Source organism: Ursus arctos, unplaced genomic scaffold (assembly GCF_023065955.2).
Source record: "Ursus arctos isolate Adak ecotype North America unplaced genomic scaffold, UrsArc2.0 scaffold_31, whole genome shotgun sequence".
Lineage (NCBI taxonomy): Eukaryota > Metazoa > Chordata > Mammalia > Carnivora > Ursidae > Ursus > Ursus arctos.
In genome coordinates this window covers 18,152,050-18,224,138 of record NW_026622997.1, presented here as the reverse complement: position 1 = coordinate 18,224,138, position 72,089 = coordinate 18,152,050, and the positions used below count along the sequence as shown (strand labels likewise).

Here is a 72,089-nt window from a genome sequence, read left to right as displayed (position 1 = left end):
AGACCCTAGCAGGCAGCCCGCCATGGGAAGATTTCTCTACGGAAGGCGGCTCTTTGTGAGAACTTGGCGGTGCAACACAAGGAAGCTTCTGGGACTCAGTGCTCAGGCCCGAGGAGGAGGATGAGGGACTGTGAGGAATGTCCCTGCTCTCTCTCTCGAGGTGGAGGTGGCTGGTGAGCAGGGTTGAGGAATTTGCGTAAAAACTAAACACATCACAGGGAAATGTCAACATCGGTAGATTCAGGTTCTGAGTAACAATGACAAACACTTTTTTTTTTTTTAAAGAAAGGAAGCTTAGCTTTTCTTTAGTGCCGGATACTATTCCTGCTTCCACCCTGTGCCTGGCTCTAGAGCAGCCATTTTCTGAGCTCTCAGCAGTAAACTTAATAAAGATTGATATCAGCGACAAATTCTGTCAACTTCCATGCTGCAAAACTTAGTCACTGTGCAAAATGGACCAAGGAAAATAAATAACCCGAGGAATGATGGAGTGTGTAAATATTGATGTGGATGCCGGGCGCAGGGAAGTTGGATGAAGCAAAAATGAGCTTAGTGAAGGCAAGTCCCCTTACCCTGACAGAATGCAGAGAGGTCTTTCCACGCTGACTTTAATTCTCTGGCATTATTTCCAGAGTGGGAGTGGGTGATGTTTGATGTGGGTGAAATTGTAAAACCGTGGGTTCCAAAAAGATCATTCTAGAAAAAGCATTAAAAAAAAAAACTAGATACAAAATTACTATTATAAATATAGTACTGTATACAGAAAAACATAGAGGATATGTACAGGGAAAATGGAATGACAAAGAAGACCCATGATTCCATCACCCAAAAAGAGCTATGAGCACCTTCCAGACTTTTTTCCATGCTTATGTATACACTTCCTAATTTATAAGATGCAAGTGTTTCAAAGTTTGGTATTTCTGAAGTCAGGTTGAATCTATGGGTACATACACTGTGGCAGCATTTACTTCTTTCTTTTTTTTAAGATTTTATTTATTTATTTGACAGAGAGAGAGACAGCCAGAGACAGAGGGAACACAAGCAGGGGGAGTGGGAGAGGACGAAGCAGGCTCCCAGCAGAGGAGCCTGATGTGGGGCTCGATCCCAGAACGCTGGGGTCACGCCCTGAGCCGAAGGCAGACGCTTAACGACTGTACCACCCAGACACCCCTAGCATTTACTTCATTTTTTTATAATCATTTTTTATTATGTTATGTTAGTCACCATACAGTACATTCCTAGTTTTTAATGTACTCCAAAAGGCCTTCAACAACATTAAGCTAATACTGTTTCCTAAGAATGATGACAACTTAAAACCAAAAATACACATATTTGTATTTCTTTTTTTAAATTGAGGTATAATTGACATAACATTATATTAGTTTCAGGTGTGCAGCGCAATGATTCAATTCGGGTACATATTGCAAAGTGATCACCACAGGAAGTCCAGTTAATATCTGTCACCCTACATCCTTACAAATTTCTCTCTCTTGTGATGAGAACTTTCAGGATCTACTCTCCTCGCTATTTTCAAATATGCAATACGGTATTACTGGCTGTGGTCACCATGCTATGCATTACTTCCCCCCGACTTGTTCATTTTGTAACTGGAAATTTGTATCTTTTGTATCTGTACCCATTTTGCTCCCCCCAAACGCCTCTTTTTTTTTCTTTTCGCAAAGTGTAGGTAGCGCCAAATTGACCATTTTTCAGTGGTGGTAAGAATATTCATAATGTTGCATGACCGGCACCATGATCTATTTCCTAAACTTCTTCATCGTCCAAACAGAAAGTCTCTACCCATGACATAAGAACTCCACCTCCTCCCCTCCTCCCAGGGGCTGATAACCACCATTTTACCTCCTGTCTCTATGATTTGCATACTCATCACAGCGGAATCATACAATCCTTGTCTTTTTGCATCTGATTTATTTCACGTAGCATAATGTTTTCAAGGGTTGTCTACATTGCAGCATGGGTTAGAATTTTCATTCCTTTTTATGGATGAATAATATATCACATTTTGTTTATCTCCTGATGGACACTTGGGTTGTTTTTGGCTCTTGCAAATTATGCTGCTATGAACGTGCGTATATGGTATCTAGGTGATTCCCTGTTTTCCATTCTTTGGAACCCAATACCCCAGGAGTGGGATTGCTGGATTCCATGACAATTCTGTTTAACTGCTTGAGGAACCGCCAGACTGTTTTCCAAGGCGGCTGCACGATTATATGGACGGTCCCTGACTTGAGATTTTTTGACTTTATGATGGTGTGAAAGCACTACACATTCAGTAGAAACTCTGCTTCGAATTTTCATTTTTGATCTTTTCCTGGGCTAGCGATGGGTGGTATGACCTTCTCCCATGATGCAGGGCAGGGTCAGCAAGGCCACACGAGGGTGAGCCGATATACAGATAGCCACCCTGTCCTACACAACCGTTCTGTTTTTCACTTTCAGTACAGTATTCAATCAATTACATGAGCTATTCAACACTTTCTTATCAAATAGGCTTTGTGTTAGATGATTTTGTGCAACTGTAAGCTAATGGAAGTGTTCTGACCGTGTTTAAGGTAGGCCAGGCTGAGCTATGATGTTTGGAAGGTTGGGTGTGTTAAATACATTTTTGACTTATGATATTTTCAACTTATGTTGGGTTTATCAGGGTATAACGCCATTGTAGGTCAAGGAAGATCTGTGTATTCCTACCGGAGAGGTGTAAGTGTTCCGGTTTTTCTGTATCCTCACCAATACTTGTTACTTTCTGTCTTTAAATATATATAACGGCCACCTTAATGAGCGTGAAGGAGCTGTCCATTCTATTTTGAAATCTGTTTTTTCCTGTTAATCATATATCCTGAACATCTTTCCAAGTCAGATAGTATTCTTTTATAATCCATATCAATTATTTCAATGTTTGTAGTTATTCAGTTGTATATATGCACATACATACTTTTTTTTAAAAAAAAAAAAAGATTTTATTTATTTATTTTTGACAGACAAAGAGAATGAGAGAGTGCCTATGCAGGGATCCAGATGCAGGACTCGATCCCAGGACACTGGGATCATGACCGCAGCAAAAGGCAGACACTTGACCGAATGATCCACCTGGGCGCCCTGCACATACATACTTTTTTTTTTTTAAAGATTTATTTATTTATTTATTCGACAGAGATAGAGACAGCCAGCGAGAGAGGGAACACAAGCAGGGGGAGTGGGAGAGGAAGAAGCAGGCTCATAGCGGAGGAGCCTGATGTGGGGCTCGATCCCACAACGGCGGGATCACGCCCTGAGCCGAAGGCAGACGCTTAACCGCTGTGCCACCCAGGCGCCCCTATACTTTTAAAAACAATCCTCTATTGCTGAATAGTCAGGCTGTTCTCGGTTTATTCCTATTATAAATTATGACGAGATGAGTACTTTATGGCTATTTTTTGCACACATTCTCAATTATTTATTGACAGAAATTCCTAGGTATGCTATTGTTGAATCAAAGATATGAATGTGAGGCTCTTAATTCATAATTCTAAATTGCCTTCACTTCGTTTTAAAAGGAAAAAAATCAACAATGAACAACCACCCACACCACCATTGCCAACCCCCAAAATTTAACTGGAAAATATTTACATTTATGAGGACAAGAGGAAATGGATACGAGAATCTGGTCAATAAAATAGAAATTGTATCCGTCAGCTCTTTTGCCAGATGGCTTGACAATTCTGGAAAGATGAAATTCTTTACAATATTCATCTTGGGACTGGGGATAAACTTTTTTCAAAGAACTGTGATTACTTTCTGACTCGATTTTTCAGAGTTGCCATCTACCATTCTTGCCTGGGATGCAGTAGGAAAATGAAAAGAGAGTAAAAGTAGACACTCCACCAGAGTTCTTTCAGCAGTTACCTAAACTTGAAATTCTGAGCATCTGCTTGAAATTTTCATGTAAGAGGAATTAAAAAGAACTTTTTGATAGGTATGTCTAAATTAGTACATGTAACATGCCAAATCTAGACCATAGAAAATTCTCCAGAGAAGTTCCTTACCTCGGAAAAATTGCATGATTTTACCAAAAGCATAAGATTTCATCCCCAATTGCTTATTAGGGTAGTTTCTGCACATTGACCAGAGGGCAGGGATGTGAGCAGTCATGCCACATAGCAGCTCCCCCTTATCTGTGATCTCAGTTACCCGAGGTCAACCACTGTCCAAAAGCAGACAATCCTCCTCTGACGTGCGGTCAGAAGGTCAACGATAGCGTAGTGCTATGTCACAATGCCTGCGTCATTCAGCTCATTCCGCCTCACCATGTAGGCATTTTATCATCTCATATCATCACAAGAAGGGTGAGCACAGTACAATAAGACATGTTGAAAGAGCTAGAAAAACCATGTTCACATACTTTTGTTACAGTATATGGTTATAATTATTCTATTTTATTAATAGTTATTGTGGTTAATCTCTTACTATGAGTAATTTATCCATTACACTTTATCATAGGTATGTATATATAGGAAAAAAACATGGTAGATGGAGGGTTTAGTACTATCCATAGTCTTAGGCATCCATTGGGGTCTTGGCATGCATCCCCCATGGATAAGGGGGAACCACTGTAATTAGAATTACCTGCTGTAACTAAGTCACCTGTCTCAGTCCATTTGGGCTGTTGTAACAGAATACCATAGGCTTCTCTCAGTTCTGGAGGCTGGGAAGTCCAAGATGAAGGTGTTGGCAGATTTGGTGTCTGGTGAGCACCTACTTCCGGGTTCATAGATGGCTGTCTCATCACTGTAACTTCACCTCATGGAGGGGACAAGGGAGCTCTCTGGGGTCTCTTTTACAAGGTCCCTAACTAATCCCATCTGTGAAGATTCCATCCTTCTGACCCAATCACCTCCCAAAGGCCCCACCCCCACCTACCATCATACGGGGAATTAGGCTTCAACCCATGAATTCGGGGGCAACACAGTTGCCCTCTTGAAATGCTTCTCAGACTTGAGTGTGCACCAGAATCACTGAGGGCTGTTACAACACAGCTGCCTGGGCCTGTTTCTGATTCAGTAGGTCTAGGTGAGGCCTGCATTTCTAGCAACTTCCAAGGTGCTGCTGGTTACGGACCACACTGACAGAACGCTGTCTTAGGCGATGCTACCTGTCACTCACGTCCTTCAGAGTAGCTTTGGATGATCATATAGGTGAGTGATTAAGAGCAGGAATGCTCCATGATCAACAAAACAACTATATAGCTTGTGATAATCATGATGACGAGCTACAACTATGTTTTATTCATGGGCACTTTTTTCCTAAGAGAATTATTGGCGTCCTAATCCTTAGAATTGGCATCAACAGAAGACAAACTTCTCTACACACACACACATCCACACACGAAGTGTCAATCTGGATCATATGTTAACTCTGATACTTGAGTTTTTCACTGTGCTGACTTCGGTGGCTTTAGCAACTGATATTTTTATTGTATGCATAAGTAACACTGGTGTGTGGCTTAAAATATTTTCAGAGATATATCTTGTAGGTCCCCAAATAAAAATACGTAGTCCTTGAGGCAAGGATCCTATTTCCTATCACTTCAGAGCACTTGACATCCAGCCAACGTTCAGTACATGTTGACCAACTCAACCTGCAAGGAAGTTAATCAATAAGGTGCATTGACCCATCGGCATCTGAGATAAGGACATATTCACGGAAGGGTGGGAGGTGCGGTAGACAGCTACATGCCCTTGTGTGGTCCCTTCCACAGTGGTTCTGGGCTTGGCCACATGACTTGCTTTGACCAGTAGGACAGCAGCAGATGTGATGGAAAAGCCCCGATTAGCACTGGCACATTGGGGCTTGTCCTCTTGAAATGCTTCCTTTTCAAACGCATCTGCCCTGCTGTAAAAAATCTTGGGCTAAATCAATGAATGATGAATATCCCAATGGAGAAAGACCCCAGGGATAAAAAGGCCATCCAGAAATTTCCGGCCCCAGCTCCCAGGTGAATGCAGTCTCATGAGTAACCTCAGCTATACTGCATTTGGTGCTGAAGAACTGGAAAATGATCCTTGTCGAGTGCGGACTCCTAAGAAATCAGGGCAGGTGGTTGTTAGAAAGTAAGAGGCAACTGAAACAGCAGGAATGCAGGATATTTTTAAAAGCAGTGTATTTTAAAATCTAAACAACAATTCAATAATCACACGAGATTTCCCTGAGGTCATTTCAGCTTTCGTGATACTTTTACAACAGTCCTTTGTTGAAATCTGGGAAAAACTAGTGATGTCACGAAATTTTCATTCATGTATTTATTCACTCAATAGTCTCCTGTTGACCTTCTAGTATAAGCCAGGCTCAGCGTGAATAGAGGGGATAGGGAGGGAGGGAGACTCAAGGAAGCCAATGATCCCGGGGGAGTGGGGGGGCGGTGTGTGGAAAGTGCCCGGAAGGGCAGCGTGAAAAGCGTAGGGAGGTTAGAAAGGAAGGGAGGAATGAGGCAATTTCCCAAGATGGGCCATCCTAGAGGGAAAGATTTTGCTGGCTAGTGACTTCTATGGACCCCTGACTTGGGGTGATTTAATTCCAGGGAGCTTTATAAAATTCAGGATAGAAGGTAAACATTAGAACAAAACAACTATAGAGGTAGACAAGAAGATAAAAGCTTTCGTTATTTATTTCAAGATTTCAAATACAGCTCCTCACAAGATCTGAACCATCCTTCCTGGCTTCCTTAAAGCACATCCTGGACATGTGGCCAAGAAACTGTTTCCTTCAATCACCGTGACAGAACGCCTCCTGTGACAATACAGTGCGCCCTCCCCACCCCTCCCCCCATGCTCATGCTGAAAGTCGGGGCTCAGACTCACACACACTCGTCCTGCCTCTGTCACTAACGACCTGGGAATGGCTGGGAGAGAAGCCTGGCATGTGTGGGAGCCACCGTAAGAGAAACCGTCCCAGAAGAGAGGCGCTAACTAGGTGAAGACATATGACTCTGAGCGCTCCTTCCTAATTCTAATGGAGGGAGAGCCTGGCACTGAGCCAGGAAACAGAAAAGGCATGAAAGGAAGAACTAATTTGGAGCTGGCGAAGGGAGTGTTTTCTGGCTTATTTAAACACATAGATATAGAATTCAAACAGGGAGGAGGAATCTGACTACCAGATGGAACTGCTGCGTGAGGCAGGATGTCAGCAATGGAGTCAACAATGCCCAGGCATGAAAGGAGACATTTTGACAGCAGGGAAGCCATAGAAAGAAAGATGCTTGGTGGACTGGGTGGGTTCACCTTATTCTCAGTACTTTATTTCCATCTAAATCCCTTGGAGGCAGAGGTAGAGGACAGCTACTCGAGACCTCACCAAACATGGTTTTATTAGATGTCCATTATGAGGCAGGCACTGGGTTGGCACCCAGGGATCCATCAAGGAGCATGACCGAGACTCTCTGCTCACAGAGAGCATCCATTCTTGTTGTCATTTAGTCGGTCAAACACACAAAGGTGAGTGGAGCACAGGGGAGGTCAGAGGGATAGCTGCCGGTGTGGTGGGGAGCTCCCGGGAGACCTGGCTCAGAGCAATCTCTGCAGGTCACTCACTCTGTGACCATAGGCGCGTCCCTGACCCTCTCTTTTTCCCATCTGTAAGTTGGTGATGGCAATATGTACCTTATAGGGTCATGCTGAGGAGTCACGGAGGCAATGTTAGGTGGTAACGAGTTGCTGGAGGGGAGAGGAAGGGCAAGGCTTTGAGAGGAGACAGGCTTTGAACTTACGCTTTTGGCCGGATGGGGACCGAGACTCCTGTGTATGGTAGCTCAGAGGGAATGTGGTTGCCCATGGGTAAAGATGTGGGAATGAGAAAGATGAGAAAAGCCAGCAGGAAAACTGAGAGAGAAGAGCCAGAGAGAACACGTATGCCATCCATCTCCGGATAATTTTGTAGAGTCTGGAATTCATTGCCTTTCCCTCAACGTGATTTCGTGATTCATGGTTCTCTGGACGTGATGTCATGCGCTCTGTGATGTTTATTACACTGCATTCCAGGGATGGTGTGCAGAGCCATGGCCAATGTCGGAAAGCTTGGAAAAAGAGTCCTTGGTTTATTTTTAACTCTTTCTATAAACAGTGACTTAGTTTGAGGAAGGCACAGTCTGGCCAGACCGCAGCCCCTGTCTTTCTTCCTTCTCTTCACCCCCTTCCTCCTGCCCTCAGTCAAACTGTCTTGCCTTTATCTCACACATGGACTGTGCGAATAAGTGTAGGATGATTTGTGTGCTCAGCTAACTTGAGAAGAGAAAAAGTGTGTCAGCGAAGCAAAACACTCCAGCCAAGTCAGGAACCTCTGCAGGCCGGGAGCCACCTCCTCTTTTCTCCTTGTGAAATGTCATCTCGGCAGGGGGGATGAAGGTCCAGGCAAAGGCCATGACTACAGTGCCAACAAATGACTGTCCAGAAGAGAGCCCCTTCTTTCCCTCGCAGCCCCAGCTCCAGCTGGATTCTCCCCCCGCCCCCCACCTTGAGCAGTAGGTCAAGTTCTCTTTCTATTCTTTGTGTAAATTAAGTGAGCTTCTGAGGGCTGCTTGTGGCTGAGGGAACTACCCTCTGGTTGTTTATGGCTTTTCCCTCCTTCACTCTACCCATCAACGAGGCTGAGCCTGCTCACATTTATAGATGGACAGCATCTTGAAAACACAGAGAAATAAAACCTCCCCTTTAATTGCTCAGGTGCAAACAAAGGAGCTGAACTTCCCACTGGGAGCTCTCTGGTGAGTGTGTGAGTCCCAGTTATTGGCCCAGGGATGGGCGGGAACGGGTCAGGGGAGACGGGAATGTCAGAGTCACATGTGAACTTGGTGGGATGAGTGGACAGCGGGACAAGCCGAGGCTGAAATGGCAAGTTCTGACTGGGTCAGCAAACTTTTTCTATAAAAGGCCAGATAGTAATTAATTTGCTTTCTTCATGAGCCATCCCGTCTCTGTCACAACCACTCAACTCTACCTTGTAGGGCACATTTGGCCTGAGACAATTGAAAAATGCTTGAAAATGACTGTGTTCCAACAAAAAAATGGTTTACGACAACAGGTGGCAGGCTGGATTTGGCCAGTGCGCTGTATTCTTCTGATCCCTGATCTAGAGGACACACTTTCCCTCTTGCCCCCTCCACAGTTACTTTTAACTAACTATGTCCTGCACGGAGACCGGTGTGCCTCCCTGCTCCCAAACCTTTGCGTGATCGTGCTTTCTCCACCCTCCTGGGCCCTATTTCACACCCCAAGTGCTGGAATTGACCATTTATCTCGACAAGGTAAGGCAAAATGGGGGTCACGACTACAGGTGTCATGATTTTGTTGATAAACTCCCACTACTGGCCGGAATGGGACAGGTAGAGAACGTAGGTGCCAAAACTCACCTCCTCTTGTCAGTTAAGGAGAGGCGTAAGGGCATCACGTAAGCAATTTGGTTTAGAGTCATATAGTTCTCCTAGTTTCCATCTCTGTATGGAATTATTGGAATGTTGACACTTACAATTATGTTGACACTTCGACTTCATTTTCTACATTTCTTGGCGTTCCTTTTACATTTTCTATCACTTTATATATTCTTTGTGCTTTCAAGGCCTTGGCCTAAGTTCAATCCATACGTTGAACTTCATTCAAGGTATACGTTGAATGCCTTCTTTGGCTGCGTTCATGGTGCCATTTTCTTCTACCTTTCGTCAAGCATTACCTTTCTGGGAGCAAGGGAGTGGGATACGGTTCAGGCTGTTCTAGGAGATACACTGGGTTCAGTTCTAGCTCTATCTGTCATCACAGGCAAGGCACTAACCCTCTCTGTACCTCAATGTGCTCATCTGAAAAATGGGCTTAAATACATGAGGGACTTGTGTGGGGCACTTAGGTCAAGGGCATATTTGAACCCATGGTGTTTTCATACCTAGTGCTTCACCTTCCTTATTGGTACTCACTAGATTTTATATTGATAATGCCTTCCCTGTTTCTTCACTTATATGTATGGTGAGCAGTTTAAGCCCCAGCTCTTCTAATCCATCTGGATCAGGTAGTATTTGTCCTACAGATTGTAGCCCTTTTCAGCCATCGAGGCCCTCAGGGGTCTGGTTGTGCTCAGGCGAGCTCACAGTCTTGAGAACATCTGCTACAGTTTGGAGTGCTATGTATTTGAGAAGGGCGGTGAGTTTAGGAAAGAGGCAGGGCATGAGTCCCTAATCGGAGCCTGAGTCGCCCTAGGACCACTGTCCATTATTACATCAGAAATCTCTCTGGTTAGGGTTAACTTTCATGCTTTACAGTGAATTTGCACGGGAAGGCAGCATTCTCCAGGGTGGCTACCCATGACCCTAAGGGGGGCTGCTCAGACCTAACTCCACCTTCAATTAGGGTTCCTTCTGCCCAGGTATGAGCACTGCTCATACCCTAAGCCTTTAGACACATGGACATCAGTGATGAGCCATTGCTGTGACATTGGGGTCCTCAGGATTGTCCTCAGGCTACCAGGAATGGGCATGGGGTGGGAAGACCAGAGCAACTTACAAAGCTTTCTGCCAACTTCTTCTTCCCCTGCCACTTCAACCCACTTCACAGGCCCCAGACTTCAGGTGCCTGTCTCCCACATTCTCACCAAAAGACGAGCTTCCATCACCCAATGACAACTCAACGTTTTATGTGGTTATCATTGTTCTCAGTTCCTGGAATCCATCTTTCTCTCTCGTGTCTGCTGTTTCTTGAGGAATGACTTCGGTGGCAGGAGAATGCATGCTGTGCTAATTCCCTATCTCAGGAAGAAACAGAAAATAGAATCACAAAGTCCAAAGAAACAGCAACACCGCCCAGCTTTCTGTGCTAGGTAGGAATCTCCCATGCTTGCCCAAAGAAGATGTCGTCTGGCGTCTACCTCAACAGCTCCACAACGGGAAACACAAGCATGAGACGAACCTGTTCATTTTTTTTTTTAACTTTTTGGCTAAAAAACAACAAAGGTACTGAGAAGTTCACAAGCTGTCAGTGTACAGCTCTATCAACTTTCACAAAAAAGAACCATCCAAATAATAGACATCCCAATTTCAGTCTTGACAAGTTAGCTCTTTGAGTCATTCCACAGGCTAATTTTCCAAGACTAAGTATTTACCGGAGCAAGTAACTTAAGTTATTTTTACCCTGGCCCAGCATTGTTCAGCTCAAAACCAGGAAACTAGGCTTTATCCCAGAATTGTTTAGCACAGCAATGGGAAAATGTGTTAGTTTTGGTTCTTATGGGTTTGCAAAATTTGTTTATACTACAATTTAAGCATGTGGAGGAAATATGGTTTTAATATTTTGCCTATAACTGATCTGCTCTTCAGGGCGAGCTGGTTAGAGGGGAAATAATAATGAAGTCAGTGAAGCAGCCCCGTTAGCGAATACTTAGCTGCTCTAAGTAAAAATGCCTGATCTTGGCAATTTTTCATACTTCTACTCCTTTCTCCAGCTCCTCCCCAAGCTTGTGTCTAGGTGTCTAAAGGAAGGGATGGGACTTGTGTGTCTTCTTGGCAGAGGCGAAAAGGGACAGCTCAGAGTTTTCTGGTTCCCATGGTCTCCAGAGCAATGACCCTCGGCCACCTGCTTGCTACCTACCCTGTCCGATTGTACAACTAAGGTTGATGATTCTCACTTTGTTTAGGACTAGTGGTTCAATCTGGGTGAACAGATCTTCTCTTGGCATTAGCTGTTTGTAACACTTCTAACTCTGTGTCCCCATTCTATTCCCCAGCGTAAGTGGGCGATGTCCTGTGTATCGGTCTGTCTGAGCTGCTGTCACAAAATATCACAGACCAGCGGTCTTTTACACAACAGAAATTCATTTCTCACCATTCTGGAAAATGGAAGTCCAAGGTCAGGGTGGGAGCATGATTGGATTCTGGTGAAAACCCTCTCCTGGATTGCAGACTGCTGACTTCTTGCTGTGTCTTCACCTGGTGGAAGGGGCAAAGAATCTTTGTGGGGTCTTTTTCTGCAAAGGCACAAATCAATCCCATTTGTGATGGTTCCACTCTCATGACCTAAGCCCCTCCCAAAGGCACTACCTTCTAATACCACCACATTGGGCATTACGATTTCAACGTGTGAATTTTGGCAGATACAAATACTCAGGAGGAAGCACTGCCCTGTCATAGGAGCCCCCAGCTTGGACCAACTGGCTCCATTCGAAGCTTCTGTCCTGTCAAAATAAACAAAGACCACCCAAATGAGAAAAGCAAAGGTGATTTATTCCGAGCTTGCTGTAGCATGGGAGTCAGCCATTTTGCATTATGGCAGACTGAAAGGCAGGCACAGGGGTGGGAAAATTTTATAGTGGGGGAAAAAGGGAAGGCTTCACCTATGACCTGATTGGAGGCTCTAAGCGAGCTCACTAGTGGCAGGGTATCCTATGTGATTGATTGGGTGTGCCTTCTTAGCTTTCTCTGCTTGGTTCTAAGTTGGAAGCAGGGATGAAAATTAGGGAGGTTGTCAGTAATTAATCAAGCCCTGGTCATTCGGGACCAGTTATAGAAGGTGCTGTTCAGCTTCCGGGATTAGCGCTAGAGATAGCGATCTGGCTTCCTGGAAGATGGACTTAGAGCAGGCTGCCTTCCTAGGCTGATTATTGGAGAGAAGGGGTTGGTTTCCTGGGCAGATTGCTGCAGATGTGGGGTCAGGCTTCTCTTTTTCAGTATGGTCTGGCCATTGTCCATTTGTATATTCTACCTCTCACTGTCAAGCGGGAACTGACAAAATCTCCCGGAAGTGCTCTAGCTCCTGTTTCCAACCCCACCCTATCCGTTTACCAATGGTGGGCGCCTCCATTTTGTCTCAGTGCCCCTACTGTTTACATCAGTTCCTTCTGGATATTCCTAAATCAAACTCTCTGTTCTACTCTCTTCATTCTTCCTCTCCTCAACTCCTGGGACAGGAAGGGCGGGACTTTCCTACCTTCCCCTGTGGCATCTTCTCTTCTGGTGGAGAAGCAAGCATCAAGTCCTCATAATACCTCCAGGGGACAAACTTTTCTACCCGCAGGAGAACTCTCACATCCTGGGTGCCTCTGGCTGGTGCTTAGTAAGCCAAAGGAGATGATAAAGGAATTCAGACTGGGTCTCAAAAGAACCATCTTCTTGCAAGACTATTATCTTTCTTCAAATCAGATTTTGAATATCAAAAGCTGAATATCAATTCTTTCCTTCTCTTTGCATACCGCATGTGACCTACCCACAGACCTCCGGGCAGATGACCCTGAAACCAATTAGGAAGAAGGACCTATCCTTGCACACTGAAAGAGAAAATTACATGAATATTTTTTCAAAATATGGCTCCCATTACAGAAGGTATTCTTCTTTATGTTCACACAGAATTCCTTTGTCCTGCTTGCTTCAACTGGCTTTCTTTGGGGGAACAGAGGTTAATAGGGAGAAATGAAGCTATTTCTAGTGCCCTGTTTGGAAATGATCTCTTCCTCTTCATTTTAAGTGCTGGAGTATAAAGTCTCTTTTATCCCTTTAGCACAGGGCTCCATCTTCTCAAAAGGGTCTCCATTGGCTTTTCTGTTTCTTCCCCATAATTTGAGCTCCCCACCCCCGCTTGCTTGAATCTTAATGGGAAATAGATCTGCAATCCATCACTTTTAAGGATCTTGTTCACAGGGCTCCCCACTTAGCTCCCCCTTTACAGCAAGCTCTCTTTAAAGTTTGTGTGCGTGTGTGCACGTGTAATAATAGGCCCTCTATCCCTTCCCTGTCTTGATCGCTCTTACAGACTGCATGTAATAATAATTTTATATCTGACTTTGGCTGTTACTTCATTCCCTCTAGTTCTAACCCATTATTTTACATTTTCAGAGGCTCATTATGACTCATTGGGTAGCCGAAGAAACATAATGAGTCCAAGATGATTGCACATGGCGGTGCTCCACAAATAGATATTAAACAGCTCATGAAATCTATAAATGTCCTTACTATCCTGGGTGCATTATAAAGCTATGAATCAATAATTCAGGCAAGTTTTTTTATCCTCTCTAAAAATCTAGCTTTCTGGACTTTTTTCTTGTGGAAATGGAAGCTGGATACATATGGGGGAAAAGAAAGCTGAAAGAGAGAAACAGGAGGTGAATAGAGGGAAAGGTGGAGAAGAAGAAGAATACAAAGAAAAAAGAGAAAGCAGAAATTATTTTAAGAGTATATGCCTTTTCTCACAGCTCCTTGACAGGTGTCCACATCAGGGATAAACAATGGTAGGCACAAAGTAGTTGCTCAAGAAGAATTTGTTGAGTGAGCAAATAAGTTTTATGACTGTTTTGGATTGAGTTGATACATTGGTTTTGATAATACCCTTTACTGAATATGTAATCTGTGCCTGGAACAATGGATGTATCACTCATTAATCCTTAATATGAGGAGAAAACTAATATTATACCCAGAAGCCACTGATGCACCAGCAATATACAAGCTGAATATTTGATAAAAGCTAATAATCAAAGGGAATTCATTAGCACACTGAAAAAAAAATTGAATGAAGAGTGAATTGAATCACATCCCCCCCTTAGGAGTTCCTCTGTTGATAGATGAGTCCACCACTTACCAACTTGCCAAACCCAGAACCCTGGGAATCATTCTAGAATGTTCCACCAGAAATAGTTCCCCACCAAGTTCTCACTATTTCTCCATAGTTCTTATATACAATCTCTTCTATCCCACCACTGTGGGCAAAGTCCAAATTGTCATCGATTCTTGCCTCGGTCATTATATACACTTGCTAATCAATCTTCCTGCTTTCTTCCACACTGCTCACCAAAGTAATCCTCTAAAACACAAACCTGATCATGTCATTCTTCAGTTTAAAAATATTTCAGTTATTCCCTGTTTTCTGCAAGATACAATCCAAACTCATTAACAGGACATACAGAGCCCTTCGTAAGCTCGCCCTTCTTCCTGCTTCCAACCCGATCCATTACCAGCCTCTCTCTTCGCTAGTCTTCCCCCGTCATCTTGAACATCGCACCTTCCCGGGGATATGCTCATGTCTCTGAGCATCTACAGTTTGCTCTCTGAAGTTCTCTCTCCCTTCTTCTCCTTTCTTTAGCTGGCTACCTACAAGACATCTTTCAAAATTTAGCTCCATTTTTCTCTGGGACACTTTCCCGTTCTCCTGTCCCACCCCTTCCCTCTCTTCATCTCACTACCCCCCGACTATTTCCAATGCACACATGTCTCAAAAGTGGATTTCATGCCTCTATCAGCTAGGGTCCCAGCAGGACACAGATGGCACCCTCCGATCCATCTAAATTGAAGGAGGATTTATTTATAAGGCACTAATTACAGACATGTGGGTAGGGTGACATGGAACCCCAGGAAGGGATATAAAAGCCGACCACATTGCAGAACTGCCACCGTCACTAGGTCAGGAGGGAAAAGGTGAGAGACAGAGCAGGTCAGCTGAGGATGAGTTGTGATTTTTGATTGTGTCATCCTCCCAGGAAGGGAAATAAATACCACGGAGCTCCCTTTCTCTCTTCTTTTGATCTGAAATGGTCCACATCGATGGAAACCACCAAGAAGCCAGAGGACCCCAGAGCCTGGTCTCCATGGACAAGCAAAGGGTAGCAGAGAGGAAGAAAGGCTTTTCTTCTACCCCCTTCAAGTCTGTGCCTGGGCCTAGGAATTAAACTGACAAAAGACAGACTCATGGGAGAAAAGCATACAGATTTTATTTGATATTAACATTTTTACGGGACACAGGAGTCTTCCTAGCAAAGAAATGAAGAGCCAAAGAAGTGGATAGGCCTGAGAGCTTTTACACCAATTCTACAAAGAACAATACAGTGTGGAGATGTGCCAAGAGGAAGGGAAAAGACGTCTGGGCTGGGGCGGTAAATAATGGGAAATTGACCAGGAGAACATAGGAGGGAAACTAATGGAACAGAAGGATATTTTTGTAGGTTGGTTTGTACAGATTCTCCTCAGGTGGTGGAGAGGTACCATTCTCAAGGGAAGTGTGTCCTACTTTTAAGGTCGAAAGGGAAGATAGGAGAGTCCTTTCTGCATCTTCGATTTCTCAAGTGCTTTCAGCTCAAAACAATCAATATGTCACAGTGACATATTTCGGGGTAGGCTGTTCGGATCCTCTTCAGCGGGGAAGTGTCAGGAATGGAGCTGGAAGGACACGGTGCCCCACAATGTCCCCGCCCTGTATATTCTGCAATCCTCCCCCTCCTGCTGGACCCTGATCGCTTAACTGCTGGACTCTCCAACAAGTCTATCTGCTTCCTCCCTTTACCCCAGCGCCTGCCACAGTGACTGGCATGTGATAGGGACTCGGTAGGTGCTCTCTAAAACGAAGTAACAACATTTTCATGTATTCGGTGCCAGAATTGTTAGAAACTTTAGAGGTAAATCAGTCCACTCTTCTTATTTCAAAGGTGGGGGGAAATGTAGGATAAGAGAAAAAATAAAATAAAATAATATAATATAATAAAATGAATTTGGACCAAAAATGAAAAAGAAAGAAAGAAAGAAAGAAAGAAAGAAAGCCAGCCAGCCTAGAGGTAAATGGACTTGGCCCAGGGTTGCAATTAGATCAGGACCAAATCCTATGTCTCCTGCTTCCCAGCCTCCTTCTACTGGTCCTTCTACTACTTAATTTTAATTTTCAGGTTATTCGCTGGAAGGAGACTTCATGCGAGTTTCCCATAAAACCAAGAGTCTTATGTTTTGGCAACACAAGAGAGACAGAGAGAAGGTTGGATCTGCCTGCTTTGAGTCCTCTGCCAAAAGCCGACTCTGAGCTCTCTGGATAAGCAATGCTTTCAAAGCCAGCGAAGTGCCAGGCGCCGGAGTCCTGAAGCGAAGCGAAGCGCCGGGCTCGCGAATAACGCATTTACACAAACTACCCCTGGGGGTGGGTGGTGAGGGTAGTTTTGCTTGAACACCCTATTAGCATACGATCTTCAGTTTCCAAAGCCTTTCTTGGTTCCAAACCTACAGGTGGTGATGGTGGGTGGGAGGGAGGTTGGGTAAAAGGCTCCCTCAGTTGGGAGGCAAAGCTGTTGGCGCCTCCTCACTTGATGATTTCGCGATTGGCTGTTGCTGCTGCGGTCCCTGCTGTTCCCTCCCTGGGAAGAGCAGGCATTGCTTGGAGAGGGACTGTGCGCCAGGAGCAAAAGACATGCAGAGCATCTACTATAGGGGATTAGAATCATGCCTGTACGGCTCTGCCCTCGGCGATCTGTGTGCTCTTCGAGGGCACAAGTCCCGTCTTTGGTCTAGGTAACCTCAGACCCTCGTCAAGCATTGAAAGCATATGGTGCCACCCCACGGAATGAAGAAAACACCAGGGAGACTGGAGGGCATAGATTTGGTGGTGAAGGGCTAAACCCTAACACCTGGCACGCCTCTTAGCACTGTGATGTCCCCTCATCTCTCGGAGAGAGGTGTCTCTATTACCGCCACGTGGCTGATGGGACGATCCAGGAAGATCTGGTGCTGGCAATGCCACGCGACATCAACTGTAAAGGTTGACTACGGCTTAATTTTCCAGAAGCCATTGACTTGTACGACGTTGGACAAATTGAACCACGTGCATGGACCTCAGCAGCCAAATAAGAAGTTTGGAAACTGACATATCGGGTCCCTTACTTTTTTGAAATTCCCTCAATTTTCCCTGCTATCAAACACCTCAACTTCCCTCTTTGGTAGGGTAGAGGCCAACCCCCGAAACCACCGCTGGAAAGGGTGGTTGGGGGGGGCATGCAGATTTATGATCATAACCAGGTTTGCCATTGCCCAAAGAAAAGCAGTCTGAATTTCGTAGTTTCTCAGAGGACATGCAATGTGGAAAATCATCTTCGTTCTTGCAGTTTTAAAAAAGAAAGAGGCAGGTAGAAGAGCTATTACATTCTGTGCATAACTTTTCTACTTACCGACAGAATTTCTAATGCATTTTTTTTTTCTTTCCTGGAGGTGTAAGGGAGAATTCCCACAGCTGGAGGAGTGTGGCAGTCAGAGGCTGTGCAGGAAGGCAGGCGTGATGCCGAGACTGCACTTAATTCATTAAAATGTGTGGTGTATGAAAACCGTTTTGCCAAAAGTGAGCTTTGTGGGAAGGAAAAGGCAGTGGGGATATGCATGTGTGGGGGGAAAGGAGGAGTGAGAAGTGCCAAGCGAGAAGGAAGTCTTATTTGTTGCTAAAGGTTGAATCCCACACAAGAACACTTGGTGAGCCAAAGCAAGGGGATTAAAATGCAAATGGGGGAGTGGAAATCTATTAGGCACAGCTATTGTGTACTGACATTGTTATTGTCCTGCTTTTACACTAATTGTGAATATTCTCCAATGACTAGAAGTTTCAGGAAGCTTCTTTTGAGTTACCAGCCTTTCTCATTTTTTATCTTTTCTCAAATGAAATGGCAGTAACACAATAACATTGTATTTTTATTCCTTTCTGTTAATTCTGTGAATTATTTAAGAAACCAGCTGCATTAGTTAGGGTAACACTAGCTACTGTAACAAATAAACCCAAACTTTGGGGGGTCCTGGGTGGCTCAGTCAGTTAAGCGTCGGACTCTTGATTTCGGCTCAGTTCGTGATCTCCGGGTCGTGAGACCGAGCCCCTGGTCAGACTAGGTGCTGGGTGTGGAGCCTGCTTAAGATTCTCTCTCCCTCCTTTCTCCCCCTGCCCCCTATCCCCGGTTCCCTTTCTCTAAAAAAATAAAAATAAACCCCAACTTTAGCCACTTAACACAACATATGCTTCTTTCTCATTCTAGAACAGTCCAGTGCAGGAATTCCCCGGGCAAGTTTTGCTCCATGAGATAACTTAAGGATCGAGGCGCCTTGTGTCTTGCAGCTTTGCTTATCTCATAGGAACTGGGAGTCCTTAGGATGTCGCCATGGAAAGAGAGAGTGAGAGTGGAGAAGATAGCTGGCCCTTTCTCTTGATTGCCTTGGCTCCAAGTGACAAATCCTATTTCTATACATATTCTACTGGCCCAACCCAGACTTCACGGGGTGCTGGAAAAGAGAGTCCCTGACAGCTTAGCTCGACCCCCCAGCGACATTTTCCTAGGTAACGAAGAGCATGAATTTTGACCAACAGCCATTGTCGCTCTGGCCATTAGTCTTCATCGCTCTTAGACGCCAAGGAAAAGAGCAGCACTTCCTTGTCCGTTGAGGGTAACTTTTCCTCTAAAGATTTCTGAAGCAGAACCCTAATCCATCTCTCCTGTGAAACCCATGATTCAAAGGGAAGTTCCCACCCAGGCACTACCAGCTTCATTACACATCTGCCTCTAGGCTTTTCCCCTGATCCTTCTCCACCCCTGTTTGGAATCCGCTTCCTTTCAGGAACTGGTGCCCAGACCCTGTGGTTTCTTCTGCATTCATTGTGCCTCTGCTTGTTTTTACCTTGGGGGGTGGGGTCTCCTCCCTCAGAGATACTTCTTTGAAAAGCTTTGTTTCCCTAAAAGGCATTCCAAGCATTCCCAACCAGTGGGAGGATAACTTCCCTTAAGAAATCTCTTGACCATTCAGCGTCCCTGGATCACACCCAGGCCATCCCTGACAGTAGCCACCAGTAACCAAAGGGTTCCGCTTCCTCACTTGTAAGTCAGAGAGTGTTAGAGTCAACGTACTTTGTAGACGTTTTGAAACTGAGGTCCAGGGAGGTTAAGGAGGACCTTAGCTGACATTTCACTGCTAGTTTGCGAAGACCTAGGCCTAGGATCCAGGAGTTTTGACATTCCACTAGCATTGTTTTCATGCTATCCTGTAGTCTTCAAGCACACAGCCTGTGAGTCAATGCCCGCAGATATTTAAACCCCATGGAAGACAGAGTGACGTGAATACATTTATATGTGTCCTACGTGTCATTGTTTGTGTCAGTCTTGCATTTTCCTTTCCCATCCAAATCTTTTTATTTCTTGAGACACGGTATTTTAGATTCCCACAATATTTTCATTAGGGCATGGTTGATCAGTGACTAGTCAGTAGTTGGTTTTCTCTCTCTCTTTTTTTAACATAAAAGCTAGTACTGACATAAATTTGTAATAGCATTCAAAGTACCTAGAAATAAGCCTATCAGATACATATAAGATATCAGTCAGAAAACCTACATATTACTGAAAGAAATTAAAGAAGAGCTAAATAGATTTTTAAAAAAAATACACGACGTTCATGAATTGGAAGGCTCATCATTGTAAATAAGTAAAATCTCTGCAAAGTGATCTGTAGAGACAACGTAAAACCAATTCAAGTCCCAGGAAGTTGTTTTGAAGAAATTGTCAAATTGATGGTAAAATTTATAAGGAGACTCAAAGTTTCAAGAACAGCAGAGACAATTGAAGAAAAACAAGTGGGAGGATATCATGACTCACTATAAAAATGCACCAACTTGAACAGAATGGCATTGGTCATAGGCTAGAAAAATGGGCCAAGAGACAAGATAGAAAATCCAGAAACAGCTTCATGCATGCAAGGTATTCTTGATATATGATGCCACAGAACTGTGGGGAAAGAACAATCTTTGTGACCAGTAGTCTTGGCTTAACTGGATATACATATAAAAAAAATGAATCTCGATTTCTCCCACATACTGTACAAAAATATCAAGGCCAAGCGGGAAAGGCAAAATAATAAAACTTCTCAAACAGAATTCGGCATTTTTTTTTTTTTTTTTTTTTTTTGTGAAGAGCCAGATAGTAAACATTTTGGGCATTTAGGGTCATATAATCGGCCACTGTAGAAGGAAAACAGTCATAGAAAATATATGAACAAATGAGAGTGACTCTATCCCGTTTAAAGTTTGTTTACAGAAACAGGTGGCAGAATGGATTGGACCACAGTCTGCAGTTTGCCAACCCTGTCTGAAGATAATAATGGAGAGTTTCTTTATGATCCTGGGGTAGGAAAAGAAGATTCTTTTTTTTTTTCTAAGATTTTACTTATTTACTTCAGAGAGAGAGAGAGCATGAGCAGGGGGAGGGGCAGAGGGAGAAGCGGGCTCCCGGGCTCCCGCTGAGTAGGGAGCCTGATGAGGGACTTGATCCTAAGACCCTGAGATCATGACCTGAGACGAAGGCAGATGCTTAACCGACTGAGCCATCCAGGCGCCCCAGGAAAAGAAGATTCTTAAATAAGCACAGGAAGCACTAATCATAAAGGAAGAGATACATTGGATTCCTTTAAATTTAAAGGCTTCCATTCACTAAGAAAAGTAGTATTAAAAGAGTGAAGGGACAATCTATGGAGTGGGAAAAGTTATTTGCCCTGCGCAAGACTCGTATCCAGAATACATAAGAGCTGTAAATCAATAAGGAAAAGACAAATAACCCAATGATGTGGCCAGACACTTCACAGAAGAAGGCAACCAAATTGATGATAAACATTTTAAAAGGTACTCTACCTCATTAGTCAGCAGGGAAATGAAAATTAAAACCACAATGAGCTACCACCACATCCCTCCCAGAATGACCACACAGGCAGTCCCCAGCTCACAGTGGTTCATTCGACCCAGGATTTGTCGACTTTACCATAGTGCGAAAGTGAGATGAATTCAGTAGAAACCGTTCTTCACAATCTGAGTTTGGATCTTTTCCTGGGCTAGCGATGTTCAGTGTGATCCCCTTTGTGATGCAGGGGCAGGGGTGGCCCCAGCCCCAGCGAGCCCCGCGATCACGAGGATGAACAACGGACACACTGACAAGCGCTCTGCACCCACACAACCATTCTGTTTTTCACTTTCAGTACAGTGTTCAATCAATTCTAAGAGAGAGTCGACACTTCATTATCAAATAGGTTTTGTGTTAGACGAGTTTGCCCGACTGAAGGCTGATAACGTTAAGTGTTCTGAGCACATTTAGGGTAGGCGAGGCTGAGCTATGGTATCAACAAGTTAGGTGTATTAAATGCATTTTCGGCTTAACGATGTTTTCAATGTATGATGGGTTTATTGGGACATAAGTCAAAGAAGACCTATGATTTAAAACACTGATAATACCAAATGTTAGGAAGGGTTTTGAGCATATGCACTGCTGGTGGACGTGTTGGAAAACCTTTTGGCAAATTTCTCTAACATGAATGTACGTATACTCTATGACTTAGCAGTTCTACTCTTGGCATACACCACCCTCCCTTCACCCCAAAATTTGTACCAAAAGACATGCACAAGAATGTTCAGAGCAGATGTATTCGTAAGAGCCTCAAACTTTAAAGCACCTAAATGTTCATCAAATAGATCGTAGAATAGATAATTATGGCATATTTATAGAACGGAATAGTATGGAGCAATGAAAATAAAAGGACTCCTATTATACACAAATACACAGAAACTTGCAAATATGACGTTCAGTAAAAATAACATTTTGTGAGATCTCACTGAGCTGTATATTTATGATCTGTGTACTTAACCGTATGCATGCAATAATACTACGTTCAAGGTTTAAAAATCTATTGAATGAAAAACAAACAAACAACCCCCTCCCCCTGCCAAAAACCCCCCACCGCTCCTCCTCCAACCCCATTTTTCAACCCCCAGAAGAGGGCAAGAGAGAGTAGCTGCATAGACACTTAGGTAAGACTGAAAAGCAGCTGGACAAAAAAACATGACTTGGAAATGCCCACACAATCAAAGACCCTGATGGCTCCAATATATTAAACTTAAAAGGACATCTGGTCTACTGACAACTGCACAGAAAGAATAGTGTCTGGGGACATCCAGAGGCGTTCATCTCAGAATTACCAGGTCAAGAGAATGAGGTCATGTAGTCAGCAGAACTGTAATGCTCTTCTGTTCTAACAACTGCCCCACATCGGTCTCTCTCTTTGCTGTCACTACACAATTAAGTCTCACAGAAGGCGTTTCTATGCACAGGACTAGTGGCTTTCCATACCAGGCGGCTTAGACTGAGTTTTCCCTAAAGCTGGGATCAGTTGATTGGATATATTTGGGGCTCTCTTGTTTTTTAATATGCAGTAGCCGAGAACTGTATTCCTGAGTTCTGGAGCTGTAATCTTCCTAAGGTAAATAAAGGGAATTTTGATCTCCCCAGTCAGAGTAGAATAATAATTATTCCAACTCCTTCATATTTGCCGCTTCTAATCCTTGAACTCTTAGGAGGTCTGCAATTAAGAACTCCTAAATTTAGTTCCTCTAAGTATTCCACAGTAGCTAGAACCATTATTGGTGCTGAGAACGTTCTTTGGCCCATGTACAATGGCTCTTCTGTCAGCGTCCAGGGGAAGATGACTGTAGTGCCATGTTTTCATAAGCTTCGGTGGTTGAGAGGATGCCGGCAGGATGGCAAGCAGAGGACGTTTCAAACGTGTCACCTTGAATGTAGCTTAACAGAAAAAGCACAGGCTTTGGAAGCAGACAGATCTCGGCTCAAACACAATGTCCAACAACCACTAGATGTTTGACCGTGCACAAATGACTTGACGTCTCTTAGATCCCGTTTCTTCAGTTATAAAGTCAATACGATGGTGTTTATTTTACAGAGATGGTATATGTGAGACCTAAGACAATCTATGTAAAATTCCTAGCACCATGACTGACCCAGACGATAATCAAAATTAATAGCCATGGTAGTAATTCCTCAGTAGAACTTCCTGTGTACCAGGCACTGCTGTATGTACCGTCTCTATGTCAACTCATTTATTGTCACAACAATCCTGTGAGATAGGTCCTGTTCATATTACCAATTTATAAATGAGAAGTCAAAGCCCAGAGAAGTTAAGTAACTTGCCTGACGTCAGACAACAATGCAATGGCAGAGTGAGGACATTGACCCAGTCTGGCCTCAGGGTCCAGGTACTTATCCACAGCAACAAACTGGTTTCTTGCTTCTTCTTCTTCTTTTTTTTAGATTATTTATTTATTTATTTGAGAGAGAGAGCATGAGAGAGGGGAAGGGCATAGGAAGAGGGAGAAGCAGACTCCCCACTGAGCAGAGAGACCGACATGGGGCTCGATCCACGGCTGAGATCACGACCTGAGCCAAAGGCAGCCACTGAACCAGCTGAGCCACCCAGGCGCCCCTGGTCTCTTGTTTCTAAAGTGGGGGCAGAAAGCATGGGCTCCTTGCTTCAAGCAACTCTCCTTTCATGCTCTTTCTCGCAAATCTTGATGGTGTATCTACTTTTTAGTTTGAAAGAGAGAAATAAACAAGGTCCCTGTCTCTTTTTCTCCATGTAGTGAATCCCCCTTGATCTTGTTTTCACCTCCTCAGCGAGCAGGACGTCTTTGATCAGCTTCCATAACATTGGCAAGCACACATTGAGCACCTATGGCATGCCAAGCACTGTGCTAGGTGACAGAGAAATGAGAGCTCCGTCATCTTCTTCCCCATCCATCCTTCCTCTCCTTGGGAGTCGCACTCCACATGGGAGCACTGGGACATCAAGACCGGAGAACATGCTCTCGCCCCTTCTATCGGTTTCAGAGAGGCTCCTGTGACTCCAGAACCAAACCCAACCCTGAGCTGGGCCAAGACACCCTCTCTGGCCTGGATTTGCTTTGCTGGTTCGCTGCCCCAAACAGGGAGTACATTGTTCCTAACTCCCAGACACACTTGCCAGCAGCGGCTCATGACCTTCCAGAAACTGCTTTGCTTTTACATAGCAGGCTTTAATTTTAACTCCCTTCCTTTTTATTTTTTTAATCAAAAAATAATTAAAACACCATAGCAGGCTTAGAATTCATTCACTCTGATTGGCAAGAAAGGAAAAAGAAAAAAAAACACACACACTTGTTTGCCACACCTGGGCTGGTGGTGTCCTCAAGGGTTTTGCTGAGGTTGGAATTCAAGACCATCTCTCCTCCAGCCCAAACACTTCCTTTTTTTTTTTTTTAATTTAAATTCAATTTAGTTACCATATAGTGTATTATTAGTCTCAGGGGTAGAATTTAGTGATTCATCAGTTGCATATAACACCCAGTGTTCATCATATCATGTACCCTCCTTAATGCCCATCGCCCAGTTACCCCATCCACCCACCCACCTTCCCTCCAGCAACCCCCGGTTTGTTCCCTAGAGTTAAGAGTCTCTTATGGTTTGCCTCCCTCTGTGTTTTTATCTTATTTTATTTTTCCTTTTCTTCCCTTATGTTCATCTACTTTGTTTCTTAAATTCTACATATGAGGGAAATCATATGGTATTTGTCTTTCTCTGACTTATTTCACTTAGCACAATTCCCTCCCGTTCCATCCATGTTATTACAAATGGCAAGCTTTCATTCTTTTTGATGGCTCAGTAATATTCCATTATAAATCTACACCACCTCTTCTTTATTTATTCATCTGTCAATGGGCATCTGGGCCCTTTCCATAGTTTAGCTATTGTGGACATTGCTGCCATAAACACTTCTGCTGACTGTGGCTGTGACTCCCTGGGCCTTCCTCAGAGCTGTGGGTTGAACAGAGAGGCCAGGCCCTGAAGGGCACACCTGGCGCAACCTCAATGATTTACTACAAACACAAGGCAAATTTTATTGCTGTTCAAGGCCCTCCTCTCCCTCACTCTACCTCTCTCCTTCCCTTGTAGCTTCTCCTTCCCTTGACAGATCCAAGCAGCAGCCTCCCTAGGACTAGAGCTCTGCATGGGTAGTCATGCCCCAGTCCACCCTTAGGAGGCTCTCAGGCCTTGCCAGCTGAAACCAAGTATAAGAACTGGGACTTGGAGAGCTTTCTTGACACCCTTCTTCCTGTTTCTTGTGCCCCCCACAAGTCCTGATATAAGTAGTATGTACTGAGATGGAGTAACCCATAGGACTTCTGAGTATTTGCCTGTAGGCTTCCGGGCCAAGCTTGTATCTTCAGAATTTTTTCAGGGTTGTGCCCAGAGCCACAGTGATCACTGCAAACCCAAACTCTGCTTAGAGATCTGGAGGGAGTTTCCTGGCGTGCACATCAGGCTGAAACAAATGTTGATGATTCTCCTACATGAGGCATGCTTGGAGTTTTTATGAAAGGCAGGAAGGACAAGATGGAGGAACTGTGGTTCTAATGTGCACCATTTGCTGCCCTCCCTGTGCCTGGTCGTCCACTGCCTGCTCCGTGGAATGGGAAGAGTTAATTCCAAGGCTCGCAGGGTTGGGAGGGAGGACAGAGCTGACAGCTCCCAGTGGGGAAGCCATGGGCTTTTCCATACAGCTTTCTTGAGCTACAGGATTGATTTTCAGCTGGACTTCCCAAGTGTCAATGAATCCACAGTTCTCCTTCCAGGAATTATTGGACTCTAGGGAGACAATAAGAAAGGAACTAAAAGTATTTTTGAAAAGTTTTCCAGAGTTGGCGAATGCCATATAAGGCCCCCATTGGCTTTGATTTCTTGCTGCACTGGAGGGAGCAGAAAACACAAGGTGGCTGTGTGGTTGGAAGCTTTGGCCAGGGCCCATGTTTCTTTGAATTAAGACTGAGGAAGCAGAATTTCCCCTGGGGCTCTGGTGCTGACTTTGAGTTGAGATCTTCCAGAAGATTCTGTGGAGTGGGAAAACAGTGGCCCATTATGCTAGTGCAACAGGATGATAGTCCTTCACTCCAAGCCTCTTAATGAGACAGCCTGGGAAGGCCAAACTTTAAGAGGACAAGAAACCATCTGAGCTGAGGGGGAGCTGTGTTGTTGAGCTGGGGTCTCAGAGCAAACATTGCCTCTTGTGCCTTCCTTTGTGTCTTGGGCTAGATTTCCCAGAAGCAGACACGAGGGAGACATTCAAGGAATGTTCCCAGGAAAAACCAGCAGGCGGTTTGAGAAATGACCAAAGAAAGGAAGGATGTCGGGTAAAGGTGCAACATCATGGAAAGCCCCAGGGAGGGAAGTGGTGAGGGGTGACTGACGCTCTCTCCAGAGTGTTCCTGTGGCCCGCGCTGTGGTCCTGATCAGAGGCCAGGGAAGCTGAAGCATTAACACCCCCTCCCGTCTGTCATTCACTAGTTAAGGGATGACATCCCTGGAAAGCTGCAAGTTCTCATCATTGCTTCTTCTATAAGCAGGCAAGGTAGTTTCAGGACCCTGAGGGTAACCTTCCAGCAGAGACGCAGGTGCTGCTTGACACACCTGAGGGGGGTGTGCATGAAAATGATCAAGGGCTCCCCAGGAACACGGACAGAGTGCTGACTACATTGCCGTCCCTCGTCTGGACTCGAAAGCCCTAGGCTGACAGGACATCCCTTGAGGTCAGGGTTATCCAGAGCAGGTACGATTATCCATAAGAGAAACTCTGCTGAAGCAATCCATGGCGGCCCAGGTAAAGAAGGATCTAGATGGTCACTGTTGATCCTTGAGTGCCCCAGATGCTGTCGTTGATTCCAGAATTACTGTCAACCACTGGTCCTCTGGGGTTATGCCCTTCATCTTCCCTGAACTTGTTTTGGTTCCCATGCTCCGCTCCTCCCCCTTGACTGCACGGAGGCGAGGCGGTGGCTGGGGGAGGGCTGTTGCATTAGCTGGAGAACAACATACAGCTCTAAGTTCTCTTCTATGTGCCACATCTGAAAGGAAGGCATAAGGCCAGACACCGAAGGATCAGCACATCTTGCTAAAAACCTTGGGCATCCCTCAGTCTGGAGTTCCTACCACAATGTAGGAACCATCCGGATTATAGATGTTCAGCCAGCCTGCTCCTGTGACTCAAAGGAGTGACTGGAGCTCCCAGTCTTTATAACGACCGAGCACAGCACCGCGGGCAGAGCTCTGAAGGCATGGCTCTTGTTCCGCAGAAGCAAGAAAGTGCTTCTTGAAGCCTGAAGCTCAGCTGTTGGCCTCTTGAGTGAGCCATGCTTAGCGGTGCCGGGCCAGCCTGGAGGGGAACAGAGAAATAAGATGGAAAGCCTGGTCTGGGACCAGTTTCCCCTCTTCCTGCAGCACTGGGAGACCGGCAGGGAGAAAAATAGGAGGCAACAGCCCAGAAGCAGAGCACCCAACGACTGGTTTTGTGCAGGTGCAAATCCTGCTGGTTACGCCAGGCCACCGTGGAGCCTCTCGATCCTTGTCAAGCCTCTTCCTCGAACTAAAAATAATCACTCATATATAAACAAACATAAATATATTTTTAACATGCCTCAGAAAACCACCTTCCTGTTGGGTTTCTGGGCTCTCTCTGCGAGTCAACTGGCAGATCGTAAAAGCAGCTGCAACCCGGGTTGGAACTTTCCACCGCGGGCGGGCCGCTGTGACCTCAGGTGACATCTGATCGTCCGTGCTGAGTGACTTTGGGTTGAGAGATTAGGATCTCTAACTGCTTTGTGGTTTCGGGAGGCAAGAGAGACCAGAGCCAAGGAGACGGGTGAGGGCTTAAAACTTCAGGGTGAATACCACCAGAAAGCCCTCGCAGTTTGAGGGTCACTCGTGTGGCTTCCTGAGGAAAGTTCCAGCAGCCAGAGCGTGCAATGCCGTTGCAATATTAGCCGGTGGAAACCAAGGAAGCCCATCCCTCCGCCAGGCAGCTCGTTGAGTGAGGGAGACGGTATTCCCCCCCATGTGGGCAGGCGGAGGTGGGAAAGAAACTGACCAACTGACAGCACTCCGAGAGAATGTGGCCTGATGAAAAATGTATTTTCTCTTAAAGGCGTACGCACAGCAGATGACCCGTGAGCAGTAGCATATGTCTAATCAACTAATGCTGGGTGTTCCTGCCAAGGTAGTCTTTCTAACTCACTGATCAGACATCAGACGTCTCTTACGTCTCCTTGGAACTTGTCATCATTCCATGAAAGGAAGAGATCGGGGCAAATAAGGATTTGCATCGGGAGGACATTGTGTGCTTTTCAAAGAGTGGTGCACACCCTCAGGGAGGCAAGGAAAGGAATGATTAGGAAAATGTGCGGGATAAAGACGCAGAGACTGAGGGCAGGAAGACATGCACCCAGAGTCACGTGGCTCAGAGCCAGTCAAGTGGCAGAGGCATTTTGCTGGGCACCCAAGTTAAGATGGCTTGACACCCAAGCGCTGCTTTGGCGATGACCTAATGCTTCCAATTCTTCTGAAGAAACAGCGGACGCTCAGTCCAACCAACCAAACAAGAAGTTCTGCTCAGGCGGGCAGAGCTCTGAGCCCCCAACTCCGCCATTCTCAGCCTCCGGTCTCCGCCTTTAGACATGTTGGGGAGGTTCCTTCTTTAGCCTTCAGCCCCAGACAGGGTCATTTCTCTGCCCACGGGTAAAAGAGGAATTCTTCTCGCCATGCCAACATCACCCTCTCCTTCTCACCAGCGGAGAGAGCAGAGAGCGGGCGAGACCAGGCCTGCCCAAGGATGGAGTTTCCAGCCATGAGGTCATGTTGGTTCCTCATCTAGGACTGAAACCAGAGGGCGTTTGGCAGCAGCCCTGAGGGAAGAGAGTGTCAGATTTGAGATTTCATGTTTGGCCTGGATGTTTTCCAACCTTAAACTCAAGTGAAAACTTTAGAAATGTTATATGAGCCAAGTGGGCGTGCATGCATGTGTGGGGTGGGGGACGGATTGTCTCGGGGAAGTGGGCTTTTATACAGCTAAGCAAGAACACCTGAAATACAGCAGACCCTCATGGGCCCCACAAAGAGGAGGGGTCCTTACCACCCAAATTCTCGGATTCTGTGCTGCAATCACACAGCAGTCCAGGCGTGTGACTGAACACCTGGGCTCCACTCCTTTGCTTTGCTTTACCTTAAATCTCCACCTCTCGGGCCCCCAACTTCTCCAGGTGTAAATCACAGGCATGAATCAGAGATTAGGCATCTTTCCACTCAAGAGCGTGGTGCTCGCCTGTGATTTCTGAATATCAGTCACCCAGGCTTCCAAGGCGGATTTGAAAAATGGGAAATGCTGGGAGGCTCGCTGCATCTCGTTTCTGTCCTTTGCAAAGGACTTTTCCCATTTCAGGCAACTCTCTCTGCCGTGAGCTGAGCGTGTGTGTGTGTGTGTGTGCGTGTGTGTGTGTGTGTGTGTGTGTGTGTGAAAGCATATGTTTGCAAAACAGATGAAACAGTTGCGTATAATAGCATTTTCACAGCGGTTAGTATAAACAGGGAGAAACTTATCTTCTGCAAGAGATTAGGAGTGGCTTTTCGTGAGTGTCTGCGAAATGACAGATCGCAATTTTTAGGGAAAAAAAGTTTGTCGGAAAAAACCCTACAGGCAATAATATTTCGACCTTGAGGGGAACAAATATGTTAGCTTGTTTATAGAAAATCAACTCCTCTCCAAAGTTTACATTCGGAAGAAACTTGGTTTGCTTGCTCATAAATTGAGAACAGAATTGTGGATTGCTGGGGTTAATGTTCTTTTACGAAAGTGAAACAATTGTACGTAATTAGATTAAGAAGAGATTTCCGACGAAAGGGTGAGGATTTGAATAATCGCGGAATCGATACAGGCACATTTTGGTTTTATTAGCCAGCTATTAGAGCGTCTTTGGCGTTTTATGAGTGACACGCAGCGTTGGGATGTTGCCGTTGAAAGTCATTTGTGTCTGCTGTCTGGACTAATTGAGCGACAATAATAAAACGCTGTTTTTAGATAAACAATGGGTGGCGGAGCTCCCTGGGTCCCTGCAGGGAGCGTGTTGATGCCTTTCAAAAAGCGACTGGCTGAGCTCACATGCCACAGTCATTTCACAGAGGAAAGTCAAGTCGTTTAAATCAACTAAATTGAACACAGTTTTGAAATGGAAATCAGTAATCCCAGTTTGGAGCTGCCTCGTCCTCAGTGGGAAGCTAGAGGCGCAGATCGCCTTCTGGTTCTCTCTCAAGCCTCATTCAGAGGAAGGGGGCCCCTGAGCGACGGAGATCGCAAGTTAGCAATCCAAGGGAATGAACTATCACATGTCATATGTTTGGGGTAGTGTGTGGGTGCCGAACAGGCTGACATGAAGATATCATCATAAACCCCAGCTGCCCGCTTCGGCTCCCTCTCTCCTGCGCAGAAACAAGATGGGCCCCAGACAGACGGACACCCAGAAGGTTCCAAGGAGGATTTAAACGGGTGACTCGCTGCTCCCCGCACCCGGTAGGAAGGCATTTCTCTTTAGGAGCATAAGGTCTTACTTACCTTCTCTCTCCTCCTCAAAAGGTGCTCCTTCCCTCCTTCCCCCTCCATGCCCTTTAGAATAAAGAATGTCTAGAGGCAAACATCTACTTTGCGTAGAGATTAAGATCTCTGGTTACAGACTGAGAACAGAAAGGCATTTGCAGGCTAGTCCCCTTAAAAGTCCTTTATCTTAGCATTGGCTCAGACAACCACCAGGCTCGTGTAGCCGCCAAGGGGTGGCTGGGGGTGTCTCAACACCGCCCTCTTCTCAGCTGTCTGCCTTCCCGGAGCTGAGTCAGACAACCACACAATCTAGGTAAGAACGGCGTGCTTGCTTGACGAATGCAGCTTCGAGATAAGGGTCACTGTACCCCACGATCTAAGTTGCTCCCCCCCCCCACTGTGTTATTTTGTTGTCGCCGCTGAGCTTGAGGAAGCTGGGTGCAGTCCAGTGACCTTCTCATTCAACAACTCTTGTGCGAGCACCTGCTCGGCCCCGGGTCTCCGGGGCATCCTCTCAAAAGAGGAGGCATCCTCTCAAAAGACCAGCTGTGGAACCTGAAGACTTGTAGGGACAGAGAGAAGCAGGCCAATACAATACGATAGAATATTGTCCCGGTGAGACACGTTCAGGAGGCTGCCAGTGGCTTCCTCTGTATCATACTTTGCTAGGGCCGCTAAAACACAAGACCACAGGCTAGGGGGCTTAAACGACAGGTGTTTATGTCTTAAGAGTTCTGGAGGCTGGAAGTTCAATCTGAAGGGGCTGGCAGATTCGTCTCTTGGTGAGATTCAGTTCCAGGCTGCCTTCTTGCTCACAGCGGGGAGAGAGGAAGATCTGCCGTCTCTTCCTCTTCTTACAGGCGCACTAATCCCATCACACAACCTCATCTAAGCCTAATTATCTCCCAAAGGTTCCACCATCAGAGTGGAGGTTAGGGCCCCACATATGAATGGGGGGGCTGCCAGTATACCCAGCCCCTTAGCCAGTTCTCCTTAGTGCCCCACCTTATACCACCCCACGCTGACTTTCTAGTCACCCCCTTTCCCACCCTTTATGCCAGGGCAAATTCCCTTGCTTCCTGATGGCTGAAAACACGGTGTTCTTTCTGCCCATTCCCCTGGTCCAAACCACTGGGACAGATTAAAACTACTCTTTACACAATGGTTAATTGATGACCCCTCGGAGTCCTGCCCCACTGGTACATTGCTCAGGACAAAAAGCCAAGATTTCTCCACTTTCTCTTCTGATTACCATTTCCTGGCTTTCCCTATCTTGGACACATTGTAGTATTCACTCAAAAATAATCTGCAACTAATGTTATTTGTCAACTTGGTTAGGCTATGGTGCCCTGGTTTTTGGTCCAATACCAGTCCAGACATCGCTGTGGAGGTATCTTTTAGACGAGATTGCCATTTAAATCAGTAGACTCTAAATGAAGGAGATTATCCTCCATCAGGCGGACGGGCTCAGGGGACAGAGCATGGAGCCAAAATGGGTTATTCTCAAGCTTTAAAATCTAATGGAACTTACTCTGCTAGGTGTTAAACTTCCTTGGGACCCATAACACCTTTTTGTTGTTTTTTCCTTCCAGGTTTTTGCTTTTGGAATGGGAATGTCTAGCCTTGGCTCGCTCCACCTTTGTATTTTGGAAGCAGACAACTTGCCTGCTTTTACAGGTTCACACATGGAAAACAATTTTGCCCCAGAGCGAGTCATACTCTGAGTCTCACCCTTAGCTCATTTAGATGAGTTCTAGGACTTAGAGTTGCTGCTGGAATAGCTTAAGACTTTGGGGGCTGCTGGGATGGGGTGAATGTATTTTGCATGTGAGAAAGACATTAATTTGGGGGGAGGGGCGAGAGGGTGGACTGTTATGGGTTGAAATGTGGCCCCCCCCCACCACATTTCTGTTTTGAAGCCCCAGAATGTGACTATTTGGAAATAAGGTCTTTGCAGATACAATGAGTTGAGATGAATCCATGCTGGAATAAAGCGGTCCCCTAATCCAATATGACTTCGGTTCTTATAAAAAGGGCTCCTTTGGACAGACACACATAAGGGAGGACCTTGAGAAGATTGGGGCATGCTGCCATGAGCCAAGGAACTACCAGAAGCTAGGAGATAGGCATGGGACGGATTCTTCTCTGGAGCCATCAGAGGAAGCATGGCCCTGCCGACGCATTGGTTGCAGACTTCTAACCTCCAGAACACCGAGACAAGACATTTCTGTTAAGTCACCCATTTGTGGTACTTGGCCACAGCAGTCCTAGCAAAGGAATAGTGCCATCTCTTGTCACGTCTGCATGTTCTCCCCACGGGATTATCATCTGGAAGCCCACCTTGTTGGACACTCCTATGTCAGGTAGGGGTGATGAGGTGGTCCTACCCCACAGCCCCCATGACTCCGGCCCCTCTGGCTTGCCCACCCTGTCTCTACAGCACGAGTATCAACATGGGCAGGAGGTAGCCGCACTCTGATTAAAAAATTGATTCAACACCAGTTTAACCAAAAATGAAGCCCCAAATTATTAAATGGCTTAAGTGTATTAGTATCTCACATACAGAGATCACACTCCTACCGAAACACCCATTCGTGTAAAAAAAAAAAAAAAAAGTGAAAGGAGAAAAAAAATGCAACCTCAAAAGTGATCTTGGTCCTTGTTGAAAATGCTGGCAACATTAGGTCCAGGTTCGTCAACAAGACCCAGGTGCTTCTTACATGAACTAGCCCTGAAAACCCAGGGGGCACCTGGCTGGCTCAGTCCGTAGAGCTTGCAACTCTTGATCTCCAGGTTGTAAGTTCAAGCCCCACACTGGGTGTGAAGATCGCTTAAAAAAAAATAAAAGTAAAACCCAATTTATTTCTTCCAGTGAATGCCTCTCATGAATTAGGAATACGGAACAGTGTAAGAGGCACTGGTTTGGGAGTGTAGGACCTGGGTTCGAATTCTGACTGGCTCTCTGACCAGCCACCTGATCTTAGATAAATGACTCACCAAGCCTTTTAAGCATCACCTTTCTCTTTTGCAAATGAAGGCAAACAAAAGCCCAACTCAGCCCTGTACGGACTTTCCCTTTGAGTCCCTTATTATCTCAGGCCTCTGACTCCTGTATGGGAAGGAGTTATGTTAGCATGAAATACTCAGGTTATGTAGTGAGAAGCCATCATGATTCACATGAGGAAGGTTGGCCGTGTAGACGTCCCACCATGAAAAAAGGGAAACACAAGAGTGCGGCCCAGTTGGGGCCAGGAATGGCCATCAGCTCCCAGAAGAGCATTATTGTTTCGTGGGGCCCTGACTTCATCGATTTGGGGGCCTTTTTGAAGGTGTAGAAATCCTACATGCAAATACAGAGTAGGTTGGGACCTTGAAAAAGCCTTGATGACTCCAATAAGCCCACTTGGGACACAGGAATAGGGCCGAGACCTCAGGTAACAGAGAAGGGGAAAAGGAGGAGGATTAAAATAATAACAAAAAGGATTCTAGAACACCCATCCAAAGACGATCCGGTATGGCTAGAGGGTCAATCAATGTCCACGTTCAGGTGTTTGTGACCACTAGCAAGATTAAACGCCTGTTTTTGTTCTTTTTTTTTTTTTTCCTTGCTAACTGACCAGACCTGAATATCTGCTCAGATCTAAAAATATGGTATCTACTTGTCTCTTTCTTACTATGGTGCTAAGAATGATTGTTTCCTTATGAAACTGCCACGTGCGCTCAGGGCCCAGCTTTGGTCCAACCATGGATCATTGCCCACTGGTCCTATTGAACCCGAGGAGACCTAGCGAAACCTGTTTGCACGAGCCTGGAGGGTGGTCCCTCCCGCAGAGGAAGGAGCCAAGAGCTGAGAACTGGACCCATAACAAAGCCCGGGTGTGGGAGGAAGGAGCCCTTCAGACTCATTCAGCTCTTAGTTATTGAAACATGCCTAAGCCACCAGCACAGATCCAAAGCCCCTGAGGTCAGACGGGTTTCAGAATTCAGTGCTGCAGGGTTTAAAAGAAAAGAGGGTGCATACACCAAATACGATGTAACATCCCAAGGGGTTTGAAGTGGCACTCTGTGAATCAAAGATGTTAATGTTTCCACCGTCCTGTATCAGCAAAATATATGAATATTCACACTAAGTGGGATAAATGGCGCTTTATATCACTTCACTTCCCCTTTGGCCACCAAAGCGGTTATAAAAATCTGTTTTCAAAGCCTTTTGGAGTTTAGAATTATGGATCCGAGGCTGTGGGGCTGGGCCAAGCGCCAGGCAGGGTCTAAGTGCTGGGGAAACAGCGCGGAGGACCTCAGACTGTGTCCCCGCCGGAGCTGGTGGGTCCTCGCCAGGCCACATCACACACAGGTATAAACCCAGGGGACGAAGGCGGGTTTTAAAGAGAAGACTCCACCGTGTTCCATTAAGGCCTTATAAAACAGTAGAGGATAAGCCTGAATGTTTTTTTAAAAAGTCTCCAACGGAAAATCACACAGAGAAGAGAGAGAGGACCACCCCCCAACACACACACACACACACACACACACACACACACACACACACACTTCATCCGTCCACAATAGGAGGCTCAGTGGCTCTGGTGTCCTGAGGGCCAAGGACCTCAGCTGTGGTTGGAGCCCCGAGTGCCTGGCAGGGCACGCAGGCCACAGCTGGTGCCTGCCCTGCAGAAACAGACTCCCATGGGAGGAGACCCACTTCACGGGGTGTGTGTGCCACTGTGCGTGTCAGGTGGGGTGACGAAGGGGCATTGTGGGACCAGTAGCCAGAGGATTTTCCGATCTCAGTATTGTCAGAGGGCCTGCAGCTACTGTCGGTTATCAAAATATATAACTCTGTGTGTGTGTGCAGACATGTAAACATACACATATAAAGTTGTATAAACACGTTTATAAACCGTTTATTTGTATATATAAATTTGTGTACATATATATGGATGTGTGTGTATGTATATATACATTTGTATATATAAACAGCTGGGAGAAAACTATTCCTCTACCCACTTGGGTTTAAATGGCCAGGCCTTGCAAAGGAACTGACAATAGACAGAGGAACAGGAGAAAAGACACGGTTTATTTACTGCGCATGTGGGAGTTTTCAGTAATGAGTAACTCACCGAATCGAATACTTAGAGGTAAAGGTTTATATACCAATTTAATAAAAATGTGTATGTGTGTGTGTTGTGGGCGTCTTAGGGCTTCAACAGGAAAGGATGGAAGGTTCTGCAGGGTTTTTCTTGATGCTAATGGGAATGGGCCGTCTGTCTTCTTCCTGGAATTCACAGGAAACCCCCTTGGAGGGCGGGGGGCGGGGGAGTGGCAGCTGTATTTTTCGAAAGGCTCTGGCATAGTCAGATAAGGGAAGTTCAGATAAGATTTCAAATATTTTCATTTTAAAGTAATCTTTATGCCCAAACCATGATGCCTTTAATGCCTTTCGACACCACATAGAATTAGCCTTAGATGGGGGCCTGCATCACTACTTTTAAAATCTCCCTGTTTTTTCTCTCACTGTCCTCTGCCCCCTCCCAGGACCCTGGCTTGCAGGATCAGAACTCAGAGGACAGCCGAGGAGAAGGTAGGAGAGTGGCATCAGGCTAGGTGGGGGTGGGCTGGGGAGGGAGGAGCGGCTGGCTGAGGGCAGCTCCGGGCTGTGGATTTTAGAGGAAACCAGCTACGTGTGGCTCAGGTTCATTACCCTCCAAGAAGACTTCCCAGGCAATCTCAGAAACACCAGCACGGAAGGGAGGGCTTTTTGGGGTGCATTTCTTCCTGCATCAGCAGGTGTGAAAGATGAGCCAAGGAAACTGGGCTGGACATTCACTGGCATCCCTCAGGGTATATACGCCCTGGTGAAGACCTCCCACAGAATCGAAGAACTTTCTGCCTCTTTCTGCACTGTGCCATCCCTGGTGACTCCCCCACTTTCCCAGAGGTCATTCTGAATTTTTCCAAGAAACAGCTTAGGGACAGTTCTCGCTCCTTTTTCTCTTCCTCGGGGATAGCCTGTGCGGACCACCTCCCCGGACCACCCCCGGTGCTCTGCGTCTCCTCCCAGCCCTTCCATCTGATTTCTGGGCCGCAGGGCATTCCCACCTGCACCACCCACACGGACACACCCCACCCGTTCGGGGCTCCCCACAATTAGCAGGGCTTTCCCGCCACGGGGAAGCCTCTGCCCGGAGGCATATGTGTCGCTAAAGAAAAGGTGAAGACATTTCTGCAGCACAGCTCCCTGTGAGAAGGGAAAAGCAGCTCTGGTCATACTTGGGGCCAAGTCTCTCGTGAGTGTTTTGGTTCCCTTGGTAGACGTCTTCCGCTACTGTTTATGCAGCGCAGGGGAAGTGCTTTGAATAGATGTCTTGGCTGACACGGATCCCTTCGCTCTGTGAATAGGGCGATTACCAAACAATGAAGCTATTACATAAGGAGCCCGGAGCTGGCTGGAGCCAACAGATCTTGTACTCTAGCTTTACAGAGCTATAATTATCCAAAGTTTTAAAACACAATGGTATCTGCTGAAAGGGAACATCTGGGAGGCAACCAAGCCATCCCAATTAAATGAATGATACACATCCCCGGGATTGCATGACTCCGTGTTAACCGGGTGGCGATTTTTTTCAATGTCACTCAAGTTAACAAATGTGCTGAAAGGTTTAAGCAGAGCAAATGCACGGGGCAGGTGGGATGGGGGTGGCCAAATCAGATCAAGAAGAGAGATCCATTCTAGAAGGTCAGCTACAAATTGGGGAAAGCATTCCAGGCTGCCCTCGTGACAGAAGTCTTGCCTTCTGCCAAGAGACGGAAATGCATGATGAGGTTTTCCCTGTATGAAACAAAAAGCTTTTCCCAAGTGCCATTTCACTTCCAAATGGACTCTTCTAGCCTCCAGGGGACAACGAGTAGAAGAGGGGTGTGGGGCGTGGTGCGCTAGTGGGGAGGCACTGGGGCATACCATTAAGGTGAGTGGAAATCAGTTGTTACAAGAGTTTGGAGCAGATTTATCCAGAAAACAGATTTGGCTCAGATTGTAGCTTGGACTCCTCTTTGAGCGTGAAGGTCACGGTGTGTTGTCTCCTGTAATGATCTGTCCCCCACACTAAGTCAGGGCCATATGTTTAGGGCTCCCGAATACTTTCTCAAGATCTACCACCTAAGTGAATGTCTCTATCCAAACTGTTTCTTATGTTGGGGGCAGTTCTTTTCGGTAAAAAACTCAACAAGAACAACAAAAGTGGGCAAAAAAGCTTTCATTTATCACCTTATACCTAAAATGATGTTATAATGGTGTTTTGATGGAGCGAGAGTTTTAGCTGAGGGGAGGGTGGGGGTTGTGGTTGAAGATTATTCTTTCTTTTCTTTTTTTCTTTTTTTGAGATTCTATTTATTTATTTATTTTAAAGAGAGCATGCATGAGCGAGGGGAGGGGCAGAGGGAGAGGCAGAGAATCCCAAGCAGACTCCCTGTTGATCACAGAGCCCCATGTGGGGCTCAATCTCACGATCCTGGTATCATGACCTGAGCAGAAACCAAGAGTCAAATGCTTAAGCGACTGAGCCACCCAGGTGCTCCTAGAGATTATTCTTTCAGTTGTTCTTCCTTGCCATCTGCTCGGGGTGGGGGTTGGCAGTGGGGGTGGGGGTGGGGGTTACATAATTGGGTAATTATGGGCTGATGATGCAGCTTGATGGATGATGGACAAATCAGGTAAGAGGTCGATTTTCCAGGTTTTCTCTGGCTGCCCTTCCTGGTCTTATGCTAAGCCCCCTGCTCCAGGGGCCCCCTCCCCACCTCACCCTTTCGCTGCTCTCCCCTTCTGATTGTCTCACCCATAGGCACAGCAAAGCACACGGACGAGCACCCGCTAGCTTTCACTTACTCCAAGGGGTGAAAAAGTTTAAATCTATTTATCAATTTTCCCATAGGTATTTGTATTTTAATTGCCACAAAAACAATATTATAGAAACATGAAAAAATTAATAATTAAAAACAGTTACCAATTAACCTGCCACCCTAATGCCATCTGAGCCAGCCCCGGGCCCTTTTGTCCTCTGAGCCATCACGTGCCTTTTCTACCCTGCTTTGTTAGATACTTGCCATTCCTAAGTTCTCCTGGAAAAAGTAGTACCACCATCAACATGTCCATTACTTTTACCTTCTGTGAAAGATCTTTCTAGAATCTTGGACTCTGATGCCCAGTACTATGAACTGAATTATGTTCCCCGCCCCCCGCCACAATTTGTAAGTTAAAGCCCTAACCTCAACTGTGACTGTATTGGGAGATAGGGCCTTTAAGGAGGTGGTTAAACTTAAATAAAACCGTAAGGGTGAAACCTAATTTGATTAGACCCATGACCTTATAAGAAGAGGAAGACATACTGGAGGTCTCTCTCTCTCTCTCTCTCTCTGCACAGAAGAAAGGCCATGGAAGGACACAGCTAGAATGTGGCTACCTGCAGACCAAGGAAAGAAGTCTCACAAAAACCAATCCTGCTGGGACCTTCATCATGAACTCCCAGCCTCCAGAACAGTGAGAAGTCCGTGCCTGTGGTTTAAACCCCCCAGTCTGTGGTACTTTGTTCTGGCAGCACAAGCTGACTGATACACACTGTGTTTGGGCTGAAAGGCAAGAAAAGGAGAAAGCAGCCGTTGTCAGCCAGGAGCTGGCCCTGTATTTACAGTTCTCTGTGGAACAGAAACAGTTTCACAGAAAACATTAAACCAGGCCACCACGAGGCCATCATGGGTCAGGACAAAAACAAGATCACACTCCAGAACCGTGTCTTGACCCAGATAAAACATGAACATTGTCCAAACCACAGAAATAACCAAACATCTGTCTATTTTGGTTAATATGAGTGACCGCTGCCTCTTTCCAAATTTGAGCGTTAGTCTCACCCACCCTTTCCTCCTTCTAGATAAGATTCATTCTTGAATGACCTTCATTTCCTGACGGCATCCAGTCCAGAGGAAGGCTCCACTTCTCTAAAATCTCTCCCAAAACACCGGACACAAGCCCAAATCTTATCGTAAGTCCTGTCTAAGACTTACAGAGGTTTCCCATGGTTCCCCATGGGCATTAAACCCAGCGTGGTCAATTATAGGTGTGTCGTGTGTCTGGTGGTCACTGAAGGACATTGACAAAAGTATGAGTGTGTGCACGGTTTTCGAAACAAATATTTAGCATTGCATATTGTTATGAACTGAATGTTTGTGTACCCCGTTCCTTTCCGAGGTCCGACCCTTAATCCCCACTCTGGTGGTGGTTAGAGGTGGAGACTTTAAGAAGTAATCAGGTTTAGACGGGGTCATGAGGGAATTCCTTATGATGGGATTCATGCTTTGGAAGAAGAGGAGGACAGAGAACTCTCACTCCCTTCATGTGCCTGATCCAGGAAAAGCCATGTGAGGACACAGCAAGACAGTGGCCATCTATAAGCCAGGAAGAGAGCTTTCACCAGAAACTGAATCTGGGGGCGCCTGGGTGGCACAGTGGTTAAGCGTGTGCCTTCGGCTCAGGGTGTGATCCCGGCGTTATGGGATCGAGCCCCACATCAGGCTCCTCCACTATGAGCCTGCTTCTTCCTCTCCCACTCCCCCTGCTTGTGTTCCCTCTCTCGCTGGCTGTCTCTATCTCTGTCAAATAAATAAATAAAATCTTAAAAAAAAAAAAAAAAAGAAACCGAATCTGTCAGCACTTTGATCTTGGACTTTCAGCCTCCAGAACTGTGAGGAATAAATGCCTATTGCTTCAGTCAGTCTAATGGTATTTTTTATAGCAACCTGAGCAAACTAAGATACTTATCAAAGAAGTTGATACATTTTTCTTGCTTTCAAAAATTCTCGCACAACCTGGCCAGTCATTTGAGTGTCAGGATCTTTTAAAATTAATTTGGTAGTGCAAAATGCCTCTTGTTGAAATCAGTATGCTTTATTCATTTTTGGACTGATCATTTCCTGAGTTTTTTTTTTTTTTTCTACTCGTATTTTCTCTTGTCTATCAGCAGGTTGAGATTCAATGTGGAAAAATAATTTTTGTCCCCTAGTAAAGTAATTTCAGAAGTCTGGAAGGGAAGAGAGGTATTTGAGAGATTGTGGTAATATAAGGCTGTCTTTTGCTTCTACTTCTGGAATCAGTTCACGGTCTGGTGTTTGGGGTCCTCATAATAGCAACAGTATCGCATACTCCCACACACTGTATGGGCTGGTACGATTTGGGCTTAAAGTATAAGAGAATCTCAACTTAAGCAAAAAGGTTATTTCTTTCACTTAGTAAGAAGTCCAGAGGTAGGGCAGACTGCAGACCTGGTTGAGTTGCCCACTTAAAAAATGTCCTCACGGATCCAGGTTTCTGTCTCCTGAGTCCGTTACTTTTAGTTTATGTGACTGGTCATGTGGTCATAGTTGGCATCTACCTTCCTCCACTACCCATTCTGTATTCCCTTGGCCTTTAACAAGTACCTCCAGCTGGTTGGGGTTCTTTACCTGGTAGAGAGAAACCATGGTTCACAAATATGGGCCATTAGTAGTCCTGCTTGGATTGGGTTGTTGTAGTTTTTCATTGACCTTACTCACAGGGCATGATAATATTAAAAGATTCCATAAGGGACTTCTTGTAGTCTAGCCATATTTTTCCTTATCTCCATCATGGAGTCGCCGTCCAATTTCCCCTTAGTACTCAAGATCAATCACCCCAGGCAGCACAGTAATTCCCTTCTTTGTATTTTGATTCAGAGGCATGAAGTGTCTAGATGGGCCAGGCAGTACTCCTCACTTCCAGTTTAATAGCATCTTTGTATGTCTTCTGGTGGGAACATTCCTCCCTTCGGATCTAGGACCTTTAGGCCAACAGAGCATAAGGCCAAGAGAACAAGAAGCAAAAATGTTGGTAGCTGGTCACAAGGGATAAGAGTGAGGGGTGCCACTTTCAATTCCACTCTTCGATTCCTGTACCCGTGAATCCTGGCTTTGGGAGACACAGCATCATACATTAGACACTGATTCAGAGCACACACAACCTTCTGGAGAACTTGGCCCCAGGCCTGCAAGGTATTACCATCTACATGGTGCTACATGGTAATGAGTCTTCAAAAAGCCATTACACCATGCTGTCAATCCAATGGCTACAGGATGGTGGAGGACATGGTAAGACTAATGAATTACCTGAGCATGGGCCCATTGTCATACTTCATTTGCTGTGAAGTGATTTCTTTGATCAGAGACAATGCTATGTGGAATATCATGACAGTGGATAAGGCATTCTGTATATCCATGGATGGTAGTTTTGGCACTGCCCGCAGACAAGGCAAATCTGTACCTGAGTGTCTATTCCAATAAGAACAAAACACTGCCCCTTCTACCACAGAACTGGTCCAATGTAATCAGCCTGCCCCTGGGGTAGCTGGCTGATCACTGCAGGTACTTGTGCCATATTGAAGACTCCATGTTGGTCTCTGCTATTGGCACACTGGACACTCGGCAGTGGCTGTAGCCAGGTAAGCCTTCGCAAGTGAAAGGCACCCCAGGGAGAACCTCCATCCCTGCCATCATGACTACTTTCTTCATGAGCCCATGATGATGATGACAACGGTAACTGGAGAAAGAGGCCAACTGTTATCCACAGAACAGGATATCCTATCTGCTTGACTGTTAAAATCCTCCTCCCCGAGGTCTCCCTTAGGTAAGCATTTATGTAAGATGCAAGTATCTTCGTGTTTCTTGCCCATTCAGAGAGGTCTATCCACATACCTCTTCTCCAAGTTTTCTCATCACCGATTTTTTTATCATGTTCCTTCGAAGTCCCTCACCATCCAACCAAGCTATTGGCCACGGCCCATGGATTGGTATATAATCATATAATTGCACATTTGGTCATTTCTTTTCCATGCAAGTGAATAACCAGGTGCACTGTTCAAAATGCTGACCACTGGGAGGATTTCTCTTTACCATTGCCCTCCAGGGATGTCCCAGCCAGGGTCTATAGTGCTTCGGCCATCCACTTTCTGGTGATGCCTGCCTATCGTGAAGAGCCATCTGTAAACCAGACTCACGTCTTCTCTCCTGCTAGGAGATAAAAGGCAGTGGAGCAGGGATGGGGCTACAGGCATTTTTTTGCCAGTTCTTCATGTAAATTCCTTGTGCCTTAAGGAGCTGCTCAGGCCTAATCACATATCCATTTGATGACAGAGTGCTTCTGTGCACATCCAAGTTCATGCTTTGGTGGGTCAGATAATGCCTGGTTCATGATGGGCAACTCAGGTAACGTGGTAACTCGTTCACTCTCCACTAAGGCCCGGTAGAGGTGAAGAGCTCTTCCTCAAAAGGAGAGTAGTTATCTGCAGAGGATGGAAGGGCTTTGTTTGCTCTAAAATCCGAAGAGTCTGCACTGTGATTCATTTCTAGGAGGCTGCCAAAAGCTCCAAACAGCATTTTTATCTGCTGCTGACACTTCAAGCACCATTGAATTCACTGGATCATATGCTCCAAGTGGCAGAGCAGCTTGCATAGCAATCCAGACGTGCTGCAGAGCCTTCTCCCGTGCTGGGCCCTCCTCGAAGCTACTGGCTTTTTGGGGTCTTTGTAAATAGGTAAAAATAACACACCCAAATGCAAAATACGTGGCCTCCAAACTCCAAGGAAGACCAAGGCCTTGTGCCTCTTTCTTGGTCATAGGAAAGACCAGAGGCAACAATTTAATCTTCACCTTGGAAGTGATGTTGCAACATGCCCCACGTGACTGAACCCCTAGAAATGTCACTGAGGTAGAAACTTCCAGGATTTTTGTCAGACTTATTTCTCACTTCGGACACACAAATATCTGACCAATACGTCTAGAGTGGTTACGGCTTCTTGCTCACTAGGTTCAGTCAGCATGATGCCATGAGTGTAGTGAACAAGTGTGGTATCTTGTGGAAGGGAAAGGCAACCAAGACCCCTGTGAAATAAGTTATGGTATAGAGCCAGAGAGTTGATATACCCCTGAGGCAGGACAGTGAAGGGGTATTGCTGGCCTTGTCAGTTGAAAGCAAACTGTTCTGGTAGTCCTTATTGACACGTGTGGATAAAAATTCCATTTGCTTCTTGGAGTCCTAGTCTCTCATGGTTTGTCTCCCTCTCTGATTTCCCGCCCTTCATTTTTCCCTTCCTTCTCCTGATGTCCTCCATGCTGTTCCTTATGTTCTACATATGAGCGAAACCATATGATAATTGTCTTTCTCTGCTTGACTTATTTCACTTAGCATAATCCCTTCCAGTTCCATCCGTGTCGATACAAATGGTAGGTATTCATTGTTCCTGATGGCTGAGTCATATTCCATTGTATATATGGACCACATCTTCTTTATCCATTCATCTGTTGAAGGGCATCTTGGCTCCTTCCGCACAGACTCTGGGAAACAAACTAAGAGTTTCAGAGGGGACAGGGGTGGGGGAATGGGTTAGCCCAGTGATGGGTATGAAGGAGGGTACGTATTGCATGGAGCACTGGGTGTTATACGCAAACAACGAATCATGAACACTACATCAAAAACTAATGATGTACTGTATGGTGATTAACATAACACAATAATTTTTTAAAAAGTCCATTTGCCAGATTAGTAACTGTGCACCAGGTACCAGGCAAGGTCTTAATTTGTTCAAGATATGGCACCACATTAGATATCAGCTTCCAAGCTTACAATAACCCAGTGTCATTTTTCAAGGCTCATCGGTCTTCTGCTCAGGTCCAATAGGCAAGGTGAACCGAATATGCTGGGAATCACCACACCTGCATCTTTTAAGTCCCTGAGGATGGGACTAATCTCTGTAATTCCCCCAGGAACACAGTATTGCTTTGGGTTTATTATTTTCTGTGGTAGAGGCATTTCTAATGTTTTCAACTTGGCCTTTTCCACCACGATAGCCCTCACTCCATAGGTCAAAGAACCAAGCTGTTGAGTACATCTATTCCAAGCACGCATTTTGGAACTGGGGAAATAACCACAGGATGGATTCAGGGACATACTGGGCCCACTGTGAGACGGATCCGACTTAAAACTTCATTGATCACCTGACCTCCATAAACCCCTACTCTGACTGGTAGACCACAGTGACATTTTGGGTCTCCTGGAATCAGTGTTAGTTCAGTGTTATCAAATGTCTTATTATTTCCTTTTTTACAGTGCACATTTGCCCTGGTAAAAGGCCAGAGATCCGTCTGGGGAAGGCTGGTAGAAAGATTAATCATTGAAACATGAGAGATCTTTTTTCAAGGGGACCTGGCTTCTCTTTCATTCAAGGGGTTCTGGGTCTGTAAACTGGCACGAGTCTGGGAATTGATTGGGGGACCATGACTCTCTGATTTATGATTCAAGTTAGACTTTTGTTCACTTTATGTAGTACCTGTCTGCCTGTAGAGATCCTGGAATGTTTTCCAGCACCCCTAAGCAATTTTCCAGTTCTTGGCGGACAGCAACTGGGTGTCCTAAAATTCCACACAGTTGACATTATCCAACTGGAGATAGCTTCCGGTGCCACAGGTTTAGGAGCTCAGTCTCACAAGACTGTTCTCTTTCCAGAAGCCAATTGCAAGGGCAGCTTGTCACCTATGCTTCTAGCTAATTGGCTCTAAAGCAGAGGTTCCCATAACCCTCCTGTCAAGTTCAATCACTCGTTAGAGTGGCTCCCAAAGCTCAGGCAAAGATTTACTTACATTTAGCAGTTTATTATAAAGGGTACAGGTGAATAGCCAGGTGAAGAATTACAGAGGGCAGGGTCCAGATGGGTCTCGAGCACAGGAATTTCTGTTCCCGTGGACCTGAGCTATGCCACCCTCCCAGCATGTGGTTGCATTCATCAACCTGGAAGCTCGTTGAATCTTATAGTTCAAAACATTTTTAGAGTTTAATCTCCGGCCCACCCCATCCCTTTTCCCCTGTAGGTCAGTAGGTGGGGCTGAAAGTTCCAATCCTGTAATCACTTGACCTTTCTTTCTAGCGATCAGCCCCATCCTCTACCACCTTATTAACATAAATTCAGGTGTGTGCAAAAGGGGTTCCTTCTGAATAAGGAAAAACCTACCAGGTTCCTAGGGTTTTAGGAAATCTGTGCCAGGAACCAGGAACAAAGATCAAATATAGTTATTATCCCTTGTAGATCAAGTAATAATTTAGTAGGCTTCCTATCTAATTCACTTCTAGAAACAACATGATCAACTAGCCAAAGCCATAGGCCTGCATGAGTCAGACCATCCGATTCATATGGCTGCTTTGAGTTAGCTGTTCATTATGATAATCATGTGTACCTTGCTGTCGGCAGTAAGTGCCACTTGGCTCCTGCCACCCTGGTTTCCAATTACTTCCATTACATTTAACATACATTCTTAATTCAGTGGTTATAATTCTTATGGTTAAGGTCCGACCTACATAGAAGAGTGATCACAGAGCTTTTCAAGGATTCTAGAACTCTCTTTGTGAATTTATTTCTCACGGTCACAGTGAAAGGTACGTTTTTTCTACCCTTTGAGAGTGGATGAGTAGGTCCTAAATGACAAATCCACTCTAACACTCCAATTTCCCTTCCTCTACCTCAAACCAAGACAGGTCTGGCATTTATAACTTACTCACTGGGGGCCACCTTTGGGTCCACGTTTCAACCAAGCAACCAAGCATATTATTAGAGCCCTTTCTAACTCTCTGAGATGCAACATTAAATGCAGAATCTCTGCTTAGTGAGCTCACGTCAATATATTTGGTCTGACCAAACTTTATGCTCTTTCCACCATTTTCCCTCACCCTTAAAAGCCATCCGCATGTGTGTTCCCTAAATTTCTGTCTGTATAAATTAGAAAACTGAAGTCGTTTTTTTAGAGTGTAGCACTCTTCCTCATGAGTCACACATTGTACGTCACCTTTAGGGACCTGCTGGACCTTGAGTCTCATTATAGGTCTAGAAACGAAAAGAGGTGGTAGGGGTGGGTCCTGAGGAGAATCAGCATTATCGTGTATGGCAACTGCCTCTGGGAAGGCCAATACAGTTTCTTCACATAATGCAGGGCTGATCCCCCTGAAAAGAGAGTGGAAGGGATGGAAAAAGCCACTTTCCCTGGGGGTGGAGTGCTCTCTTCCACCAGCAAAGAAGGCTCATCAGAATTTAGGGGCTCGATGTCCTCATCTTCATCAGCAACTTCCCATATGTCCCCATTCAGACTTTCAGAATCCCATTCCTTTCTAATAAATGCCCTCACTGGCACTATAACTCAACCAGTCATAGGTAAGATTCTGTGCTTGATTTTCAGCCATCTCCGGAGATAAGGATCTCCTTGAGGGCTCACATAGAAGCTTCCAGGTCATTTATGTGGCCCTGGAGCTGGGAATTCAAACCACTGAACTCATCTTCTTCTGTCCCCACTTTGTGCAAGGACATGAGGAACAGCCAGCCAATCTCGTTGTATGTGTTAGCTTACAGAAAATGTCCAAAATGATCATATACACGGTCACTCAGCTCCCTGCTTCTTATAAGTGGTTGAGTCAAAGTATCCAGTGGAAATGTTTTATGTATCTCTATGGCCAGATCTTGCTGTGGACTGTATCAGTACTCTCTTTACTACTGAAAATAGAATCATTAGCATTTTAAAATCTAATCAGATCGGGGAGTCAATTCCCAGGACCAACTGAGAAAACTCATCCTTAGAAGTTCTGCTCTCCCAGCACGACTCTCAGTAGTGGTGATGATTCTCCAACACTGTCAACACACTTAAAGCCACTGAATTGCACACTTAGAAATAGTTAAAATGGTAAATTTTATGTTACGTGTATTTTACCCCAGTAAAAATATATAGCTGCAGAGGAAGGAAAAAGAAAAGAATAACCCAGGCCGAATTAAGGCAGGAAAGTGGCAGAAAGGCCTTAAAATCAGAATTCAAATCAATAGAAAATGCTGGTCCTTTGATGGCTAGATGACAGTAAAAACCCAAGTTTTAGAGTTTTAAAGAAATAAAATGTGAGTCTAAGGCTTTCTATTTTTAATTTTACTTTAATCTTTCTTCTTCTTTTCCCTCCCATCTCAAGAGTTTGATTTTTTTTTTTTCTAGGACTTAGTCAAAAGTCTTTTCAGCTTTTGAACCTATGATTCCATATTAATTTCCACTTTTACCTTAACATCGGCAATATAATTTTCTCCTTGGTAAAATTAAAAGAAAGACTCAACATTAACCTACTTTTCCAGGTATAATTGTAGGGAACATCATATATGGTTTGTAGAGATTTCACAAATGTGCCTTCTAATGTAAATTCCAAAGGGTACCAACAAATTCACTTCACCATATGCCTATAGGGTTGTGGCTCAGGCTTACATCTTAACTCTGCTCCTATCTCACCCGACACCTTTTGCCTACTTTTCCAGAGGTCATAGAAGTAATTGTAGGTGGTGATTTGAGTCCCATAGTCATTGGTACATGCTCTTCTGCTTTCTGTTGTCTCTTCCGGGCTCCATATACTTAGCTAGAAGGAGTAAGGGGGCCATAGATCTTTTCTTCTGACATCCAGGAATCTGCCCAGTGTGCCGGGAATGTTCAGATTTCCCAGCCTCATGTTTGCTGTGCCTTCTGTTCTATGTACAATTGTTCCCAAATGCTTGGCGGTTGCAAGATGACTTTCCCATCCTTCAAGTCTATTAAAAAGGAAGAGAGTCTTGCCTCCTCTCCACCCCACCTCCAGACACTTCATATGGCAATTAGCACCCTGCACAGCCCCTCCCCATACCATCATCAATTTTTTGCCTGCATTCCATCTACTTCACAGCTCGAGACATGCCAAATCACACACGTTCTACGTACTCGTTGCTAGCAACAGATCCATCTTCCTAAGTGGCCAAGCACGGGCTATATTTGGAATGTCAGAGCACCTCACTCCTCCCTGGCTCATTTCCTTTAGTTGAGATGACTCCAAGCCTTAAAGTAACCTTGTCTATGCTTCTTGGTCCTGCTTCTCAAGAGAGGAACTCTGGATCAACTCGGCAAAACACAAAGTGACACAAAGACAGAGAAGCGCTAAGGCTGTTTCCCATCAACTCCTTATTCCTCTGTGAAAATGAGGATTATTAGTAATCCCTACCTCATGGGACGAGTGTGAATATTTAATGAGATCATCACAATATTGAAAACTGTCAGGGAGTGGCAATTGTAAATCTAGGGCATGTCTGTACTCCATACTCAAATACTGCCAGGTATTTCTACTTCTTTTCTCATCCTCTCTCTTTTTTTTTTAATTGAAGTGAAATTCACATAAAATCAATTTCACTGTTGGGACACCTGGGTGGCTCAGTAGGTTGAGCATCTGACTTTTGGTTTTGGCTCAGGTCACGATCTCAGGGTTGCGAGATCGAGCCTCATGTCAGGCTCCATGCTCAGTGGGGAGTCTGCTTGAGATTCTCTCTCCCTCTCCCCTAGCTCCTGCACTCTCTCCCTCTCTAAAATAAATAAATAAATAAATCTTTAATTTAAAAAATCAACTGTTTCGAAGCGAACAATTCATTGGCATTTAATATTTACACAATACTGTGAGATTGCATTTTTATCTAGTTCCAGGATATTTTTATCATCCCAAAAGGACACCTGCATTCATTGTACTCCTTAAGCAGTCATTCCCCATCCCCTCCACCCCTGCCCAACTCACCCGCACTTACAAACAATAATGTACTTACTGTCTTCACGGGCTTACCTAGTCTGTATATTCCATTTAAATGGAATCAAACCAGTCTTTGTGTCTGGCTTCTTCCATTCGGCATTGTTTTCAAGGTTCATGTATGTTGTACTTCAACCCTTTAAAAAATTGTTCTTATTCAAAGGTAATTAACATGAGTCCTATATTACCTTTAGGTGTATGATATAATGATTCAACAATTCTATACATTTCTCAGTGCTCATCAAGATAAGTGTATTCTTAATTTCCCCATTAATTCACCCATCCCCCCCCTCCCCTGTGGTAACCATCAGTTTCTTCTCTGTATTTAAGGGTCTGTTTTTTGTTTGTCTCTATTTTTTTTCTGTGCATACTCCATGGCTGAAGAATATTCTATTGTATGGATAAACCACAGTTGGTTAGTCCGTTCATCCTTTGTTGGAAGTTCGGGTTGTATCCTCCTTTGGCTTTTGTGAATGGTGCTGCTGTGGACGCGCATGTGTGTACATTTGTTTGACGGCCTGTTTTCAACTCTTTGAGAAGGAGTGGGATTGCTATTCACTGTCTTTTATTTCTACTTCTTCTCTCAATAATCTCATGTCTGCAGGATCTGGAACGATGCCCTATTTTAAAATTCCTGACATATGTGCCTCTTCTCTATTTTAATTGATGAGTTTGGACAGTAATTTTTAAATTGTATTAGTATTTTAATGAACCAATCTATGGTTTTGTGGATCTTATCTATTTATACATTTAAATTTGGTCTTACTATTGTGTTCCTGTAGGGTCTGTTTGCTGCTCTCTTTGTAACTTCTGGAGAGGGCTGCTAGGCTGGGCCTGCTGAGACTGCCCATAGGTTTTGAGATCCCCTTCCCATTCCCATGCACACTACGCTGACTTCCAAGGGCTGGCACCGAATTTTTTGTCAGGAGGTTGCCCTGTAAGTGCCTGAACCCACTTAGTCTGTAGACACAGAGGACTAGATGTGCCTAACATGCCCCAGGGGAAACCCTTAACTAAAGACCAAACGCTGTCAGGGTATAAATACCCCAGCTTCTTGCTCTTTGGCCAAGAAAATTCTGAAGCATATTTTATATAGTTTTCTAGAGTTTTCTTTGGCAATCGAGCTATAGTTGCCTGCTATTATGGGGCCTTAATAATCTACCCTTTATTGGCTGCCTTCCCTTCTCTGTCTCACTTTCTACTTGTGTTTCTACATGTGTTCCCAGAACCTCCCTGTTATGGGCTGAACTGTGCCTCACCCCACCCCCAATTTATCTGTTGAAGCCCTACCCCCCAGTACCTCAGGAAGTGACTGTGCTTGGAGATACGGCCTTTAAAGAGGTGATTAAATTAACATGAGGTCATGGAATGAGCCCTAATAAGAAGAGGAGATTAGGATTCACACCCACACACACACCCACACACACACACACACACACACACAGAAGAAAGTCCACATGAGGACACTGGAAGAAGGTGGCCATCTACAAGCCAAGGAGAGAGGCCTCAGAGGAAGGAATCCTGCCAGCACTTTGACCTCGCACTTTCAGCTTCCAGAACTTGTGAAGAAATACGTTTCTGTTGTTTGACCTCTTCAGTCTGTGGCACTTTGCTGTAGTAGCCTTCGCCGACTGCTTATTTCCAATAAACTGTTTGTCCTTGAATCCCTGGCTCGGGATCTGCTGCTGTGGAATCCAAACCAAGATTCAAAGTTTATTGACTTCTTAGCTTTTTTTCTCTCCTAATACGCACTTGAAGCTATACATGTCTTTCTAAGTAAAGCTGTAACTTTGATGTGCAGTATTTGGTAGTCTAATGATACGTATTTGTAGTAGAACGATAAATTTTGACATAGAGTATTATTATTTTATTTGAAGTATTTTCTGTTTTTCATTGTAATTTTTTTTTTGACCTATGGGTTATCGTAACTTGGAAGAGTCTTGCACTGGCCTTGTATATTCTGCAGCCGTGATATGTGTCACTTCTGCTCAAAGCTCAATGGCCAGAACTAGCTATGGGGCTCCACCTAGCCACAAGGGAGCTAAAAGCACAAGCTACCATGTGCCTGGGAGGGATGGGGAAAACCACACTATCTGGCTAATAGCATTAATGACTACCACATAAACCAGGCTGCGTTGGACATCCTTCTACAGATTTCCTCTTGCATATGTGCTAGGATTTCTTCAAAATAGAGGATAAACATGGGAATGGAATTGTAGGTCATCTTATGAACATACCTTCCATTTTACTAGGAATTGCCAAGCTGCTCTCCAAAGTGGTTGTGCCAATTTTCATTTCCTCCAACAACATGCATGCATATTGCTCCGTATCCTCACAACACATCAAATTAAAATTTCTTGATGAATTGGTAGGTGTGAAACAGTATCATGTTGTGGTTTTAATTTGCATTTCCCTAATGGGTTGGTCAAATATCTTTCATGCCACTTGTCCTGTAGTCCATTTCTAGGTGAGAAAAATGAATGGCTCCTTCCCCAGCGGATGACGTAACAATCCCCTAAAAAGGAATCAATGCATTTGAGCGAGACTTCAGGCATCTATTTAAGGACCAAAGCTGAATTTCAGAATGAAATTTATTGGGGATCTGCAAACTTTTTCTGAAAAGAGCCTGAGAGTAAGGTTTTTTTGTTATTTGTGGGGTTTTTTGTTTTTTGTTTTGCAGGCCATATGGTCTCTGTTGAGACTCTTCCTCTCTGTTGGTGGAGCATGGAAGCAGCTTTGGTCAATATGGTGTGACGGTGCTCCAGTAAAACTTTCCTCTTGGACACTCAAATGTGAATTTGATATCATGTCCTTGTGTCACAAACTATTACTCTTCTTTGATTTTTCCCCAACTATTTAAAAATGTAAAAATGATTCCTGACTCACAGGCTATATAAAAAACAGACAATGGTCCACATTTGGACCATACTTGGTACCCTAGCTTGTTGTCCCCTGAACTATACCAAAAGTTGATCCAAAGGACCAAGAATCTTAATCATCTTGGAAGGCATCTGCCTCCCATTAATGCAACTCTTACTACAATCAACGTTGAGACTTACCATCTTGGCTGGGTCTTTCAAACTTCTTTCTCCACTTTTGTGCTACAAGGATTTTCTTAGATGAATTTCATGAGCACAGCTGGGCCCAGTGTTCCCCAAAGATTCATTCAGCTTTCTGGCTGCACAGCTGCTTCACACAGCAAAGGCTGAGGGCACAGAACTTGCAGTCTTTCGATAGCTGGACCCTACTCATCTCTCACCAGTGGTTCAAAAACACCCATATTACCCATCATCTAAATATGCTTTTAAAGTGCTTTACAAAATGATTTATCCAGAACACTGAATGCTGGGCACCATGTTGTATGGAAGAAGGGAAGACTCAATCATGAGCAATGAATATTTTATCCAAAAAAAAAAAAAAAGAGAGAGAGAGAGAGAGAACAGCTTAAGAAGGCCGTGAGATTCTTTTTTTTTTTTTTTTTTTTTGGAGGATTGTCATATGTTGAAAGGGATGAAAGGATTCTAGGAGACAAAACAGAGTATTAGGAAGAGCCGAGAACATTTTTTGTGAACAGTTCCCCAGAGCTGATTTTGGACAGATGCTGGTTATGTAAATATTACACAAGCCCTGAGACTTATCCCAGGAATCTGACTTCGCACAGCTGATAGGATGGTGTCTCAGCATCACTGTACTTGATTTTCACTGAAATGCTCTGGATCTATTCAGGGTGTAATTGAACATTTGCTACTGTCTCATTTTGGTCAAGTAGAAAACCACATTTAGGTCAAATACATCTTTGGTTTCTTCCAGGCCTGCAAATACCCTCCACTTGCTGGTATTCTCAAGAATGGAGATTCAGATGACTATCGTGGGATGTCCCAGCCGTATCTCTCAATAGCTGGGATTTTACTTCTATTCTATCCTTGAACACTTTTGTTTGAGTACAATACATTTATTGATGTTGTCAACTCAGGTCGTTGCAGAATGTAGACTTAATACTGCCTTCTTCCAAGGGCTGAGCAGAATCTTCTTTCCATGAACATTTTCAACAGATTTTTTTCAAGGTGAGGAAGTAAGAAGCATAAGGGGACTAAAATCAAGGCAAATCTTTTCTTTCTTCTTTACTTTTGTTACTGAGAACATTTCTATCAAGGAAGTCAATTCCCTTTCATTTTACCAGATCTAGAGAAACTATGGTATCTCTGTAACCAATTCTTTATTCATAACATATATGAGTAACAAGGGACCTTGTGATCGCAGTTACTGATTACGACAAAAGCTGATGGCTTTCTGAAAGGAGGAGGCGGACCCTCTCAAGAGTGTGGTTATATCATGGCCATGCTGCTCTGTCTAAGGCTCTGTCTTTTCCCTCCTTTGGGGTCTGAGTTATCCACCAAAAAGAAAGAAGGAAAGAAGCAAAAGGTATGTATAGTATTTCTGTGACTTAGGTGGATCCAGAAATTAAAGTCTTCCCCTCTTCCCATTCGTATTTGATCCCAATTTACATCTTTTTTGTGGTAAGTAATTTCAGGTTTCAACAACCCACTATAGTATATAATGCCTGTTATGGCTGTTAATGAAGTAGAAGTAATTCCTGTGGTAACTGGCGTAATGTGATTTCTGATCTCCATGCACACTAGGATCTGTTGAGAGATAGAGCCAAACAAGCCTTTAAAATCTGGAAGTGAATAAGAAAGATCCACTCATCCATGGGATATTTATTGAATACCTACTCTTTCGAAGGCATTGGCTCACGACTCTGGGAGATAAATAAAAAATCAGAGAAGAGAGGATGAGCACAAAAAATATAACTGATTAAAGAAGGACTGAAGAAGGGTAGTCAAGGGTTCTGTGTCTCAGGAGGTTCCAAAGGCAGATAGAATCTACAGATAAATTTCAAAGACATTTGTTCTCCCTCCACCCAATTCTGCCTCATCGAGGCTCCATCTTGCCCCTTAGAGACTCAAGTTTTACTTATATTTCGTAGAGGAGACCAAAAGTGATTCTTCCCTACAGCCAGAAATGGAAACATCCCTTGCTTAGGGAAATGACTTCCTTTTCCTCATATTAAGGTTAAATATTTTTTATGGGGCTATAATTAAATACCACCTAAAAAGCAGAAATCTAAGAGTGAAGAGGGGTACAGAGGGGGGTTTTGGCAGTTTGTTTCTAGGATTAGACTGTAAAGTTTCTTTTCTTATGTAGTAATTTTCACATTTGCTAAATTCTGAATGAATCTAAACTTTGTTGCCTAAGAGTTTATTTTCCTCATTAGTATAATAAGTTTTCTCTCCAGAAGATTTTGAAGATGAGGTAGGTTTTCAGTCTAGCTCACTAGATGCCAAGCAATGATAGCCTTTTATATAAAAAAATGAAACAATGAAGAGGCTGTCCGCAACAAAACTGACTCAGTCATTAAAATATTCTACATCTAATCCATTTGCAGTGGAAGATTTTGCATTGTTTTATTTTATGTGGGGGCATCTCCAGCCATGGGTTTGGACCATCTGCATGTAGTTATGGAGTCACTGTCTCTGAAGATACTCTTTCCTCTTTCCTGAGCTGGTGAAACCTAGGGGAATCACTAGAATCAATCCGACTCTATTTATTTGGACGCGTTTCACAGGGAATCCTTTGTATCAGCTCAGTCCCTCCCATCGAAATATCCATGGGAAGTTCACATAACCTCATTTCCCTCTGTTAATGTTACTGAGTTAAGCAAGAGACAGAAATATTCTTAGAAGATATATGGCTTCCTCTTAATCAGAGCTGGCCTAGAGTGGAGAAACAGAGCCCCTAGGGACAAAGTGAGACACTCATGAACTCTGGCCACTGTAAGACAAACAATGGGGACCTTATTCTTAATTTAGTTTCTAAGCAAAGGTTTTCCTGATGACCTTGTCTCCTAGAGCAATCACACCGCCTACTGAGGGATTAGCAATTTACCCCGCTACTGCTTTGCCCCTTACCTTCCATCTTCTTTCAGAATATCTGGCTATTTTTTCTAATTATACATTTCTTCCACAATTGTGCACAAGAGCAAAATTTAATATAACTTCCTGCCTCTTAAAACTTGACCACGATTCGACTAGAAAAAGTTATTTTGGACATGGATAGAAATGTCTCCATGTGGTGTCCTACCTAGCTATTATCCCAAATTGATCTCATTATGAGGACAAGCCAAGGTCTTTCGTGCTTAGAAAAGCACCGGCTGTGGTGACTTAGCCGGATGTAGCTATTGTACTGGGGTCCGTGAGCCCTGAGGGGTCCACACGGTTTATCTGAAGTGAGAGCTCTTCCCAAAAGTACAATGCACCGGCTTCTCCCTTCAGTGACACCTTCTCAGCATCACCCGCCTTGCCTTCTCTTGTGAAATGAGGAAAGTTCTCTGATAGGGGATTTGGAGACCAGGGAAGAAGAAGTGTGTTGAATATACAGAAAGATAGAAAAGGAGAGAAAGGTGATTTCCTTCCTCTTACTCTCAACCACTAATGGTTTAGAAGAGCATTCTCCGAGGGGCACTGACCCAATTCTGCAGCTGCTTATGGAAGCCCCAAGGGTACTGAAATATCAGCTTTCTTTCACCATGGAAATCACCCACAAAGAACAGTATGCATGCTTTGCATCGATTACACTGTCTTTCAATGGAGCCAATGCAGACAGTTTTTTCCATTGCTGGAACATGACTCTGTATCTTTTTTTCTTTTTTCTTCTTTTTTGTCCCAGATTAAGTATTGAGTATGTACTTAGGGGCCGTGTTGTGTAAAAAATATGGTTGTGGTGGTTGTTGATTTTCCCCAAACATGCGGTTGAATGTGTATATGTTATGTTGAATGTGAGCGTGATGTGTCCCCACTGAAATACAGAAAGTTATGGGGAGCTCTTTTTCCCTGTCCTGGAAAACCTGGCAGAATATCTATGATACTGTAAACTTGATATGGTCACAAGAGTGGTTGACAGGCAGAATTGCACTTCCTTCCTCCTCCAGGAAATGCTTGCTGTTCATTCTGTTAAATCTGCTTGATTCCTAAGACCTACTGGCTTACTCATCCTCCCCTTTCTTTCTCTTCACCAAATGCCTTCTCACTCTAACTATTTCCCTAGGAGAGGTCAACATGTGAGCAACTAGTAAATCATGTGAGGGTCGGATTTCCATCATAACCTTGTGACTTTATGCCCCAGAGAAGGGAGTCTGGAGGGCAGGGCAGATAGCTTGGAGAGGTTTCTGCTCATGTTTTACTCAGACTTTACATGAAAAATTCTCTTCTGCTCCCTCGTCTCCCCCCCTTTAAACACACAGACACCCACAGAGATGAGCACTACTTTCATTGATTGCTGTCACATACGGAATGGAGACGGCAGGGTCAATCTATATTTCTCCCACAAAATTTAGGGGTGGCATGATATATGTTAGGGAAAAAAAATGCAAATATAATAGAATGGTGTTTTGCATATTGTGGTTTGTTAATATATGTTGATTGACTAAAGTAGATAAAAGTAGATACCATAAATACTTGTCTTCTGCCAATATGCTTAGAAGTGGAATTTTGTTTCATTTTCCCTATCGTCTTGCAATATCGCCAAATAGTAATCATAATTTTGCATAACTCCAGTATATGTTTTACATTGGGATAATGTAGTGTTGTGTTGAAAAGATTGTCACAATTTTCTTTTTTTTTTTTTATTTTTTTTTTTATTTATTTATTTTTTTTTTTTTGCAGGCTCCCAGTGGAGGAGCCTGATGTGGGGCTCGATCCCAGGACCCTGGGATCACGCCCTGAGCCGAAGGCAGACGCCCAACACCTAAGCCACCCAGGCGCCCCGAGATTGTCACAATTTTCTGATCAATTCCAAGGCTGATATAATTATTAAACCCGAAAAAGTAAATACAGATGGGTGACAGAATAAAACTTAGAGGTTGAGATCATTTTGCCCAGTACGGATCCTGTTTTCAATTAAGATTTGAGATATTGTTTCAGGGAATTCCCAACCAAGATAGAATGAAATAAAAGCCACATGAGTGAAACAAGTAAAGAGCTATGGGAAAGCAAAAGAAGAGATGGTCATGTTTGTGAGAAAGTTCTTAGAAAACTTTCACAGAGAAGATAATGTTGGAGCAAAGGGCATGGACCCTACTGGTTTTGCCTTACATGGTACCTAGAGACAAACTTTACAATTAGTGGATTCTCAATACATAGTTGTTGAATTTATAATGGAAAGGAAGATGAAGACATAAGAAGTTATAATCTTGGAAAATATCCATATTCACATGGCAGGAAGAGAAGAAGAAAGAGGACAAGAATATTTCAAAAAAGGAAAAAGGAAAAGGGAAAGAAAATCATGCGAAGTATGAAGACATGCCAAAGAGAACTTGTTGAATAATATTTTCTAATGTTGTAAAACGGTGCTATTCGAAGTGGTCCTCAGACCAGCAGCGCAAGTTTCCCCTGGGAACCTGCTGGACGTGCAAATCTCTGTGCCCATCTCAGATCTAATGAATTAGAATCTTTTGAGGTGGGGGCCCAGAGACCTGTGTTTAGTAAGCCCCCAAAGTGATCTTTATGCACACTAGGATCTGAGAAACAACTTTGTAGCATATTTCTGGAAGATGGGTTGCTACTGGCAAAAATAAGTTTTCTGATTCTGAAATTTCAAGAGTTTTGTTCTAGGATCTTCCCAGAACTAAGTTGCAGGGCGACTGCTATATTAAATTTCTGAAGATTAAATTATATTTAAACTATTCAAGGTAAACAGTTTATGCCATGCTTTATTTCTTAAAATCTTTCTTGCTCTGCCTCACTTCAGTTAGAGTGAAAAGGAAAACAATGTTAATGTTACCCAGTTAACCGTACCTAATGACCCCTCAGACTTATTTTTACAACTCCACTCACCTCTGTCAGTTACAGTCTCAGAGAAAATTTTAAAATATTTTCAATTGAACATAAATAAAAATACAACATCTTTGAATTTGTTGGAGGAAAATAAAGCAGTGCTTGGAGGGACATTCATAACATTAAATGCTTCTGTTAGGAAAGAATAAAGGCTTCAACTCAAAATTGTAGACTTCCACTTTAAGAAACTAGGGGAAAAAAAAAGAAACCCAAAGGAAGCAGAAAGACGGATATGATAAAGATAAGAACAGAAATTAATGGAATTTATTTAAAAAATAAAGAAAATTAATGAAATTAAAAAATTGGTTCTTTGACTAGATCAATAAAATTGATAAACCTCTAGTCACACTGACAAAGGGAAAAAGGAGAAAGGACACAAATCACTACTATCAGGAATAAAAGAGAGCACGTAGTTACAGACCCCATAGACATTAAAAAGATAATAAGGGAGGGGCGCCTGGGTGGTGCAGTCGTTAGGTGCTGGGTTCTTGGTTTCAGCTTGGGTCATGATCTCAAGGTGGTGAGGTCAAACCTTGCAAGGACCTCCACACTCAGCACGGAGTCTGCTTGAGGCTCTGCCTCCTGCTGCCTCTGCTCCTTCCATTCGTGCTCTCTCTCCCTCTCTCTCTCTAAATTGAATGAGTAAATCTTAAAAAAAAAAAAGATAATAAAGGAATATTACAAAGAACTCTACAAACATAAACTTAGATAAAATGGACCAATTCTTTAAAGACACAAGCTATCAAAATTCACCCAAGAAGAAAAAGATAATCTGAATCATTTCATACTTATTAAAGGAATGGAATTTAGTTGGGGAGCCTGGGTGTCTCAGTCATTAAGCGTCTGCCTTTGGCTCAGGGCATGATCCCAGGGTCCTGGGATTGAGCCCCACATCGGGCTCCGTGCTTCTCTGGGAGCCTGCTTCTTCCTCTCCCACTCTCCCTGCTTGTGTTCCCTCTCTCGCTGGCTGTCTCTCTCTCTGTAAATAAATAAATAAAATCTTAAAAAAAAAAAAAAAAAAAGAAATGGAATTTAGTTTAAACTTACCCAACAAAAGAAATCCTCAGACTGAGATGGTTTTACTCATTAATTTTATTCAACTTTTAAGGATGAATTTATGCAAATTCAACATGAATTTTCCTGAAATTTATGTAAGATTTCCTGAAATTTAAAGAGAAGAGCTTACTTCCCAAGTTATTCTTTTAGGTCACCAATACCTTAACATTAAAAGCAAACAAAGACCGTTAAAAGGAAAGAAAGCTGCAAAAGAATAACTCCCATAGATACAGGTTAAAATTCTTAAATAAATACTAGTTAGTCACATCCAACAATATATAAAAAGACGATAGATCATAATCAAGTAGAATTTATCCTAATAATCCGAAATAGATTCAATATTTGAAAGCCAATCAAAGTAATCATACAAACAAAGCATCATACAAATAGACCAAAAAAGAACAACCATATGATCATATCAATTGATGCAGAAAAGTCATTTGACAAAACTAAACATCCATTCCTCATCAAAATTCTCTACAAAGTAGGAAAAGAAGGGCACTTTCTTAACTTTATAAAGGATTTTTATCTATGATTAGAAACAAAATAAGTATATCTGCTTTTACCACTCTGATTCAACATTTTACTAGTAGTCCTAACCACTGTAATATAAGGCAAGAAAAAGAAATAAAAGGCATACAAACTAGAAAAACTGCTTCTATTTGAACATGGCATAATTATCTAGAAAGATCCATGGAATCTTACCCAAATCCTCCTAAAATTAATTAGCATACTTGACAAGCTTACAGGATATAATATCCACATGCATCAATTTTATTTCAATAGACTAGCAAACAACAATTGGAAACTGAAATTAAAGCAATACCATTTATAGTAAGTCCCCAAAATAGAACATTTAGGTGAGATCTAATAAAAAAAATGCAGAATCTGCATGTTGGAAACTACAAAATGCTAGTGAAAGAAGTCAAAGAAGATTTAAATAAGTGGAGAGGCATACCATATTCATGGATTGGAAAACTCACTAGAGTTAAATATCAATCCTCTACCACTTAATCTATGAGTTAATGTAATCTCTAGCAGGTTTTGTTTTATGTTGTCTGTAGGTACAAAAATATTATAAAATTTATAGGGAAAGGCAAAGAAACCAGAATGACTGAAATAATTTTGAAAAACAGAAAGAATAATGTTGTCAGACTCACACTGCTTGATTTCAAAAAACAGTATTCCTGTTGTATTGCAGAGTCTATTTGTTAGGTGCTGATTGGGGGGTGGTGGTGGAAAGGAATAATACTTACTATTCCCCTGAAGCAGCTCATTTGGTGTATATTCACCCTCAGTTTCACACTGTGATTCCCTTCCTCCTATGGTCACAAACACTTTTGTGTCCTTGCTACCCAGCAGGCAAAACTAATAACCATATAGATACCATTTGAGAGATTTAGAAAGACCTATGCCTTGGGCAGTCACCATTCTATTAGAGCTAACACTTTCCAGATCAACCTTCTCTGAGCACTAGAGTAAGTCGATACTCTGAGTTTTGCTTAAACAATGCATTAATGCAGCACTTGTTAAGCACATTTTACTACATTTGCATTTGGATTGGAATATGATATGATCTCTGCCTTGAAGGGGTTCCCAGCTTAGTGGAGAAATCCAACTACAAATAAAAAGATTAATGAAAAAATGAGATGGGGCCATAAAAGAGGACTGAGCAAGTTAATGAAAGTTCTCAACTGTCATGCTAAAAAGTTGTAATTTATGATACAAGTGATGGTAAATCATTAAAGATTTTAAGCAAGGGAGAGCTGTCACTGACATTTTGATTCATGTGTTCACTCATTCATTCATAAAGGGTTATTGTCTCCTATACCTTAGATGCTACTCAGGATTCAGAGAATGCAAAGAAAACTAAGTGGTGACCCAGCCTCCAGCCAACTCACAATACCAAGAAACACTCTACTGTGTGATACTTACTGGTTTACAGGTAAAGCAGTATATTATTTTGCAAAAATAATCAATGAGTTCTTATTTCATTCCCTCTCCCCTACCTTCCCTCCATTCAAGCAGGCTTCAAGTTAACATCCTCAGGCAAAAAAGCTGGCTGGACTGAAAGAAGAAATAGGCTAGTATACTTCCTGGCTTTAGTTTTCAAAAGCTTAAGCCCCAGAATGGGCAGAATATTATTGCAATAGACAAATATTGGTGGCCAGGTGGATGATTGGGCTGAAACATAAGTGTTTTCTTTCCCCACCTTCTCCCTATCAGACTAGAATCTCCTTCATATTTCAAGGAGTGGGGGGAAGTGAAGGAATTGAGGCCTGTGAGTCTTAGAGCAGCAGGAAGCCAGCCTGGCTCCTGGGTATCCTGCTGTGGCCCGAAAATACTGCAAAGAGAAATGGATGCATGACTCATTTAGGCAGCAGATGAGACCAAAGATAGGTTTGCAAATATACAACCGGACATGGCAAAAAGGCAACCGAATGGGAAAACACCCCAAAGGGCTGTATGGAGAGAGACCTAGAGCAGAGGACGTCCATCCCCACCGCCGCCCAGCACTGTGCAGCTGCAGTCCCATGGCACAATCCAGGGCTGGGAACAGCAGATCCCAAAGGTGACTGAAGTTAAAATTTTCTCTACCCTGGCAAAGTAACACTTGCCATCAGAAAGTTGTGTTGTGCTGTATTGAGTGCAGAGACAAGTCCTACACAGTTCAGTAGGTGGACTGAGATTAGCTCTGCTAGCCACATCAAGTTACCCTATGGAAGGAAAGGTAACAAATTCTGCTAGGGCATAGGAGTGGCTGTATGAGAAAGATGAGAGGTCTTCTCAGAAAGGCTAAAGTCAGACCTGAGCTTTGCAGAGTAAGGTGGGAGCATGTGAATTGGGAGGAGATGTCAGATAAATGGAAAATTAGTGCAAAAACAGTCATGTCAGGAAACTTGAAAAGTTTAGTTTTGTTCTCATGTAGGTACATTTCGAAGATATGCTGGAAAAATATGTCAGAAAATCAGGCACAGAAACCAATATGAAGGGCCTTATTTCTAAGGGTAAGAATTTTGAACTTGAAGATTGACGAGTTTTAAGATGAAAAATAATATGACTAAAATGTCATAGAGAGACAAGAAAAATATTTCAAAGATATTTAATCAGTGCCATGTGGCATAAAACCACATTATTTATTAACCACTCAACTTAAGCATATGTGTGCATATCTAAATCTTAATAAGTCAAAATTCATCTCCGTTTTGCTTGTTTTTTAAGTTCTAACACAGTCCCTGAAATATCAAGGTGCTTAATAAATTTGTTAAAATGAATAAAAAGATATTGTCTGTCTTACATCCCAAAGGTATTTTGATTATTCAACACTGTATTCCAAATGCCAAGCATAGCATCTGGCACATAGGTGCTCAGTAAATATTTGCACAAAAGAAAAGGAAAAAAAAAAAAAAAAGGAAGGACTTACTCTGTAAGTGTGAAAAAACTCCAAATAATGAATACATAAAGAACAGTTAATATAAAGATGCAACCACCATAGATTTCTCATGTGAACCGCATTGCTTTTGATCGGGATCGGGTGAAACCCTTCATGAAGTGGGATTATTGTAAGTATTTCTACTGTGGTGTGAGTCCTGGGACCATGGTCAGCCTGATTGTGGTCATGGTCATGTCTTAATGGAATACCGGTCTATGTTCCATGGCGGTTTACACCAGAGTGGTTATTCCCAGATCAGGGCTGTGCTCCTGAGTGGCACTGGGTAAGTTTCCTTAATATCAATCCTCTATAAATCAATCCTCTATAAAATGAGAATTATATTTTCCATCTCACAGGGTTCCTTTGTGGATTGATATAAAGGGAAGCTCAATGGATGATGGGGATGATGATGATGATGATGATGATGATGTTGATGTTGATGATGATATTGATGATAATGATGTTGATGATGGTGATGATGACGGTGATATGGTGATGATGATGATGGTGATGTTGATAGTGATGATGATGGTGATGATGACGGTGATATGGTGATGATGATGGTGGTGGTGATGATGGTGATGATGATGATGGTGATGTTGATAGTGATGATGATGGTGATGATGACGGTGATATGGTGATGATGATGATGGTGATGTTGATAGTGATGATGATGGTGATGATGACGGTGATATGGTGATGATGATGATGATGGTGATGTTGATGATGGTGGTGGTGATGATGGTGATGATGATGATGGTGATGTTGATAGTGATGATGATGGTGTTGATGTTGATGTTAAGGATGATATTGATGACATTGATGATTATGATGTCGGTGATGGTGATGATGATGGTGATGATGGCTACTGTAATGCCAGACAAAGATGATTAAATAATCAGCAACCTTTGTGGAGGTTGGAGAAAGAAATAATGAAATGGGCACATGAGATGGGATGTGGGGAAAGGACTTTGCGTTATAACTAATCAGATATGAGAAACAAAGGACACAAGAAAAGGCACAGTGATTAAATATCTGTTGAATGCTTCCTAGGTACCAGTCACTCTAGGATTGGTAGTTTGGTCAAAAAATTGATGTTAACTCTAAGATTTACAACAGGTCATGGAGACTATGGCATTGCCCCTGGTTTGGACAAATTGGGAGGGGCAGAGGAAGCCAGAGGGAAGTAAAGGAGTTGGATCTTTACCATATTCAGCTGAATTGGTGGTGAGACGTCCAGTATGAAATGCCTTGCAGACATGGTAAGAGTTGATCTTGAACTGTTTGCAAAACAATCACCTGAGGAGCTTGTAAAAATTGTTAAGTTCCTAAGCAAAGCCGGCCTTTCAGAGTCTCTGATTCTTGGGTGAGGTTTTGGCCCACTGCCAGAGTAGATAAAGTGTTACATGAACCACAAAGGTCAACTAAGGGCTAGAAAGTCAATTCGTGTGTCATCAGATAATAGACTGTAATCCTATACTTGGGTGTGATAACATTGGCCTGAATCCTGGTTTATAATAAGAAGATTTAGGCACCAAGGTCTTTTACAGCTAGATGGAAGCAATTGCACGTGCACGTTGCTGGCAGAATTGACACAGGAATAGCCAGAAAGGTCTGCAGCAGCTCGGAGTTGTACTTCAGATCGGTGCTGCCCAGGACGTGGCTGCTAGCCACCTGCATGCGATTCAGATAAAATAAGAGAAGCAATAGTTCATGTACTTTTAGAATACACTCTTCTGAGTGCTCAGGGTCATTTTAAAAAACGCTTTTATTATGGAAAATAAAAAATTGAATTGAATTTATATTTAATTTTAAATGAATGAAAAGCATATAAAATTGAAATTTAGCTCCTCAGGTAAACTAGCCCAGTCAAGTGCCCAATGGCTGCATGTAGCTAGTGGCTGCCATCTAGGACAGACCTGCTATCTAGGTTTAGAACATTTCCATCACTATAGAAAGGTCTGCAGGACACTGTCCCTGAGGGAGGTGTTGATAACCTGCCCAAAGCCCACTCATGATGGAAAAAAGTTGTTACTGGTCTCACTTGAAAGACCAAGCAATGCTTCATGTTTAGTGAATAAAAGACCATTTTAGTTGGTCTTAGTGCCAATGAAAGGACAAAGAAGACCGAAGCGATCCAGGAGAGATTTGATGACGTGAAGACAAAGCATCCACTTCCATTCGTTTCTTCTCTTTGGTGTCAGAAGTGTGAGGCAGGGACTGAGCCTCTAAACCTTATGGCCCCCATGAGCAATCTACCTAGAATACCCTCTCTCAAGGGACTGTCCTATGAGCCATTGTTGGATCCCGCTGTCCTCCAGGCCCACGCCTTCCCAGTCCCTGGGCTGCCTGACTGCCAAGCGGGTTGGCAGTGCCCAGGTGTGAAACCAGGTAGCTGCATTTCCTCTCTGTGTGTGCTCTGTTGGCCCTCTGCGAGCCCCGTTCGCCTCCATCTGCTCCTCTCGCCCTTCCACGCTGCAGAGTTAGGTGTTGTTTTGTCCCCTGGAGGAAGCCCATATTGTTCTATTTCTACCAGAGAAGAAACAAATCAGGAGCAACAAGGAAAAATATGGAGTGTAAGCATGTGTTTCCAGGTCATCAACATGCAAGCAAACGTGCATGAAAATGAGTGTTAATTTACTGCATGATTCAGTGTTTGCAAGACTATCAAGTCATTTCCCATAGGCAGTCCAACAGCCATCACATGGGAATGAATTTCTATTATAACCATGATGGTTGAACCAGCAAACCAATGATCGAAGAAAAGAACAAAATAATGACGATGGTGATAACAATAGCGACGGTGTAATAATTAACTGGCAAAGGCATTTCCAGCTGGGGTCGATTGGGTAATAGTTATTCGGGGCAGTAATAACAGAGCTGATTTTCGCACTTTAATATTTGCGCTTTCTGCTGCCTTCATGTAAAAAAAAAAATTTTTTTTTGATTCTCAACTATGAAAATAGACCCTACCTAAGAATAAAATAAAAACAAGGTGTGTGCGTAGTAGATTGCAATTTTATTATTATTATTTTATTTTTGGGGTTTTTTTGTATTGGGTTTTGGAGATCCCCTAGAATTTGTCTGGACTGATCTAGGGAAGAAAGATTCCAACTTTTTGGAATTTGGGGTTCAGTACTGAATTATAATCTTCATTTCCAAAGTCCTCATTCATACATAAGTGTCTTTGGTATTACATTAGTTATCTGTAACACTCAGAGCAGACTTGGCCTTCTACGTGGACCAAACCACTTGGAAACAAGCCCCTTTTAAAAAGCATATTTTATCCTTCTTTATCCCTTTTTATTTTTTTCCTCTTCTTGTATTTTTTTTTCTTTTTCTCAGTTAGCATCAAGTATGTTGCAATATCCGATGGAACGGAGAATCGCTCTGATTTTAACACTGGGAAAGTACATGATGAATTTAAAACGTCCGACAGAGAATTCTGAATAACGTTAAGTAGGGTTCGATGCTTAGTTAGCTTTCTTTTTTCCTTTTTCTTTCTCTCTTTCCTCTTTCTTTCTTTCTTTCTTTCTTTCTTTCTTTCTTTCTTTCTTGTGTTTTTCATGTGGCACGGGACTACACGTTGCATTTAGTTGTCGTGTTTCTGGTTTGCTCTTTTTCATGAAAAGTTGCCTGCGTTACCCTCATTTTCTTTAATGCAGTGTTGTTATCTAATTTTCCGCAAATATCCTCCAGCGGGTTTCAGCCAGAACAAATATGTACAGCTAAGCCGTCAACTCCAGAAAATGGCTTTGCATCCGCACGCTGGAGGTGGGGTGGGAGGGGCCCAGGGAAAGGCTGACTTTGTCTGGGCTTTAAGAACACAAATGGGGCCCCCACAATACATCATTCAAAGACGCTCCAACGGATGTTTATTGGAAGAATGCTTACCTCGGGGACGCTAAGGTAGAGAGTGTTAAGTCTACGGGGGCTGTGATCCCACGTAACTAATGGGCACACTTTTCACAGCCAGAAGGGCCATGCTTTAGTCATAGTGGTAAAACTGTAGTGACAGACGTTTGTTCTATATTTGTGAATGACCTGATTTGGCATGCATGCAGCTCGTTCTACTGACAATAATGGTAGCATGGTGTGAGGGAGAGAGAGGAAAGAAAGAAGGAAGTGGGGGAGGAGGCGTGGTGGAAGGAGGAGAGAAGCCCAGGCAGACGGCGAGGGGAGAAGGGGCAGGGAATGGCAAATCACTGGAGACCATGAGCACGTTAGGGGGACTCAAAGGAAACGTGCCTTTAGTGGATGATTATTTTCATGCGGGTGCAAGTGTAACCGAGTGGAGGAGAATCGTCTTTCCTTCCTCGGTGCTGCCTCCCTGTTCTTCTCCGCTCCTTTCCTGGCAATCTCTGGGGAAGACAGACACTCAGACAGCTGTCAGCCCATGGTAACTGGTAATGGGAGGCTCCTGTACCAAGCAATCCCTTGTAATTTGCAAAACTTGCCTGGCCCTCCCCCCTTTGCTGCAGCCCTGCAAGCCCTTTGGGTAAGAAAGAAACTGGCCCAAAGTGATGACAAGAATAAGAGGCTGTCGATAATTGAAAGAGAAGTAGCGTTATGCTCTCTGCTACCCCCCTCCCCTCCCCTCCAGCCATCCCTTCTTAAAGCAACAGATGGAATCCATGGTGAGAGCAGTTCTGACATCCAAAGAGACCTCCACGGAGTGAGGAGATGGAATCTTGCATCCAGGTACTAACTTGCTGTGTGACCACAGAGAAGTCTCTTCCCCTCTCTGAGCCTGTTTCCTAATCTGTAAAGTGAAACAATTCAAAGAAGATCTCTAAGGACCTTTTAGCATTAAAAATCATTGTTCTTACGGTAGCTAGGCAGCCTGAAGTCCACCTCCCCAGACATCTTCTCCGACCAGTGTACCCAGAGTATTGCCTGTCCCCCTCATTCCCAAACACAGCTCTTAGCATCATCTGAAACCTCTTGTCGATTTCTTTATAGTTGTTTGATTGACAAACTGGGACATAAGCTCCATAAAAATAGGGATATAGTCTGTCTTACTCACCACCTCCTTAGTGAAAAATACATATATTCTTTATATTCTCATTATTAAATCAATGCCTGAGGAATCCTGAATGAATCTATCCCTCTCTTTTTCTATTTTGAGTTCTTCCGGTTTGCAAACCATTGAGACACACCAGGTTACCTCCGCAAGCGAGCGTTGATGTGGGATATGCAAGCAAGAAAGAGGTCAGGGGACCCTGGGTGGCACAGCGGCTGGGCGTCTGCCTTCGGCTCAGGGCATGATCCCAGCGTTATGGGATCGAGCCCCACATCAGGCTCCTCCGCTATGAGCCTGCTTCTTCCTCTCCCACTCCCCCTGCTTGTGTTCCCTCTCTCGCTGGCTGTCTCTATCTCTGTTGAATGAATAAATAAATAAATTAAATCTTTAAAAAAAAAAAAAAGAAAGAAAGAGGTCAGGCGAACCTGGAGGCCGCAGGCAGGCCCTCCTGAGAAATGAGTCACTATCAAGGGTCCAGTCAGACCTTTATAACCTCACAGCTCCTCACAGAAGACACAGCATCTACCCTGCTCCCTGTCCACTCACATCAAGTGTCCCTTGCTTTCCGCGCCAGGGCTCTGATGTGTCAGCCATAGCGGCCCTGGCTCACCACATCCTTCATTCCAGACTCCCCAGCATCCCCACTGCTCTGTGGGTCCTGCAGCCAAACTCCTCCAGAAAGGGTTGGATTGGTTTACCTAATCACTATCCAGTTTAGGGAACCCCTTTGGGGCAACATTTCTGTAATGCCAGCACACAGCTTACCTGGGAAGCACACTTTTCAAAGCACACTTCCTGGGGATCCGGTGATACATAATAAATGAGAATCTCCAGCTGGTGATGAATTGGACTTTGGTATTTTGGAAAGTCTCCCCAGGTGTTTTTGTGGTGCGCCTCTGGACCAGATCCACTGCCATTGCGGGTTGCCTTTTGACCAGGTGCTCATCCTTGGTCCACTCAGCTGTGCCCACGGAGGTGGGGACTCAGGTTCAAGGCACGAGGAGTGAACACTGCAGACACCCAGAACTCCATAGGGTCTTTCCAGATACCCCATCTACCTTCCCATCTGCCTGTCCATCTGTCCTGGTATCTACCTGTATTTTTATCTTCCTAGGTGTGAAATTTAGATTTAGGATCTTGGCGCTAATATCCCTCTCCTTTCCCTTCAGACACACTTACGGGAATTAGGACAAGCCAGCGTGGGTCTAAAAACTGGGAAGAGAAGGGCATGCCTTCCAGCTGTGGTTCTAGAGAGCAGAGCATATAACTCAAGATTCCATTTCAGAATTCAAATTCGGCTTCCTAAAAAATAGTAATTCTTTATTCTGTAGTCTTTCTCATGAATAGTATCTTCAAGGTAGGAGTACCTAGACAGGAAGTTACTCTTTCCTGGGTCACAGGGGGGCAGCCGCTGAATTACTTCTGCAGGATAACTGCTGCTCATTTCCCTTAGAACACCAATGAAACAAGGATGAAGGAGGAGAAAGAAAACAACATCCCAGATGGGCTGGTTTCCATGGCGGACATCAGGAGGCCCTTGGGAAAGAATGGACAAGTAGGAATTAGGGAAGAAGGGGGAGTAAAGTATCCAACATAATGCGTCCTGGGCTCCAATTGTTATGATGTATAGAAGAAATGGAAGATACAGCCCTGCCTTCACCGAGCTGGCTACCCAGCAGGGAGACACATAGAAAGGATGTACAATATTAAAGATCAAGGAGATGAAGAACCTAGTAAGTGCCAAGACTGCTGTGCGATCACTAGATGCTAGTTCCCTTCCACTTGAAACCAAGAAGCTGATTCGATAAAAACTGTGTGTATCCGACTCACCTTTCCTCCATTCCAACTTCCTTCTCCCTTGTGTACCTCTACTTGATTTTCTGGGCTTCCTTGCAGCTAGCATGGCCCTAGAACACAAGAGAAGCCTGTCAGTAATTTCTCTACCCTTCCGTGCAGGGTTGAATAGTGTCCCCAAATAATTCATAACCACCAATGAATGCGACCCTATTTGGAAATAGGGTCTTTGCAGATGTAATCAAGTTAAGGTGCGGTCCTACTGAGTTAGGGTGGGCCCTGCATCTAATATGATGGTGTCCTTATAAGAAGAGGGACATTTGGACACAAAGGTGCAGACATCCAGGGTTGAAGACCAGTTGAAGATGAAGGCTGAGGTTGGAGTGATGTATCTATAAGCCAAGGATTGCCAAGAATGGCTGGCAACACCAGAAACCAGAAAAGGCAAGGATGGATTCTTCCCTAGACCCTTCAGAGGGAGGACAGCCCTGCCCACACCTTGATTTTTGACTTCCAGCCTCCAGAACTTTGAGAGAATAAATGTCTATCATTTTATGCCACCCAGTCTGTGGTATGTCGTATGGCAGCCCTAGGGAAACAACTTCTTCCTTCTTCCTCGAATGGGGATGTGGTGCCTCAAGGAATAGCAGACAGCTTAGGAGTATGAGGACAGAAGCCATGTGCTAAATAAAGATGGTAGACCAGAAAGACAGTAGAAACCTGCTTCCTTGCGGCAAATTCCCCAGACTCAAGATGACTCAATCCTACCTACTGTTTCAGTTATCGGCTCTCAGATTTTCTGTCAAGGATGGCACATTTCTGATTAATGCCCTGTGGTCGACAGGAACTGACATAAGAGTAACATGGGTCTGTATCTCTGCCATATTGTTATGTCGATGGGTGGCCCTAGGCAAGTCATGAAAACTTCTCCAACTTCATTTTATTCCTGTAACATAGAAACAATAATATCTACTTGTGTTTTAAATGAGATATTTTATGAGAAAGCCAGAGGTCATCAGTGGGGCAGGGGGAAAGCAAGTAGAAATTACTGAGACTATGGAATCCCAAGGGGCCTGGATCCTGTTCGTGTTGCATATTAATACGAATGCTATATAAGGACTGTTTTCCCACCTCCATCCTCCATCCTTGCTGGGAGGACCCCTGATCGTTTTGTTGTTGTTGTTGTTGTTGGTTTTGTTTGTTTGTTTGTTTTGGCAAGAAGCAGCTCTTGGCAGCCCTGGTAAAAGTACTTCATAAAATTAAAAAAAAAAAAAACTGTACCAACACTGGGGATTGTTTAAGAATAAATTTTTTTAAAAAGATTTTATTTATCTATTTGAGGGAGAGCATGAGTGGGGGGGGAGGGCAGAGAGAGAGGAAGAGAGAAAAAATCTCAAGCAGACTCCTTGCTAAACACAGAGTCCTGCTCAGGGCTCGATTTCACGACCCCAAGATCATGACCTGAGCCAAAGTCAGATGCTTAAATGACTGAGCCACCCAGGCACCCCTAAGTATAAATTAAATGGCTGTGTTACACAACTCATATGAGAAGGGTTAGCGGGAAGAAGGCTCCCGCACTCTTATCCAACAGAAGAGAACAGAAGTGACTTTCCAAGTTCTTTCTGAACTAGTCCCACCCCACCAACTTCCTGACCCTTGCATTCCTTTCTTGCCCAGGGTATCTCCTTCCCGTCCCAGGACACTTCCTTTGGTTCTGATCAAGTACGAGACAAGAGCTTGTAGCCTATGGTGTCGACATTTTCTGGTCAGGAAGCTGCAGAAAGGTAAGGATGGAATGGCCCATGACATCCGAGGGGCCTGGATGTGATCTAATGGCAAACTTCGGGGCTGCCACAGCTCCCTGGAAACCTGAGCCGGGAGTGGACTTTCTCAGGGCACATGACACTAACTATATCTTCACGCTCTTCCCACTTGGCCTAAAGACCTCTCCAGGGCAAGCTTGCTCTGCTAAAGGACTAGACCTTCCCAGGGCTCTGTGCGTCAAGACCCGGGTCCGTCCCTGGCCTGCCGTCCCAGCTCCATCCCTGTCCTGTTCCTCTTAGAATCCAATTCAAATGACCTGTTTGCAGATTCAAGTCTACACCCAGGCAGGCCCGGATCTGTCTTTTCCTCTTCCTTCCGCCCTTTCACACCCTCTCACCACTTCAGAGCTAAGTGAATACGGTTTTCCAAATATAGTTTTGCAGCCAGTGTGTTAGGCCTT

The 72,089-nt window shown here is 44.0% G+C and overlaps 2 long non-coding RNA genes across 4 annotated transcripts; one reads left to right on the top strand and one right to left on the bottom strand.

Annotated features, from left to right (window-relative positions):
* Nucleotides 1-25,288: 25,288 nt before the first annotated feature.
* On the bottom strand, nt 25,289-31,256 carry LOC130542249 (uncharacterized). The gene is made up of 2 exons (XR_008956676.1): nt 31,025-31,256; nt 25,289-29,324 (listed from the first exon to the last, which is right to left on the bottom strand). It is a non-coding gene; the product is annotated as an uncharacterized LOC130542249 (long non-coding RNA).
* On the top strand, nt 30,798-40,691 carry LOC113264484 (uncharacterized). 3 transcript variants are annotated; one of them, XR_003319690.4, is made up of 4 exons: nt 30,798-30,982; nt 36,542-36,587; nt 39,424-39,546; nt 39,928-40,691. It is a non-coding gene; the product is annotated as an uncharacterized LOC113264484 (long non-coding RNA). The 3 variants fall into 3 exon arrangements; XR_006410963.3 differs by having other exon boundaries at nt 39,424-40,038; nt 40,245-40,691; XR_006410959.3 differs by having other exon boundaries at nt 39,424-40,691.
* The last annotated feature ends 31,398 nt before the right edge of the window (nt 40,692-72,089 follow it).